At 38.1% G+C, this 72,089-nt stretch overlaps 1 protein-coding gene across 1 annotated transcript; it reads right to left on the bottom strand.

Moving 5' to 3' along the window:
- Positions 1 to 24,508: 24,508 nt before the first annotated feature.
- On the bottom strand, positions 24,509 to 45,997 carry LOC107786589 (putative manganese-transporting ATPase PDR2). The gene is made up of 21 exons (XM_016608095.2): positions 45,455 to 45,997; positions 44,079 to 44,168; positions 43,377 to 43,579; positions 42,531 to 42,603; positions 42,249 to 42,421; positions 41,962 to 42,133; positions 41,017 to 41,121; positions 40,794 to 40,904; positions 40,589 to 40,675; positions 40,239 to 40,421; positions 38,400 to 38,450; positions 38,193 to 38,318; positions 37,157 to 37,236; positions 36,064 to 36,172; positions 32,002 to 32,130; positions 30,073 to 30,138; positions 29,896 to 29,967; positions 27,781 to 27,932; positions 27,039 to 27,150; positions 26,813 to 26,929; positions 24,509 to 25,975 (listed from the first exon to the last, which is right to left on the bottom strand). Exons 1-21 carry the CDS (start codon positions 45,701 to 45,703, stop codon positions 24,902 to 24,904), a joined length of 3,534 nt encoding a protein of 1,177 aa, XP_016463581.1. The 5' UTR covers positions 45,704 to 45,997; the 3' UTR covers positions 24,509 to 24,901.
- Between the last annotated feature and the right edge of the window lie 26,092 nt (positions 45,998 to 72,089).

Below are 72,089 nucleotides of genomic sequence, written 5' to 3'. Positions count from 1 at the left end.
AAAATAGCAGTGTAGGGAGATAACTGCTTATTTATAGAAAAATAAAACCAATGTCCAAGTAGTGTCTAAACCTCGCCGAAATATTCTTAAAAAAAAAATGAAAACAAATTTTGTCTTTTAGTTTGATTTATTAAAAAAAAGACAAACATATATAATACAAATATTTCCTTGTAATCACTTTCAAAATCCAAAAAAAAAGTATTTGTTTAAAAGTTAAAAAAAAAAGGGAAAATTCAAATTCAAAAAATATTTTTTGTAGTATCTCTTTCATAAATTCAGACTAATAGTCCAAATACTTCCTTAGAAGATTTTTCAAAATTTCAAAAAAAAAAAGAGTGAAAAGAAGTTAAATTCAAAGAAGAATATTTCTTTAGTCGTCGTTTCTTTTCAAAAAAAAACAAAAAAAAATAGAAATCCAAAAATATTTTCTCCTTTTTTGTAAGTATTTTATTCAGAAAAAAATGGTTAGTTTATTTCCTCTATGCCTGATCGGACCGAACTACGCGGGTCTGATTCTCACCGGATGTGAGATACGTAGGAAGCCTCATCAGTTCCGACCCCAATTTTCAAAAAATCCAAAAATATTTTCCTTTAGTTCCTTCTTTATAAATCTTTCCTTAGAAAATGCAAAAAAAAAAAATATTATAGAAGTTTTCTTTAAACTCAAAAAAAAATAGTTTCCTCCTTTCTAAAGTCTTTCATACGAAAAAATGAAATAAGAAATAAAAATCATCAACAAAAATCCAAAAATACTCTCTTCTTTTTTAGAAGTCTTTCTTTTGTAAATGTCCATAAAAAAAATTGAAAAAAATGAATATTTTCGCTTTTCTTTAAAAGTGCTTTCGTAAATAAATAAAAACTCAGAAATTCCAAATCATTTTCTTAAAAGTCCCTCTTTCAAAAATTTAAGAGGCAACATCCTAAATCAAAAAAATATATATGCTTTCTTCCTTAGAAAAAGGTGAAACAAATGAAAAATCAACCAAACACATTTTCTTTTCTTTTTTTTTTTAAAATTCCCAAAGTTCAAGTCAAAAGTAAATAAATTTTTAGAAGTCTTTCTTTAAAAAAATAAAACAAAAATCAAATAAAAAAATATATATTTTCTTTCTTCTTTTAAAGCATTTCTTTCAAAAATTCCAAAAAAAAAGGGTTAGTTTATTTACTCCATTTTCGATTTTTGAACTACGCAATGATCTGATTCACGCGGCATCATGATACGTAGGCATTCCTCATCGGATCCGGTCACATTTTAACTGCAAATAACGAAAATAACAATAAATATATATATATATATATATATATATATATATATATATATATATATATATATATATAAATATATGATAAATAAAGGAAAGCCTAAAGAGAAGCCGGAATGACGCATGTCATCGATGCAAACATGTAGAAATTCACTTAACTGTATAGGTGCATCACGCCCCAACGTGAGATTACCTGTCTGTTATTTGTTTCAAACTAACCGTTTGCTTGCTGCTAAGTCCAGGTTTTAGAAAAGGTGGTTTGGTTTGGTGGAGGTCTGGCCTCACATTCATACTTTACGAGGTCGAAAGGAAGTGTTCAGTTGTCTGTCACTAAGTCACGAGGAAGTGTTCACACTTACTTCACGAGATCAAAGGGAAGTGTAGAGATGTCTTCAGAAATTCCTTTGCCGACAATTCCTGTCTCCGAGGAGAGTTCAATCTCGGCCATCCCAAATTCCGAGTCAGCAACTGCTGAAGAAAACAGAATTTTGCGGCTTCGTATGTTGGAAATGTTGGACGATTGGAACAATGGAAAAGAGCCGCCAAGTGTAATCCCTGGATTCCCCGAGTTGTTCTCTAGGACAAGTGAGACTTCCAATGTCCCCATAAGTTATCCAACTACCCAATTCGGGTACCCTACCATTTCAGCCCACTCCGCTGGATCACCCTCTGATTCTTATCCCCGGATGTCAACGACAGATGTGGCTACAAACATATTCACTGCACCGCCCTGCCCAATCGTGGCACAACCCGCTACACACAGGCCTAATTTTGACTCTTCCTCATTCACATTTCAAGCACCATCCTTCTCACTGGAACCAGCTCGGTTTACCACCAGCACTCACCCTCAACAGCCTCAATACGAGCTCACGCCTGGGCAAGACCAAAAGCCCAAAGCTTTTGAACAGGATGAAATGGCAAAAAGAATGAGGAGCCTCGAGCAGAGTTCAAAAAATATGCAAGGTTTAAGCAGGCAGAAAAGTGTTTCTTATACTGATCTGTGCATGTTCCCTTACGTGCACCTGCCCGTGGGGTTCAAAACACCAAAGTTTGAGAAATATGATGGGCATGGCGATCCCATTGCTCACCTCAAGAAGTATTGCAACCAATTGCGTGGAGCTGGCGGCAAAGAAGAATTGTTGATGGCATACTTCTGAGAAAGCTTGGTAGGAATAGCCTCAGAATGGTATATGGACCAAGACATATCTCGATGGCATATTTGGGATGATCTCGCCAGAGATTTTGTAAGACAATTTCAATATAATATTGACATCGCACCGGACAGAAATTCTTTGTCAAACTTGAAGAAGAAACCCTCGGAAAGCTTCAGAGAATATGTTATTAAATGGCGCGAGCAAGCATCAAGGGTAAAACCTCCCATGGACGAGATAGAAATGGTCACTACTTTCCTCCAGGCTCAAGAATCAGATTACTTCCAAAACATGATGTCAGCCATGGGAAAGCCTTTCGCGGAAGCGATTAAGATCGGGGAAATGCTCGAGAATGGTTTGGAAACGGGTAGAATCTTGAGTCAGGCAGCTATAAGGGCAACCTCCCAAGCCGTCCAAAGCGGGTCCAGAGGAATGGCAAGAGGGAAGAAAAAGGAAGAGACGTTCATGGCGGCATCAGAAGCAAGAGAATATAGTAATCCCAGACCCCGTTTTCCAGAAAGAACCCCACAACATTACTACCCCCACAAAAATGTGACCTATGCTCCTCAACCCTACATGGTCATGAATACTCAGCCTTATGTCCAGCCACCGCAACAAGCCAATCGGAGCCAAGCTCCACCTCCCAGAAATCAGCCTCCTCTCCAAAACCACTATAATCCTCGACCTTCCCAGAATAACTTCCGTCCTCGGGAACCACCCAGGAGACCCAACTATACACCAATCGGTGAACCCTACTCCACCCTGTTCCCTAAGCTTGTCCAGATGAATTTGCTGCAGCCCATACCCCCAAACGGGCAAAACCCGGAATCACCATTATATCAGCGGGGTGTCAGGTGTGCATACCATTCAGGGGTAGAAGGGCACGATACAAACAACTGTTGGACATTGAAACAAGCGGTAGAGAACTTGTTAGAGCAAGGGAAAATTGTGTTGAAAGATGAGGATGTCCCAAATGTGACCAATAATCCGCTGCCCGCTCACAACAACGGGCCAATAATCGGGATGATTGGTGAAGACAAAGAATTTGATCCGGCACTTAAGGCCATAATTGCTATTGCTAATGCAGAAAGGAAGCCCAAGCAACCCCGAAGCAAGAGAAAGGGGAAAAGAAGAGTAAAATTACCGAGACTGAACCGGAAAAGAAAATTGATGTATCCAAGCAGGCCTATGTGGTATGAGGGACGATCAAACCACCTCGGTTAAATGAGCCAGTAGTTATTGGACGCATACCACAGAAGCCAAAGTACAGTAAAGAGGAAGATGATGAGGTGTTCACGGCTGAAGAGAGTGAGGGAATACGTGAGGCAATGAGGAAAATGCTATGCGAAACATACATGGTCCAACCAAGAGAGGGCACTAGCACCGCTGAGGTATCATACATGGGACCAAACGCCAAGCTTCAAAACTGGAAGGCTACGCCATTCCTGATCGGGCGGGAGTCCTAGTAGACCTGTCCTGCCATTTTTTCCGCATCGCGAGCTATCCCAGGGTGTAACTCAGATGTTTTCTTTAGTTTCCTGTTTTTAATCTCCTGAATGTCAACCCTGTTATCTTCCCAATTCCAAGAAATGAAATCATATTTCATCGTTTACTTTCTTTATTTTTCAGAGTTTTGCTATGTTTTCTTTTTAGTTCTCTTCAATTCTAATAATGCAGCTTTAAATAACATGACATGCTTGCGGACTTCATGCCCAGATCCCAAGAACTCTGTCACACTTCGACATAATGAATCAAAATTGAAATATAGAGAAGTTAAGAAAATTAAAAGAAAAGAATAGGAACAACTGAAGAAAATTGGTTCATGGTTTGGGAAATGTCCGTCACTGAAGCAGAGTTTGAGGACAATGAGTGGGTCTAGACTCGTATGGAACGTTGACCTTAATTGAAACGGATGACTGCAGTTTGTCATGGGCAATTGTACCAACAAAGAATGGCCCGCGCCTATAAATTTTGGAGTAGGTCAACTGGTGTTAAGGCGTATTCTTCCTCATCACCAGGAAGCAAAAGGAAAGTTTGCTCCTAATCGGAAGGGTCCATACATCATTGGAAAATATTGCCAAGAGGAGCATTGTATCTGGGTAACATCGAAAGAAATGACCCCGACACAGCTATGAATGCAGATGCAGTACTATGTCTAAATCGCTCCGGCGATGTCTTTGCGATGTCATAGTTGAGATGACGAAGGCTTTCATTCCCGCTATCCAAACACTATCAATCCTTCGCAAACCCTTTGAGCCGATTACCTTTCTTTGATTACCCTCTTTGGAACCCGGAAGTACAAAAAGAAAAAGAAAAGAAAGAAAAGAATAAGAAAAAAGAAAAGAAAAAGAAAAGGAGAAGAAAAGAAAAGAAAAGAAAAACAAAACGAAAACAAAAACAAAAACAAAACAAAAATTATTGCCTGAACTACATCTGACTTGATTCCGAAAGGATACGTAGGCAGCCTCTCTCTGGGGTTCAGTCACACCAAAAATAAAATCCAAGAAGTTCCCCAAAAGTGAAACTAGGGCAGAAGTTATAATGGTTCGGCCATGAGACCGCCGAAAAGGTTCCAAAGTTGTAGTTCCGCCCAAAATCATTTTACCCCAAAGACCTTGTCCAAGTCCTTCTGATCAATTGGCAAAGACAGGAAAGTGGAAAACGTCATTGTTGGAATCTGATAGAAGTCAAATTAAGAGAAATAAAATGAGAGAGTCTTATCAGTGAAAACCTTCGGGCACCATGAGGCGACGAGAGTAGAGAAATCAAAAATGAGAGAGTCCGCTTGGTGAAAACTCGTAAAGAGCACTATCGGGCGATGGTAAGAAGAGAAATGAGAGAGGTCGATTAGCGAAAACCCGCAAAAGGCGTTGTCGGCCGAAAAGAGGATACTTCATCACTAAAAGTCCTGGCAAGGTTCTCTGGTTTGGAAACACGGATCAATAGGTTCATGAGAAGCTGGAGTTTGGTGCGGGTCGGGCATCCAGTCCAAGAAGCATGTCATGTCAGTTTGAAGCCAGCATGCACCCCAGATAAGTCCTTCTTTTCCCCCGAAAGGGACGCTTCTCTCTAAACTCATATGCTTGCCTTTTGCATAGTTTTCTTTGAATCCCTTTCGGTTTAAATCTGATTCCGTAACAATTACAAAGAAAAGGTGGCAGGACCGGTTTCACAGGGCCCCGCCTGGCAAGAGTCAAAGAAAATACATAGCCTCAGTGGTGCGTCAGTCCAATCCCGACTGACCATGGTGGTTGATTGCTTCCAAAGTAAAGACGTTCGAAAGGAAAGAAAGTCAAAGGCAAAGTTCCAAAGGGCAGAATAAAGCAAAGGACAGAGCCCAAATGGGTGAGTCATCATGTAATACTAAGGCTGAACCCGGTCAATGTGAAATAGATTCACCCTCAAGGCCAACAAGCAGCACAGTTCTAAATGGAAATGGGGACGGGATCAAGCGATGGAGATGATCAAGGCCACAAAACCAACCACCGTTTCAACTAATAAATTGTTCTTTATTGAAAACAGGTCTTACTCAAAGTAACCGTGCAAGAAGCAGGTGTAGCCCAAAAAGAAATGAAATGCGCGAGCGTTGAAACAGCTTTGCAACAGGAAAAGGAAGTTTCCCCAGAATTCTTTCATGCATTTTGATAAATAAAAGGAAATATAAAAGGAAAACCAAAGAAAAGAAAGAGGACAAGAAATAAAAATGAAAATTCCAAAAGAAAAACAAATCATGGTAGCATAGGACCTCATTCCTCAACTATCCCGGTATAAACCACGGATCTCCTTGGCATAACCCAAGGAGCTTTTTCTATCCAAATCCCGGCATAACTCGAGGACTCTTTTCCTTTTATGGCATAACCCGAGGACTTCCCCGGCATAACCCGAGGACTCTTTCCCTTTTCCGGCATAACCCGATGACTTCCCTAGCATAACCCGAGGACTCTTTCCCTTTTCGACATAACTCGATGACTCCCCGGCATAACCCGAGGACTCTTTCCCTTTCCGGCATAACCCGATGACTTCGTCAGCATAACCCGAGGACTCTTTCCCTTTTTCGGCATAACCCGAGGACTCTTTCCTTTTTTTTGGCATAACCCGATGACTCCCCGGCATAACCCGAGGACTCTTTCCCTTTTTCGGCATAACCCGATGACTTCCCCGGCATAACCCAAGGACTCTTTCCCTTTTCGGCATAACCTCTTTCCCTTTCCGGCATAACCCGAGGACTATTTCCCTTTTCTGGCATAACCCGATGACTTCCCCGGCATAACCCGAGGACTCTTTCCCTTTTCCGGCATAACCCGATGATTTCCCCGGCATAACCCGAGGACTCTCTCCCTTTTCCGGCATAACCCGATGACTTCCCCGGCATAACCCGAGGACTCTTTCCCTTTTCCGGCATAACCTGATGACTTCCCCGGCATAACCCGAGGACTCTTTTCCGGCATAACCCGATGACTTCCCCGGCATAACTCGAGGACTCTTGCCCTTTTCCGGCATAACCCGATGACTTTCCCAGCATAACCCGAGGACTCTTTCCCTTTTTTCGGCATAACCCGAGGACCTCTTTTCTTCACGGCATAACCCGTGAACCTCCCTGGCATAACCCCAGGAGCCTTTTTTCCTTTTCTCCCGGCATAACCCGGTCAGTTTTCCGGCATAACCTGGCAATCCTCCCAATTTAGGGCTCCAATCCCTGAGTTGAGCGTTTTTCCTTTAGCCAGCATTAGGGCTCCAATCCCTGAGTTGAGCGATTTTCCTTTAGACGGCATTAGGGCTCCAATCCCTGAGTTGAGCAACTTTCCTTTAGCCGACATTAAGTCTCCAATCCCTGAGTTGAGCGTTTTTCCTTTAGCCGACATTAGGGCTCCAATCCCTGAGTTGAGCAATTTTCTTTTAGCCGACATTAGGGCTCCATTCCCTGAGTTGAGCAATTTTCCTTTTAGCCAGCATTAGGGCTCCAATCCCTGAGTTGAGCAACTTTCCTTTAGCCGACATTAGGGCTCTAATCCCTGAGTTGAGCGTTTTTCTTCTGTTAGCTAGCATTAGGGCTCCAATCCCTGAGTTGAGCAACTTTCCTTTAGCCGACATTAGGGCTTCAATCCCTGATTGAGCGTTTTTCCTTTTAGCCGTCATTAGGGCTCCAATCCCTAAGTTGAGCGATTTCCTTTTAGCCAATATTAGGGCTCCAATCCCTAAATTGAGCGTTTTTACCTTTTGCAAACATTAGGGCTCCAATCCCTGAGTTACGCCTTTTAGATTGGAGGTTTCCAATCCCCTCATTCAATTCTGTAGATTTTTATGGCAATTAACTCACAACATTTTCCTAGTGAAACTGGGGCAGAAAATTTTTTTCTTTTGTTTTGTTGTCTCAGCAGGTCTGACCTCGAGGTACGTGGATCGAGATAACCTACGGTTTGAGTCTCAATCCGGAATAAAGAAAAGAACAAAAAGAAGACGTTCCCAAATACTGGAACAAACAAAGTGCGGATCGCTCAAAATCTGATTGAAGTCCCAAGCTCCGCCCAATCCCGTTTCACTCAAGGCTGCAGAAATAAACAAGCGCCTGCAACTTGCGAGCATCAAGATTCTGATCTAAGTCTACAAGCAGAATCAGCTAGAGACCCAAGATCAAATTGCAAAGGAATTATAGATAGGAATCTTGTAACTAGTGGTTGGCAGGCATAAGTAGTTAGTTCAGTTTCAATTTTCTTTGGTTGTAATAAGGAGGTCGGTAAAGTAGTAGCGGCAACAGCAACAACAGTAACAGCAAGCATTGCAATCCCATGGTAGTCCCAGCTACCAAAGTTTCCCGAACTACATTGTCCTGATTCCTGTTTAGCCCAGGATATGTAGGAGATCTTCGAAACAAAGATTCAGTCAAATCTTTCAAAATGTGCTTCACACGGAGTAGTCAAACAGACAAAAATCGCTCGTATCCGCTCACTTCATCTTTGCGCGAAAACCCTTCGTGTTTTCGGGCAAAGAGGGGCAGCTGTGAGCACGTGATTTTTGTTTACACGACAATTACTCCAAAAGAAATCGAAAAAATAATAATAAATTGTCTTTGTGTATAATTTTGTGAATTTGTTTGGCATTTTTTGTAGTTTTTATCTGTGATTGTTTAGTTTTATCAATTGAAAATACAAAAATATATGTCGCGCATAAAGTTGGGATCTTGTTCTACTATTAGGAATTAATTAAATCGTATTTGGTTTTTGAAAGAATAAAAAATCACAAAAATATTTGTCTTTGTTAATTTTGTTTATTTTTATCTTTTAAAGGTTGATTTTTGTTTAATTAATATATGATATTGTGTGTTAATTATCACTAAAAATCAATTGGTGTCTTGTGATATAATTTTGATTTTTCTATTTTTATAATATATTTTTAGAATTTTTGTAAATTCGGATTTTTATTATAAATGGGAAAAGAAAAGAAATAAGTTTAAATTGGATAAAATTGGGATTGGGCCATTTCAAATTGGACCCAAATCGGGCCCAAAGCATTTGTTTTGCCCGGTCCAGATCAGCTGACCTCAGGGACGCCCAGACGACGTCGTCTTGATCATGCGTCTGGGCCGTTGATCTCAAAATGATCAATGGCCAAGATCACATCTCCATACCTATGTTTTAACCCGACCCGTCTCACCTAGAGACCCACCGGTCTCACTTAACCCATACAGCGTCGTTTCCATTTAAGCTGGTTAATCCAGGCCATCGATTGTTGATGATCTAACGGCCTAAATTAATTTTCCCCCTAACTATATAAGCCCAAACCCTTACCCCCACACCCCCTAAGCTACCCCCCTCTCTTCGTCTCTCTCACTGAACCCAAACCACTTAGAACCCTAGCGACGTCCCTCCTTTCCCTCACCGTAAATCCGGAGGCAACGATGTCGGTGACCACCAGGCTAACACCCCTAGTACACCTCGACCTCCTGAACACGGATCTACAAACCATGGGTCTCGAATCTTCCCCCACCGTCTCGAATCTTCGTTTAAAGATTCGAGTCGGACCCCAACCTATGCCAAACCCCCCCCAAATCCATACCAGGTCCCCCCCCTGACCTCCCTCGTGACCAAACCAAGCTTGGTTTGGTCCAAATCTAACCAGAAAACCCCAAGTCCCAAATGAGGCCCAAGAACCCTAGAAATCCGGAATCTGAGGGTTTTATCCAATTAAACGAGAAGGTTGGGGCCTAATAGACCCCAAAAGAGGTTCGATTCAAAATCCGAGACAGGGTCGTCTGATTTTCAATTCTTTAAGGTATTTCTTTTTTCTTTTTCTTTGTCAGTTCCATGTTGTTTGTTTGTTTGTTCATGTGTTTAAATGTCAGTTTGATTTGTTTTTATTTTTTGTGTCGACTATTCTGTCCACCTTGCCCGGACCTTTTATTTGGTCGAGTTTTTCTCTATTCACTGATTGATTGTATGTGTGTTTAAACTATATAATCGAATGAAATAAATTTGGTCGATCAATTAGTTTCTAGAGCAACTTTTGTTTTGGGCAATGCAATTTGAATCACCTGATTAATACTGTTGGATTCTGATCATTTGCTATTAATTGTGTGGTTGTAATTCGCGTAGTCGATTCGATATATGTCGTCAATTAGTTCCAGTTTGGAATGGTAGTAATTTGACTCGTGCTGTTGATTTCTGCTGAAACTTTGTTTGAATCCAATTACGAATTGAGTATAGCTGCTTGTAGTTTGTTCAATTTGAATCAAGAACCATTTAAGGATTGGTTATAGCTGCAATTTTAATGAAAATTTTAGAGCTTAAGTTAAGTGCAAATACACCCAGTTTGAGTATGGGTGAACCATTAGAATAATCTATAGTGCAAATACACCTTGGCTGACATCTTTAAAGATGGGAAGTCAGATGTAAGATGAGTTTAATAATAAAAGGCTGAAAATGCACATGAGAATGATAGTGGAACCTGCTGTACAGTAGGATATCCACTGCATTTTTGAATTTCAGCAGATTTAAAGTAGAAAAAACCCATGCCTAGACATTCCTAAGTGGAAATGACAACCATTAAGAGTTGTTTTTAGGCCCTGGGCAGCCTGTCATTGAGGGGGGACTTCTTTTCTATAAGGATATAAAAGGGACATCAAGAGTTTAAAAAAGGGGAATCAGATCAGAAAAAAGCAGGAAAAGACCCCTAAAACTCCAAAAGTTTCAGCCATCAAAAACCTCTCTAGAATCTATCTCCCTTTAATTTTAGCGACATTTAGGAATATTTGGCAGTTTGATTGAGTATATTTTGATCTGTCTGGTCTGGTTTTTGATTGAGTGTTGTTCCAAGAAGTTTCATTAAGCATTTTAAGCTCACTGTCGGATTTGTTTGGGGGCATTTCAAGTGGTTGGTTGTTTGTTTTGTTGGTTTCCGTCTGGTTGTTAAATATTTCTGGGTGTTAAATCATTGTTGAGCTGTTGTTGCTGTTTGCTTCTTATCACTGATGTTGCACTAATCACTCCGTTCTCCTCTTGTGTCCAACATCCAGGTACACATTAGAATTTCACATTGATGTAACAGTAAAAGCATGAAATGAAAGATGCGAAGGAGTTTAATCATTTGCTGCTGTACTTACAACTTTATAAAAGGTTGTTAGATTTGTGTAATTCTTTAGTTTGTAACTCAATAGAAAATACATTAGGTAGCTTGTACTTAATTGAAACTTAGTTTGTTTAATACTATGATCTTAGTTATTTAGTTGTCTGTATGACATGGAATGCACAGGTGTTTAGTATATCGATAGTTAAATCTCATCTCTATTCCTATTTTAAACATGTAAGGCAGGTTGTTTCTAATTTGGCAAAAAATGCAATATAGTTTTAAGTCATTTGAGTTGACTCTATCAAATCGGATGTTGTTAGGTAGTTTAGTAGCATCCTCTAGTAGTTAATTCCATTAATCTAGTTTAAATAAGTTAGTTTAAATTCAACTTGAAGAATGTTTAGCGTGAGTTTAGCCTTTTATTAATCTTGTATGCATTTTCCTTTATTAAGTTAAAAGCATGTTCGCTCATGGAATAAGGCATGAAACAATTCCCCGCCTCATAAATAATTAGTCCGATAATTAATAAGAGGCTGGAGTTGGCCAAGCATGTAATTTAATTAGCGTGTATTTTCTTTCATTCATTTTAGAGACAAACATAATAGAAAATGTAGTCGCTGTAGTTTTATCCTTTCAAAAAATGAGACGAGCCTCGCCAAATAAAAATACAAATTACGGGGCCCTCAATAACTGGTCATAATAAAATACTTAGAATTTGGGATGGACTGTTTAGTGAATTTCACTGCCCTCCCCAAAGATAATAACGCGTTAGACTCTTTAGGCGCGACTTAATTAAATTACATTCTTAAATTTGAGGGCGCATTTATGTGACCCAAATTCAAATCTCAACGGAGTCGGAATGTATTAACAACCACGGGTGCATTGATTGTGACGTGGTTCGAGATGCATTTTTACGACATTGCAATTCTATAAAAATAATAATAAAAAAAACGGTTTAAACTTAATAAAAGCACATAATTTATAACATGTATTAAAATCAGATATTTAGCCATTATAACAATTTAAGCGACCGTGCTAGAACCACGGGATTCGGGGGTGCCTAACACCTTCCCTCGGGTCAACAGAATTCCTTACTTAGAATTTCTGGTTCGTAGACTTCATTTGGAAAGTCGAAAATTTCCTCGATTTGGGATTTAAGATAAACCGGTGACTTGGGACACCAAAAGCCAAACCTTTCCCAAGTGGCGACTCTGAATTAAATAAATAATCTCATTTCAAATATTGTCACTTAAATTGGAAAAACTCCCTCGCGCATTTTACCCTTCGGGGCGGACGCACAAAAAGGAGGTGTGACAGAGACCGGTAGCAACTTCTGAGCCCCCTCATAAGTGACCTACCACAAGGTTGCAGAATAAGGAGGCCCTTGAGTTTGTCCTAAAGAAGAGTAAGAGAAGTAACAGGAAAAAGAAGAAAATGATGGTGAAGTTGTTTGTGACAAGAATATCCCAGTTGTGGAAGTTGATGAAGAAGCCACAGAGGAACCAAGTTCCTTGATGAGGAAGTCTCATAAAAAGAAGCACTCTACTGAGAGTACTTCAAAAGAGGCTGCTGGAATACCTAGTGAAAAGTTAGTAAAGGATAGTGCAAGTTTAAGGAAGTTGTGGTAGAAGAGTCTGTGTCTGATAAGGATGTGCAAGTGAAGTCTAGTGGGAAAGTTAAGTCTAGTGGAAAGTCTATGAAAAGGAAATTGGCGGATATAGAAGAACCCGGATCTATGAGAAAGGCAAGAAGGGGAAGTATATCTGGTAAAAAAAGGTTGAGGTATCAGAAAGTGTTGTGGGGTCGTACTTTTGCCCCTGAGATCTCTGAGATGGCTAGAATATACCAAGTACTTGATATGGTTGAGTTTCAACAATGGGGACACCTCTTCAAGGTGGATTTTCCCAAGGTATATGAGGAAGAGGTTCAAAGTTTCTATGCAAACCTCTTTACCATTGAATCTGATCACATCTGCACATTAGTAAATGGCGTAGACATTGTAATGGACTCTGTTGTGTTAGGAGACATACTTAAAGTTCCTTATGAAGGTCTGCCTTCTGTTAAAAGTGTTTGTGGCTCAAACTTTAGGCAAGCTATAGTGAAGGAGAGCGCAGAACAACGGGGGGAACGGGTGCATAAGAAAGTATTGCTTCCTATTTATCAGATGCTCTTTGAGTTGGTGAACAAGGTCTTGTTTCCTCGCGCTGAGAGAAGGTCCATCACATCCAAGGCCGATTTGTATCTAATGGAAGCACTGGATGGGTTCCAAACTGTTAATCTGCTAGCCATAATGATTCAGCATATGCAAAATGTGGTAGCATTCAAAGATGGAAATCATGGCCTCCCCTATGGATTTCTCATCACGCATATCTTCAATTTCTTTAAAGTGACTTTGGGACAGCCTAAGATGGGGACCAAGAAGCAGACTATCTCTAAAACTTCTCTAGAGGAATGTGAGTGTATCGACAAAATTGGAGGGGTAGGAAGCATTTCAACAATCTCCCAGCTTATAAATACTCAAAATAGTGCTACTAAAGAGATCAGAAAGTTGAAAGCAAGGAATGCCATATTAGAGACTCAGCTCAGTCAGGCCCAAGAGGCATTAGGGTCCTCCAGTTCTTCAAATGCAGAGGTTGCTCGTCTGACTAAGGAGAATGTTGATCTCAGGCAACAGGTTGAGAATCTGAGGGAGAAACTGCTCGCAAAGCAAATGTCTACCAATACTCGGATAGATCTTGTTCTCAACACACTTGTTGTCTCTTCCAAGCCCTCTTTCTCTAGTGTCCCTAGGCATATCTATCAGTGACTAGTGTCCAGTTTATCTCTCTTTTAATGATGTTGTAGTTGTGTTATTTTTGGTTTGTGGATGGAAATCACTAGTACTGCTCCTGTGTAAACAGTCCAAAACTGCCTTTGCTGTAAAGGAAAATGCTTATGTTTTTGTTGTTTAATGAAGACTCTCCTTCTTTTGTTGTAAATGCTTATGTGTTTCTACTTCTCTTTTCTATCATGTTGTGTACACACAAGTGACATGAGTTAATTAGGCTAGACTTCTTTATGCTATTTGCTTGTTTGTATATTTTTAATGATGCCAAAAAGGGAGGGAAAGTAGATAAAATTGAAGGAGTTAAGAAGAAGCAGGGAACTGATTAAAGGGGAGCACAAAGTCAGGGGAAACTTGTGAAGTTCCCGTTACTTTATCTGGTTTTTGTTGCTCTAAATATGATTGTCAATCTCTAAGTTTGTCATCATCGAAAAAGGGGAAATTGATGGGTTTATAGTATCTTAGCTTCATGTTTTGATGATCTAACAATATTACTGTCAAAGAACCAGATAAGGAACCTGATACACTTGGTACACAACTCAATCAACGGACTCAAGCTAATGTGAGTTGCTATGACTTCAGAAGATAAAGAATCAACACAGGGACATGATCCTCTTGGGTTCCCCTGACAACAGTACGAAGTCAATTCTCTACAGCTGGAAAGTGACTACCTGTATTGTACACACAAACAGTGCAACACAGTGCAACAATCACTTCTCATTGACCTTGTATCAACCAAGTGACTACATCATTCAAGTAATGTCATCCAAGTTGCATTAATAAAACATTACAACAAAACATCACTTGAACACTTGAGAATTCATTCAAGCACTCCAAGCATCTGACAATCAATCATTCAATTCTCAAGTGCATCAAGAACAAAGTACAACACCACTACAGACCAGTTCCTACAACAAGTCTCTTGTATGTCCTTAGTTGAGTTGTAACTTTGTTATTGTTCTTCATTGTAATTCCTACCTTGCTTATCTAGAAGTTTTAATTAGGAATCCATTGTAAACCATAAACATTTAGTGTTTGTGCCATGACTAGAGTTAGTCATGAGTTGAAGTCTTTGTAATAGGTGTATTGCAGAGTGACTTGTAATAGGTATATTACAAGTTAGTGAGGGATTAAGAGTTTAATTCATATATTGCACAGGTTGTAATCTAAAGATTGCTCATAGTGAAGTTGAAATCCTACCAGTGTAGGGCGTAGTTTTTAATCCCCTTGAGCAAGAAGTTTTCCACGTAAAAGTTCCATGTTCCATTTACTTACTGTTGCATTAGCCTTATCTGTGGAAACCTATATAGGATCTGGTCTCTATATAGTTTGGTGAACTCATATATTCTATCACTATATTTATTTAGTTGAAAAGTTCAACATTGTTTTGACGGAAACTAAGAAGATTTTATTAATTATGATGGCATGAATGCTCTAGAACTATGCTTCTCATAAACAATTCACAACACATTAATGAGTGAAGGCTAAAGATATACTAATCGACAACAAAACGAAAACAAACAATGAAATTAACAATCTAATAATCAACAAAAATCTAAGTAGTAATCACAGACCATAACGATTTATAGACTAATTAGAGAGAATTATCCTAATTGAAATTATTAACAAGTTTAGAAAGGCCGACCAAAAATCGATTTGAAGTCTTTGCTTTTGCTTTGTCGGATTACCTTCACAAAGAGTAAAGAAACATATATATTGGTAGAATTAACATATCTTTACCTGTATGAATATGGTGGTCTGACATTGTTCTTGCCTATATTTGGTAGTCTATGGAAGAGTCATTTGATTTTGTTTTCGTGCTTCCCTTGGTCTCAAAATTTAGAAAAGGAAGCTTATGTGAAGGGTTACATCCCTCCAATAAGCGTGTAGTTTTGATTCTCCATGTTAGTTTTTTATTTTCTGGGCAGCGTTTGTTTTCTTTTTTGCTTCTTTTCTTTTTCTATTTTGTTGTTGGTTTAAGCAAAAAGTGAGAGAAAACTTCCATGAGGGTTCTAATTTCTGAAGAGAATAAAGTTAAAACTGCTATGGTGTGCAACTCTTCGAACAGATGCCTAGAATTAATTCAGAGAACATAACCCACTGAACAATAATTGATGCAAAATTCATTAGGAAAACAAAACCATGGGACTTATAAACTATTTTGCAAGAGATAAATATCGGCTGGATGAAATAGTATTGGCGCTAAAGATTTGATAAGCAAGGAGATTGTGAAAAACTATGAATATGTCACGATCCAGAATTTCCACCATCGGGACCGTGATGGCGCCTAACATTACACTTGCTTGGCAAGCCAACGTTAGAGTTTTATTAGCCAATTTCCTTTATGTTTCAGTGATTAATAAAAAAACAAGTTAAACGAGTCGAAATAAATGCGGAAGTAAGTAAATAGCCTCTTTGTTTATATTCTATTACTATTACTACCTAGAATTCGGTGTCATAATCCATGAACATTCTAAGATTTTACTACAAACATTTGTCTGAAAGAAGATACAATTGTTTACGAAATAAGGAAAACATCAAAGTATGGGGAATAAAAGGGGACGTCAAGGTCTGCGGACGCCAACAGGACTACCTTGGGTCTCCAAGCAAGTGAATCCCACAGCCAACCTCTCGATCAGCATGAACCTGCTCCAAAATCTGCACAGGAAGTACAGAGTGCAGTATCAGTACAACCTACCCCATGTACTGGTAAGTGCCGAGCCTAACTTCGGTGAGGTAGTGACGAGGCTACGATGGGACATTTACAATATAACCTGCATATAGTATATAATAAAAGCAGAAAGAAAGACATGATAAAATAGAGTAGTAACATGTAAGGAATGAATACACTTCTTGAAGTATATCATCAGTGCTCAGCTATTACAAACCCTTAAGTATAGTTTCAGACTACTGTTCAGCTAACACGGTCAAGGAAAAATATGAGCATAAAGGTTGTTGTGGCGTGCAACCCTATCCCACCATATCACAATAATCACAATCAAAGTTCGCTCTTATTTCACCATAATCCACCCTTATTACACATGTTGCGGCGTGCAACCCGATCCCACCGTACATAGCATTTCACCCTTATTTCTCCTCAATATATCACCATTATTCCACCTGTTACGCCGCGCAACCCGATCCCACCATATCAATATCATTTACTCAGCAAATACAGAGATTGCACAATTCAAATCACATAACTCTTCACAAAGCTCAACTTCTAACCAAAACATCTAGGAAGATTATACACTATGAGTCTTTACACAAGTAATACTACTCAGCGAGACCAATCCAGAATATGCCTTGAAAGTACCAATAACCAGTTCAAACAATAATAACATGAGATAACGAAGCTATGAAAGAACTATTTTCAACAAGAGATACAATGTCTAACAAGTAGCAATTAAGCATGGAATTAAAAGTAAAACATGTAGCAGTTAAGGCAGGAAAAGACAATATAAGAAGAACGGGAAGGAAACAGGAAAACAGATAAATTGTCGTTGCATAGGTACTCGTCACCTCACCTATACAATGCTCACATGGATTTCATATAGCAAATAAGTCAAGGGTTCCTAATCCCTCAAGTCAGAGTTAGACACGACACTTACCTAGCTCTGCGAGCCATTCAGTGGTCAATTACCACTTTTTCACTAGTATCCACCTCCAAACCACTCGTATCTAGCCACAATTAACTCAACAACATCAATTATTGCTAAAGGAATCAACTACAATGCATAAATTTAGATTTCCCAAACTTTTTTCAAAAAAGTCAAAAATCAACCTCGGACCCGCTTGGTCAAAACCCGAGGTTCGGACCAAAATTTATTTACCCATTCACCCCCCAAGTCCGGATATACAATTAATTTTGGAATCCTACCTCAAATCGAGATCTAAATCCCCAATTTGTAAAAATTCCCAATTCTTCCTAAATCCCTAGTTTTCTACCATGAAAGAACAAAGATTAGGGTTAGGAATTCAATAGGTGATGTTAGAAATTGAAGAAAATGAGTTAAAGAGTACAAACCTATGATGTGTTATTGACTTTCCCCTTCAATATCGCTCCTAAGTCGAGTTCTAATAAAAGAGTTATGAAATTTTAAGAAAATCCCATTTCTGGTATGTTTTAAGTCACGGGCGTCAAGCATTCTTCGCGTTTGCGAAGGGCCTGCTGCATTCGCGAAAGGCAGCAGCCCAAAAGGCCTACGCGTTCGCGAGTCCTACTATGTGTTCACAAAGGCTGCTCCCCCTGGCCTTCGCGTTCGCGAGCCAGTGCTCGCGTTCGCGTAGAAGAACGTTTGTCCCCTCCCCTAGGTCCCTAACACAACGCGTTCACGAGATGTCAATCGCATTTGGGAAGGGTAATGATAGGTTACAAGTACCTTGGGCACAAGTACTTTACTGTATGTTTTGATTATCTAACAAACTTACCATTCAGAACCAGATAAGGAACCTGCTACACATCTACAAGACCTTGAGATCACAAAGTTCCAGGTTGGGATCCAGCCCTTAGGAAAGCAAGGTGAATGCTATTACTGAATCAAAGGACCCCCACTGCTCCGCGTTCGTGACCGAGCTTACGCATTCACGAAGAACAAAATCCACCTAGCTCCAGTTCACTCTTCGTGTTCGCGAGAGTACCTGCGCGAACACGAAAAAGGAAACCAGAAAGCACTGAAGCTGAAGAAAAAACCTGACTTTTCTAAGTTCAAACCTCCCGTAGCCTATCCGAAACTCACCCAAGCCCTCGGGGCTCCAAACCAAACATGCACACAAGTCCTAAAACATTATACGAACTTTCTCGCGTGATCAAATCATCAAAATAACACCTAGAACTACGAATTTAGTACCAAATTGAATGAAATTTTCAAGAAAGCTTTAAAACCTCTATTTTCACAACTAGATGTTCGAATCACGTCAAACCAACTTCGTTTCTCACCAAATTTCACAGACAAGTCTTAAATATCATAATGAAACTGTATCAGGCTTCGGAATCAAAATACGAACCCAATACAAACCAGATAAAATATTAATCAAATTCTTAAAATCATTAGATTTTTCAATCTTTCAATTTATTAACAAAAATTCATATCTCGAGCTAGGGACCTCGGAATTCGATTTCGGGCATACGCTCAGGTCCCATATTTCATTACAGACCCACCGGGACTGTCAAAACACATATCTGAATCTGTTTACCCAAAACGTTGACCGAAGTTAACTAAAAATCAATTTTTAAGGCAAACATTATTATTTTCATCAACTTTCAACATAAAAGCTTTTCGGAAGCACGTCCGGATTGCGCACGTAAATTGAGAATGGTAAAAAAAATGAAATTTTTAAGGCTTAAGAGCGCAGAATTGAGTTCTAAAACATAATATGACCTTTGGGTCATCACAGAATAGGAAAAGACTAATTGAAAAAGATAAGAATTTGGTGAAGGAGAGTTCAGATTCCATACTTGTTGCTTTAGTAGAGAAGAGAAAAGATTGAGCGGAAATTGTCATCGAGTTTGGATTTTAAATAGTACAAAATCAATCGATGCAACTGTTGCGTATGTTCCATTGGGGAGTTGATCTGAGGGTCATCTTTTAAATAAAGGATTTTTGAATAGAAGGGTAATTTCATAAAAATTAATTAAGATAAGAGTAAAATAGTAATCTGACTTTTAACTAAAGAGGTTCATGCTTTAAATATAGTGTAGATTATTATTATTATTATTATTATTATTATTATTATTATTATTATTATTATTATTGTTATTATTACTGCCTTCACTTCCTTTCATCCTTTCTTTAGTATCAAAAACAGTCTCTCACTCTCTATATTTTTTCATGGTAGGGGTAATGTTACCTCCATCAACCCTCCGCAGACTCCACTTGTGTCAATTCACTGAATTTGTTAGTATTTGTTGTTATTATTATTATTATTATTGATTTTATTATTATTATTGTCATTATTATTATCATTATTATCATTATAAGTCAAAAAGCGGAATGCTAACTTGTTCAAAACTATACGTTATGTATTTGAAATTTAGAAACTATACTTAATAGATTCTTAAGTGAGCGAAAGAAAACGTTCCTAGTTGACGCACACGACACACAATAATTAGGCTCCACGCGTGCAAGGGCGGCTCTATGAAATTAGTGGCGTAAAAGGCAAATTTTAATAAGATGCCTTATACCTTTTTTATTAGTACGTATACACACATATATGCAAAAAAACATTAATCTTGCCATTTGTTTCATACTTGTTATTTATAGTATATATTCTTAAATGACATAAAGTCTTTAACTTCACATAGTAATATTATTATTTATATTAGAGAAGAAAATTTTAAATAAATGAGATGTTAGATATGTATTTGCAATATGTTACCTTTGATATTGTTGTAAAAAATATATTTACTAATATGAAGATTTAAGTAATTTAATTTAAAGTTTTAAAAATATGTTTACTATTTAAGAGTAGGCGTCTTTCTTTTCTTTCTTTTTTACAATTTTTTTCTACAAATATTAATATTGTCTAATTTGAAATAAAATTATAAAATTCATTATTAAAACTTTTGGGGGGCCTAAATCAAGGCTTTACTAGTCTCCTACTAGAACCACTTATCCACCCCTGACGTTCTCAATCAAACTTATAGAGTCTCACTTAATATAAGGCAACGATGACTAGAGCATTAAAGGCAGTGAGTGTGTCATTCAGTTACCAAATGTGAATGAAGCTAGTTGAACAGTACGTTTATAGTGGGGCAGTAGTCTGTAAATAATTGTTGATTGTCAATGAGGGACGTCTCAACAGAACTGGTGGCCTAAACCAAAATATAATAAAAAGACCCTGAAACGTCTTTTATAAAATTCATATAATATTGAGGCACAAAAAAAAACATACATGACTTTAATATAGTGGCGAGAGCGCAACTCATGATGTATGAGTTAGGCGCGCGTCATATGGTACTGAATTCTTTCTTTAAGTGAAATTGGCAAAGGGTGAGCCCATTATTCATCATGTTTTGAACCTTGCGACATTTGCCTCGGAGATTTTTTTAGTTAAAAAAGATGAGACACAAAAGAATTTGCTTTCTGGTGTGTGGATCAATCAAATGTGACAAGAAGGAATAGTTAATTTAGAGAATTTGGGTTGAAATTAAAAAGTAAAATCGTAAGAACCATGATAAAAACTATATATACATAAAGAAAGGAAATAAAATTGATGAGAAAGTAAATATATTATTTAATTTAGTAAGAAAAAGTTATCCAATTAACTCACTCAATCTTACGTCTACCAAATATAAAAAATTATTAAAATTTGAAATTTTTTATTAATAATCATATAAATATAAATTATGGAGTATATATTATATAATAATATAATAGTGCTACTTTTTTTGGGGTCCTTAATTATTTTGGGGTTAAGGCAAGGGCTTCACCCTTTGACGCGTTCTGCTTTGTTTCCCTATTTGTGTTCGAAGGAAAAGGTTTTTATATACGGAAAAGGATCAAAAATGCTCTTAACGTATTGGAAATGGTTCAAACTTGCCCTCCTTCCCCCTATTGGGCCAAAATTGCCCTTAATGTTTATTTTCAGCTTAAAAATGCCTCTCCTTTTAACGGAAATATGACATGGCATATGTTGGATTTTAATTAAATATGTGGCACTAATTCATTGGTCCTTGTGGATATTAGACCAAACTCATAAATAATCCGACACTCATATAAATTGTGTTCAAGAGACATCAATTCTGTTGAGATTAATGTATTACTTAGTAGTTTTCATTTGCTCAAACTACTCATACATCATAATAAGTAGATTCTGTAACCTTGCTGTTAATGGTGTTGTGGGTTTAGGAAAAGGAAAAGACGAACTATATATTAGAGAAACATAAGAAGAAGTATATATTAATTGCGTAAATACTAAGAATTTACTGATCTAAGATTTCTTTTTGTGAAATATGTGGACGGAGAGTGGCTGCTGCGATGTGTGAGATGTCCGCCAATTTTTAGCAACAGTGGTGATGAAGAGAGAAAATTTGCAACTTTGTATATGGGATGTTGCTAATCTTACTTTAAACTCCTATATGGTAATTTTTTGGGCAGAAATGTTAAGTAAAACAATCACAACATTATCTTTGTCCGAAAAACTTGATGACAGATACCCAATTCCCCGGTCTTCTTTGGCCACTACACGCTGAATTCACATATATTGCCACCATTTAGATTTCAGTCTGACCTTCTGAAATCCCATAACACAGTGACAAGCTTAGTATAGAAAGTATAACGATAATGATTATGACGATGATGCGAGTGAGAGTGTGGCTTCAATCTCAGATGAGATGACCATTACTCTGAAGAAGAAGAAGCATTATAATGATCTAGTTCAATTAATATCCTTAAGGTAAAAAGAGTTTGGGTTTTGGGTTAATCCGGTTGGGTTGGTCTAATATCCACGTCGACCGATAAATTATTGCCACGTATTTAATAAAAGCTCCATATATGCTATGTCATATTTCCGTTAAAAAGAGGGGCATTTTTAATCCGAAAATAAATGTTAAGGGTAATTCTAGTCTAATAGGTGGAACTAGGGCAAATTTGAGTCATTTCCAATACGTTAAAGGACATTTTTGACCTTTTTCTGTTTTATATATATGTAATAATAACCTCTGAATTATCTCTGCTAATTGCACTTTTGTTTGCCTGAAATTATGATATCATTCATATTTTACAATGAAGGCAGACAAAAGAAAAGCAATGTTAAAAGAAAGGCTTGTGTTTTGAAGAAGACGATGGAGCTTTCAATTCTCTGCGACGTCAAGGCCTGCGCCATTATTGTCGATGCCGACGGAACCGTATAAACTTGGCCCAAAAATCCCACTGATCTCAACCCAATTCTTGATCAGTACAGACAATATTCTTTGAAAAGCAAAAGAAGAACAACGATGTTGTTGTTGATGTTGAAAATACCAACGGAAAAGAGGATGTTTTGTTGGCATTGGGCTCAAAAATTGAGGCTGTGAAAAGGAGAATTGAGTTCTTGAATGGGAAATCAATTACTGCTATGAATTGTGATGGTGATGGAGAATTTGCTGAAATATTGAGCGATATTATTGGAGGTGGTAGCAACTCTGTTAATGCTCAAGAATTTGGTCCAACTGAAATACAGCCATGCGCTTACTGGGATGGAGAGATTGGGTTTTCTACTGCTAATTATGTTCAACAACTTGAACTTGATCCAATTGAACAGCCTTGCTCCAATGGGCTATTTGGTAATCCTGCTGATGTTCATTTTGAATTTGATTTATTGATGCAAGATGAATACCAGTTCGATATCTTCTCACTGTTGCCCCCGGAACATGGGCATACTACATTTTGCTAATTCTTATGATTTTTTATTTTTTTTTTGGTAAAAATTTGGGTCAATATAATGTATTGACAATTAACTTTGATGTAACTTTGGCAACAGAGCATGGACATACTAGATTTGCTAATTCTTGTGATTTTTTCTTAAATTTTTGGTCAATAATGTACTCACTCCGTTCCAATTTATGTGAACTTGTTTGACTGGACACGGAGTTTAAGAAAAAAATGAAGATTTTTGGAATTTATGGTCCTAAACAAGTCAAAAAGGGCCCCGGAGTATTTGTGTGGTTATAAAAGCTTTTCATTAAGGGTAAAATTGTAAGTTTAAGCTAAATTGTTACCAAATTTAGAAAGGGTTCATTCTTTTTGGAACGGACCAAAAAGGAAATAGATTCACATAACACAGGGAGTATTGACAATTGGCTACGATGCTCAATAAGATTTGTTATGATTTTGCTCTTTTAGCTTATTGTATTATGCTAGATAGTGCAAAGTGTATGAAACAGGGAAATTAACTATTCCGCTAGTCTGTTCTTGGTTCTCTTTTTTGGTTTATGTGTCACCCACGAATTTGTGAGAAGTTAATGCTTGGGTAAATGATTTTGTAATGTATCTTTTCGCCAAACCAACAATTTTTAAAAGATTGATTTCTTCTAAATTGAGAATTATGTGGACATTGTGTGACTAGCGTGTGATACACTAGAATAAAATAATTAATCCCTCTTAGTATCTTCATTTAAGGAAAAAATTCATGGTATCTTCTTTAAGGAAAAAATTCAGAAATAGCCAGATTTTCAACTGGTAATCGAAAAATAACTACAGTTTCAAAAGTAATCGAAATTTAGCCATTTTTTTATATAACGACAAAATCTGAACAAAAGCAGCCTTAAAAATCCGGAAAACTTCCATAATATACTGGAGTTGAATTTTTTACATATGAGATTCCAGCATAATGTGATAAAGTTCCAACATAATGTGCTGAAAATTTAAATGCAACAGCTCGATAATCCAGCATACTATGCTAGAACTTTTCGTATTTCAACAAAATAGTGACTATTTTTCAATGACTTTACAAACGCTGGATATTTTTTAATTACCAGTCCAAAAACTGAGTAGCCCATGCTAGTTTCACTCTTCTTAAGGCAACAACTTGTAAATGTTGAATTAACCGAACGTTTTTCACGAAGAACGCAAAAGACGGCAGCTAAAGCCACCACAGTGAAAACACAACAAACATCAGTTCCTAAACGGTTCTGCTAGAGATTCAACTTTTCTCCTCAAGTAAACATAATCATTAATCTAGTAAGCAGTTTCAACGTTTGAGAGCCTACATGAGGGGAGAGGGAATTATTGAACTGAGAAAGAAAATAGTAACATTCCTTTATGATCCTGACAAAATGTGTTAAAGATAGAATATGTTGTATCGATTCCAATACACTAGTACAATATAAGAAAAACGAAGTTCAGCTGTTTCCTTTCAGTTGGAAGTAGCCATAAATAAACAGTTGTCTAGTTTATGTATAAAAAGACTAGAAAAAGACCAAGCTGCTGCGGTATATGTCCCCTATCCTTGGGGTCTTCATGAATGGAGATGACAAATTCCAGTAAAATTTTAGTCAAGATCTTTCAGTAAAACAATATACCATCCAGCAGGCCGTGATAGCTGTATTGCCAATAAAATGAAGTTGCTGAACACCAGCCGGATCAAAATCTCTGCCGTTCAAAACTGATACCAACTAAGAACTAATTGCGCTTCTTTTCTAAATTTGCTGCAAGACGGCGTTGCCTTTGCTTCCAGGCAGGCATCTTACCAGGGAAAGCCCACCTCAATGACTTCTCCCAGGCATAGCAGACCAAAAATGTCAGGAATGCCCAAAGCAGCAGCTTATCTCTCAAACCTCTTGGCATAGGAACTAACTTCAACCAGTCATTTAAGTCTCTAAACAAATCAGACGTGATAACTGTGAAGAAGCCCACAGCAGCCAAAAGGGCGTATAAGAATGGCTTGTTTTCGGGTATGCTTTGGTTGAAGGGGTGGCCCATGTAGTTCACAGCAAAGGTTGCTACCTGTAGCATCAACCCCACCATGTATGAAACTGTATTGACAAGGTTTGGATGAAAATCAGAGTCTGGCTCAATGCACTCATCAGGCATGTACTTGCTAGCCTCGTTAACAGAAGAAATTAAGAAAAGCAGATGGATAGCAAATTGTCCCAGGAGGGAGAGGAAGACGTAGGCGCAGAAAATATTGGGATGAGGTCGTTCGGCTGAGAGGGTTGGAAGGGGCCGAGCATGTGAGATAAATAGAAAGAAGGCTGCTGTGAAGACCCCACTGATTGTAGCCTGAACATCACCTAACTTGACACCATCTAAGTACATTACACTCAGGACATAGGCAGTAGCAAGGCAGTTAAGTCCAAGAATCTTAAACATCTGCAGGGTGGTTACTAGGGTACTACGGCCTTGACGGATGATGTCAGTGGTAGGGCAGACTGAAGCATGCTTTGCAGTGAATGGCGATGCCATTGAGGCATCCCCAAGTTTCACAATTGGTGCCTGACCATCAGCTCCTCCCTCATTAAGCTCATCCATAAGTTTCTTAAGCTTCTGCTTCTGCATCTCTGCAGGTGTAAGATGGCGATTAATGGCTTGGCTGCTGGTAGCTCTACTTTTTGAAGTGCCTTCTCCGTTTTCTGTAGCAGGCTTCAGTTTCTTTCCCTTGGCAGGTTTTGCAGTATCATTCTTAGACGATCCATCAGATGATTTTTCCTTCTTAGGGGGAGGCATTGCATTAAGTAGAGCTACTCCCACATGTGCCTGAAAGAAGCAAATCCCATGAGTCTCAATATATCCGAAAAAGTAGTCACACAAAAAAGAGGAGGAAGAAGGATATTGCAATAAAAAAAAACATAAAGCAGGCCGAACAGCAATGCTTCAAAAAAGTGCAATAAACTGCATCTCCTTCTTAGTATAACTTATGTTGGGACAGTGAAGATTGGCGGAAGAAGCATAATGCAGTACAGAAAAACCACAAAGCAGGCCAAGAAGCAATGCCTAAAAAAAGTGCAGTAAACAGCATCTCCTTCCTAGTATAGCTTAAGTTGGACAGTGAAGATTTCTAGTTAAACCACTTCAGATGAGATGCAAGGGACAGAAAGAGAGGGGAAAAGAGGGGCAGAGAGGAGAGCTCAGACCATAGGCAGTACCTGCTCACACAAAATACCATCATTACAAAGAAATTAACGGCAAATAAACTTATAAACTACACATGATCAATCTTTTAGTTATGTATCACGAAGTAGCTAGGCTATGGCAGATCACACCTTATATAACATGGGCAGACGGAGTTTTCATTTTGCTAGATGTACTCATGTCAAACAAGTGTGACACTAGGTATGGGCACTCCATGTGGATCTTTCAAGATACACAAAACTTGCTGAAAAACTTGGATGCACACCTAAAGGATAATTACCCACGCCATACCAGCTTGTATCAAAGCACAAGACAAATGGGGCTCTTTTCCTGCCATGGATCAAGGTGCTAAAGTAGCCTCCAATATGTTTAAATTTTTCATTTTCTGAAAGGTCTAAGAGAACAAGTTACTGCACCCATTTGAAAACGAACAAATTTATTAAAATAAAAACGATGTAATACCTGCTTTAGAGCTCCAACATCATTAGTCCCATCACCACACATCAACGTCATCCTTCCAACTGACTTAAAAGTGGTTAATATAAGTTCTTTCTGCTCAGGGGCAACCCTTGCAAATACCTGGGTAAAGTGATACCTTTGTCAGGATGCAAGAGAGAGAGAGAGAGAGAGACTGTGTGTTTTAGAGAGAGAGAGAGAAAGAGAGAGAGATCAGTCACATATTTCCAACCTTTACATAAGGAACAACTTTAGGGACAGCAGATGTCTGCTGCAACATCTCGATGCAATCGCCTCCAATACAGAGATCGTAAGCTTCTGATAAAGCTTCAACTTCATTCTCACTACAAATTTATGTGAGAAAAGATTATGAAAAGCTGAAAAAAAATATGATTGAGCAATGTTTTGTTTATTGCACAGAAAATCTCAGTAACTCATCTTAATTTATTTAGAATTTAGTACTAAGCACAAACGGGTAAAAAATACAATCAGGTCACCTATAAGGTAAACATGAAATAGTATAACAACAACAAAAAAAAAACCCAGTGTAATCCCACAAGTGGGGTCTGGGGAGGGTAGGATGTACGCAGACCTTACCCCTACCTTCAAAAAGGCAGAGAGGCTGTTTCCGGAAGACCCTCGGCTTAGGGAATGGTTAAGACTACAAAGATTGTGTAAAAAATCTTTACAATTTCAGCATAAGAAGTTAAATTCATTTACATGAAGAATATAACTCCATATATTCACTACTCCTGCAAATCCATTTTTGTTATTTTCTTTTAGCTAATTCTTCAATAAAAGCAAAAGCAAAAGAATGTTTAAGATCAATAATGCAGATTTCCAATCTTGTTAGTAAGGCAACAAAGAATATAAAGCAATTGTGGACAGCTCTAACCGGAAAAATCTTCAACAAATATACAGGTTAAACTGTATAAAAACAGAGTGTGATACTGCATCAAACAGTCGGTTTCTACCTGTAGCTGACTATCTCTGTCTCATCAGGAGAAACCCAGTCATATCCTTCCTTGTTTTTTGTACGTCCCAGAATCAGTGCTGGTTTTGAGATAATGTGTACTTGTTGAGCCACGTGGCAAGCTGTCAAAGCTTGATCACCAGTAATCATGACCTATCAAACCAAGGTTATAGATGAGTACTGGAAGCTTGAAAGTGATAAGCCCACATATCAAAATAAAACACCAAATTGTATAGTCTAATGTCTGTAATGTGTCTTTCACAATACTTCGAACCATATTCGGGAGCTTTGGTTTTTTTTTATGAATAAATATATTCAATATGAGCTACTTGAGACATATGCATCATGGTTGATATTTTTTTTAACGTGAGATGTTCTTGTGATACACGCTCTTCATTTACTGACAGTTGTAGTGTTTATATATCCCATAGATACGCAATGAGACTCCCTCTTTCCCTACTTATATAACACTCCTTCCTTTTTGGGACATATAAAGATATTATTTTTTTTGCATTTTTAAACAACTTTCACAACTTTTAAGAATTCACTTTATTGAGTTATTCTAATTTATATTTTGATGTGATGATTTCTCTATCGAACTAATTTTTCAACCATTTAAAATTTCTCCCACTATCACTTATATAATGCTTAAATCAACTTAACGTTAAACTCTGCAATTTGTATACATTCAAACACCATTATATAAAATGGACAAAGAGAGTAATATCTGACATTTGCCTCATTCATTATTCAAGTACAAATCATCATTAAAACCACAACATTGAACCTACTTATTTTAGCATGAATTGACAAATAACATAACAAACTCCTTATCTTGCTATGACTACAAAGCGCTTCTTAAATACTCATGTTAACAAAAAATGTCCTTAAACTCTCTAGAATTTAACAACTTTCATCCTAACCCAACATCTGTCAAAAACCGAGCACCTGCTCCTGTTCCATCAAAAGTGAACGCCTAGCAACTGGCACCAGAATATTGGGGATGGAGAATAGAGTGAGGATCTTCCAGAAAAAGCTCGAAGCTTACTGCATGTCTCCTAGGACTGGTTCACGGCACCAAACACATTGTTCTCCCATAATACTACCATCCCAAGGAGATCCGCTTCTGTTCCTTCAATTGCACTCCCCACTATTTAGTCCTCGTGATTAGATGCTCACTTATTGGAAAGTTTGGATTTCGAAGTGTGAAAATAGTATTTTGGTTATGTTTACAATCCGCAACGATTTGATTTTTTTAACCCTTTGTTTCAGTAAAGGCTAGAATTGCCGCCATCTCAAAAACCAAAAGTTAGAATCAGGAATTTTTGAAGAAATGTAGTTCCTTCACTTTAAGAAATAGGTACAAGGAGAACCTTCCAGATTTTGCAGGGAAGAAAGAGGCATCAATTGAGTAGTCGAGGGATGTAGTTGAATTTATGTAACATAGGGGCTGATTTGGTGTTAAGAATTCGGCTAGAATAGGATAAGAAACCATCTAAGATAAATAAACAAAGACCTAAGGAGCCTTTACATTCAATCATTTAATCCAGAATACCTACATGGAAGACAGGGAGCTAATATTGCGTGTTCTCTCTAACTTGCTGTCTTGGATGGAAATTAATCTCCAAACTAAAACCACTTCAATCAATGGCTCAGAAGCCTCTTATATAACCTCTCGCACATTATCGCACTTAGATTGTCAAAGTTGCCACAAGAAGGTTTCATTAAATGGAAGATGGTTCTCATTCTCGGAAGTACAGGCTTGAACAAGCCAAATTAGGTATTACTATTCAAAGAGTCACGTAATGAGAATATTTTTGGCCCTCTAGGTCTATATAACGGATTCCCTGCCTAAGAAAACTTCTGAGAAGTGACACCTTGAGAGACTTCAACACATAATGTGCCAAGACAAATTGCCGAACAAGGAAAACAAAGACCATGAATATAATTTCTGCAATTTTAGTTTCTGATAAGCTTCATGAAGATTTACGTAATTGGTTAACGCCTACAAACTAAAAATAATGTAACCAAATGTTCAGCACTGCACAAAACAGTAAGTGGCTGAGAACACAAGACGAAAGCAAGTAAATGAAAAAATAAACCAAACCACACCTACCAAGTCATGAGATGATTGCTTTAATTCAGTCAAGACAGTGGCTGAGTCTCCTCTGATGGGACAATTGAACACCTACATATTATCACGAAGTAATACCAAACATGATCAAGAGGCTAAGTACAATTTTCCTGGTGTGAACATCAGATCCATTATAACACAAGGAAAATTTAGCTTTACCGCAAAACCAGCAAAAGTAAGCCCATTTTCCACCATATCTCTCTCCAGGCTTCTGGCTTCACTAACCTTCACCAAATTGAAAATCGAGAGAACTTCAAAAAAATTGGAAAAGAAATAGAAAAAATAAGGATTGAAAACTGGATACCATGTAAAAAGCAAACCACCGACAGAAAAAAAAATTGTTTGCTCCCAGAGAGAGAGAGAGAGAGAGAGAGTCTGTGAAGAACATTAACAGCTCAACAAAATCGGAGCAACATCAGTAACTATGATTTGGTGCATCATCCAGTTAGATAATTGAAATATCCACATCTCAGACATGTATCGACATTACTATTTAAATGTAATTTGTTAATAGCTTTTTTCCTTGGTAAGTATAATATGTTTTTGAAAAAGTATTACTGATGAATAAATTTTCGGAAGATTGAGAAAAACTCTTTCGCATTTTATATGTAAAAATCTTAGAGTTCGAATTTCTATCGTTGTCTTTTTACAAAAAAGCACTAAGAAAGTGCTGTGGTTACATCCAACAGTTGCAAAAGATGTCTACCGTCTATCTAAACAGATTATCTATGGACTGTACAAGGATTCAGCATCTTCAACAAATTCCAATTTGCATCAAGAGGAAAGCATAAGAATATAATCAGATTTAATTTTCTATATTGAGCTCCTCCAATCCTAAAACATCTTCTGTTCCTTTTTTTCCAAATACACAACCAGATTGCTGCAGAGACCCTTGGTAACTATAATTTATAAGCAGATTTTGCCAATCCTTGAAACTTTACGGAAGTATATTAAAACATTTTGACCCCAATTCAGAAAATTAGATACATTTCAGGAACATACGGCTTCAGTTTAGAAATAATAACATCTAAGCATATCCAGTGCATTTTAAAGTGGCCCCTGAAAGAATATTTACAAAAAATGACAGCTATTTGGTGCGTGGAATACAGCAATATAATATTTTTAAGAACTAAGGGGGAAAATTTGAACTTGGCCACGATAAGATATCTACAAAAGTTTGTATTCTTCATTATATGTTAAATAGAATCGCTATCTTTGGGAACAAAAATAAGACATGCTAACACATCCGAGAATTCTACGAATTTCACATCTTATAGTTACGAAGTGATGTCACACCCGACCTCATATTGAATAATAGAAGATATTATCTAAAAGGATTAAATACAGGATCACAGCAATGATTCCCAACTTAATCAAATTTAAATAAATTTTACTAAATAAAAATAAGCCTATCTCTTCTTTCCAAGAATTGAATTTAACCCCAATCATATCCAATTTGAACTCTAACGTATCTAATTTCCAGAAACTTGTATCCCAAAATAAGGATGCTTGTATACAGAAAAATAAAAAAATGATGCACTTTTAGATAATTCTTGTGATGTTTCCTTAAATTTTTGGGTCAATAATGTATTGACAACTAGCTACTACGTTCAAAAAGATTTTTTATGATTTTGTTCTTTTGCGTATTGTATTGAGCTAGACTAGATAGTGTAAAGTACATGAAACAGGAAAATTAACTATTCCTCTAGTTAATGATGCACTTTTAGATACTGTACACTGTACAGGTACCGTATCCCAAGCATATCCCTGCCATATATTGAATAACATACTTGGGACCAAATCATAGCATAAGATCTAGTACCCATGCTTCATAGGCTGACAGCTCCCACTACCCCTTAGACCCATGAATGAACTTTTTGCCATATATGTGCTACTACACAAATAAAATCATCCCTGCTCCCTTTGCCATATATGTGTTACTAAACAAATAGAGTCATTCCTGCTCCCTCGACGCAGTTCCTATTCAAATAGAGTCATCCTCATTGAATGACAGTAGGAAACAAATATGGCTTGCACAGCACTAGGAGACATCTTAGAGAAAATATTTGCCCATGAAGGGGTTCTTACTGTCATATCTGGCAGAGACTTGAAAGCCAGAGCCAATACACGTGATCCTTGACGGGTGTATTTCTTGTAGGTTGGCACATAGGATGGTGGCACATCAATGAGTCTTTCCTGAATTGTCTCTGGTGCACCCTGGAAATATTTAGTAAGAAATGAAACTGATTTCATAGCAAGTAGGAAATTAAACAATTAAATGTACAATGGAAACCAAAAAATGTGCTTGAGTGAAGCAAAATAATTTGTATTTGAGGACAGAACTGTTCGCAAACACATATACTTTAGCTTAAAAATAATCAGGCCAACCAACAAACACAAAAAAGGTTGCTAAGAAACAAAAAGATATACAATAACAACAACAACAAAAAACCAGTGTAACCTTACCTCTACCTTGTGACGGTAGAGAGGTTGTTTCCGATAGACCCTCGTCTCAAGAAAAGGTGAATAAAGGATACATATCCTGTAAATGCACCGGCACATCAATCTGCATCCTCATGTGATGCAAAACACACTAAGTCATAAGGACGTGTCACAAAACTATGCACACATGGTACTCTTCAAATAAACCAAAGAGCTTCCAACAACAATTTAACCATCACCAGAAAATACTTTTGATAGAAACAGCGAACTTTCTTTATCAGTTGACAAGAAGAACAAACTTATAAAAAGTTTTACCATATCATCGTCATCAAGAACAACAAGCCAAAGGGCATCCTTCTACAGTTCCTTCCCTATTAAACAGCTCATGTAGTACACTAAGAATTTAATGCCTCCACTTGGACCAACTGACCCAACTCACCCCAATCTCAGCCATTTGTTCTCCTGCTTCATCAAATCGGTTGTTCATCAATCAATCTTAGTTTACTAAAAGCAATAAATCTCAACCCTCCAATGAGCATTTTCAGCATAGTTCATTTTCTCCGAATGTTTGTCCTCCAACCACAGATGTAAAGTAACCCCAACAACCTAATCCATACATAACTAGGTGTAAAATTTTCCTCAGTACATGCAATAGCTGGTGAATGGTGAGTCTGGTGACCACCCGTCAAGTAGCAGTTTCTGAACCTTTCATGTACCAGCCACCAATATTGATTCTCGATGCTTCAACTCTTTAATGGAATTCAATGAGAAAATATAATACGGTTCATATCAATATGCCAGCCAAATCTTCCATACTTTCTAACCCACTTCTGCACTTTGATTACATGCAGAACATCAGGAGCTAGCAACATTATTAAAAGTCATTGTCTCATTGCAATAAAGCAAATGTGAAGGCGAAGAGAAGAGTTATCACTTCACAACTGAAGCCACGCGCTTCAAAGAAGTGTGCACTTGAAACAACGACGCACAATGTACTTTAGATAAGAAGCGATCAATTCTTTGATTCCTAACTTTAATATCGGCATTATTGTACATTTGAAGCTGAATTAGTTATATTAATGGTGATTTCATTGTTATAGTACTAAAATTATATATGTTGGGCTTGTTTATTTTTTTTCAAGTCGTGCTCAAAGAAACATGCACTTCACTTCTCGCTTTACGCTTCAAATCCCATGGTTCTTGTCACTTGTTTCCGCCTTTTGCTTCAAAAACATAGTTGCTAGGAGTAGTCTCTTGTCCCTTATTTCTTTTTGGTGCATCAATGAGGTTCCTTTATGTATAAAAGATTGGGTGTTGTTTGTAGAAAACCATCTTTCTTTTTAAAGGTTTTCTACTTTTTGGTATACCTCTTATGGGATGTTTTTAACCAATCTCATTAATAAAATCTTATTACCTTACCGATTAAAAAAAAGAGTTGCTAGATCACTAAATCTTCCTACTAAACATCTGCAATGATATTGTATTTGTTCTTTCAAGTTCGCGCCCTTTATCATCATCTAAAATTTCCGTCCTCTATGCTATGAGTGACCTTTGCTTTTCTTGTCGTCTAATTTCTCTGCAGCCTCTGCATATATTCTAGATTAATCCTCATGACTGTTGATTAAACTTTTATCGACCAACTTTTTGGATTTTATTTGTTGTATCCTCCCATTCTCAGTCATTTTTGTTCTCCATGAATCGACCTTCTTTTAACTTGCAAAGCCCACTCCCCATATGCTGAAGTTCTGAGAAATGTTTGACCTCTAGTTCTAATCATGATGTTTTTCCATCTTCTGACAGTTTGCAAGATCTTCCTATGCTAGTCTAAGGATAATGCAAATTCACCAAAGAATACGTCTCTATCATAATTTTTCTGACAGTTCCTCTTTTGTTTGATAAACTCAAACCAGTGCAAGCTTTCAACGTTCTGATCCACTATAGCAAAGGTCTTCTGTTGGACAACCATCATTGTTCTTCTCTCAATCTTCTGGATCAATTTCCCCTTCCTTCGTCATATAATGCAGGCCTAAGTTTCAAAGGAAATTGCTTTGCCAAAAAACAAACAGTTACTAAGAAAATCCATCCCAAAACATCAATCTCTCGACAAGAAAACTCGAAGAACCATCCATTATGGTGGTAGGGATTAGGTCTGAACTGCCAGAAAGTTAACCAAGTAGAGAGGCGGATACTTTCCGGTGTCTGTACATAGGTTTGAGAGTCTATAAATAGCATAACTAGCTTCTCATCAACTGGACGTCAGTTAATACAGAACCTCCCAAAAGACATTGAGTAATACAATTCCAACAGTTTATCTTATCCGTTTCTCCTACTCATCAGATTTCGCCAAAGTCTTCCAGCCCCAAACAGAGCATATAATCATCTTTTTCATCCTCTTAATCCTTGAACAACATATGATGAGCCATCATAAACGCTAAGCAAAGATATCTATAACTATTTCAGGCATATATCTGCAATAAGTTGTATTCAAGAAGGCCACATATTTACTACATCAACTTGGAGAGACGCCCCTTGTACATTCAGCTAAGTCTGCACACAAGCACGGGCAGATAGAGAGGAGAGACATTTGATAAAAACATGCCCTAAGAGTTTAAAAAGACAAGGTCACAGATAAGCAGCCAGCAGGCAGGATAACACATGGCTTCCTCAGCTGAAGGAATATACAAGATTGGGAGGTAGAAGAGCTTCAGGAATTACTTGCTACATTGGCAGGGGTGGTGGTCAATCCTCAGAGAGGGACAAACGGATAAGGGGAAGTTCAAAAGAAGGCGTATATACTATAAAGGAAGGCTACTACCAGCTATGCTCAAACAAAGACTTAATTGATAAATGGCCATGGAAACCCATCTGGAAGACTAATTACCTCCCTAGGTGAAGTGCTATTGTTGGACTGCCCGCTATGAAGCATGCTTAACCCAGGATAATCTATCTAGGAGATGCATTCCAACTGTGAATAGGTGTTACATGTGCCAGATGAAATTAGAGAGTGTCAGCCACCTTCTTCTTCAGTGTGCAGTTGCAGCAGACATATGGAGTATTTGGTCTTGCCTGGGTCATGCCTAACAGTGTGAAGGATGCTTATCAGAGCTGGTGTTCTTGGAGAGTTGGGAAGTCCATCAAGAATGTCTGGATTATGGTACCTGCTTGTATTTTTTGGTCCATTTGGAATTAAAGAAATCATAGATGTTTTGATGGTTTCTCAACTCCTAATCATGCTCTTTAAGCTAAGTGTTTGTTGAGCCTTTTCGGCTGGCTTAATAAGGCCCCTGTTCTTAGCTATGAACAATTTTTGGACTGCATCTGCTCTATAGTTCTAGTGTAATCTGTATAGGAGCAGATGTTTATCTTTACTTCTTGTGATTTTTTGCTGCATGTTCTTGATGCTTTTTGAATGAAACTACTTCACTTCATCAAAGAAAAGTAAAGTATCCACTCCTTATTCACCAATGAAGAAGCCAGCCAGTTATACACCAGAATGGTTTTAGAGGAATCATCCCTTTTTCATGGACCGAAATAAGTAATGAGCAGTAGAAAGTATAAACAAATGTGTAATGTTATCCAAAAAGAATACTAGGAAACAAGCATTTTACAAATTTGACTATATCAGAAGTACTTCTAAATCTTATCTGCTATACGCTTGACCTCATTCAACTACTCAAAACTAGCTAGATAAGGATCTAGGCATCAAACCTTGACAAAAGCAAAAAATTGCTCCTGAACACGAACAACTACAGCCATTCTTTTCAAGTGAGACGCAAAATGATGTCGCTGCACAATCTGAACAGCATCACCTCCACCCCTGCAGTGTCCAGTATTAAGAGGGGGGGAAACAAGAACAAGATTGACAACTGTTTATGTTTTAAATAAATAAAAGATGGACAACTGTTTTTATTTTAAACGAAGTCCAAGGAGGAATAAAATCTAAAAAAAATCAAATTTGCTGCACATACATAATAAGAAAACTATAATTTTCAATATAGCCATTTTTATCAAGATTATTTCTCCACATTATTCAAACAGCGTTTGAAGAATACAGAGTGAAAACATGACATTGAATCCAAGAAAGACACTTGGCTTTGTCCAAATAAGGATGTTGAGGCGTGGTTGGCAATCAAATTATTATACGCATGACCGTCAGTCAAAGAAATTTAAAAAAAAAAAAGGGAAAACCTGTAGAGATGATGAAAAGCAAAAAATGAGCACAACAGCTTATGGTCCTAAGGAGTTATCAATCTAGCTAAACTGATTCTAGCATTAACATAACAAATGAAGTCTACTATATCACAAAGAAAGGTGGAATGCATTGGAGCTAGTATCATTGTCAATGATTTGACGGATATAAACTTTTGAGTCGATTTGGTTCCAATACAGAAAAGGACCATTTACTTTTTGGAAATGTTAGGTTACCTCAGAATTGTGAAAACAAAAGAATAATGTGGAACTAATAGAGGTAGTGTATTAAAAACTACTAGGCAATGGAAGTTGGATTCTCCGTCATGGAACATTTAAACAATAAGAAAAATTCTTTCAAACTCATTCACCTTCTTCTACCAAAATAAGTCAAATATTAAATTATAGACTTGAGTAATTGTTTATCCCTTTACATAAGAACTCTTAACTTGGAGAATCAAAATATAAATACATAGGCACAAATGGACAAGCAAAGAAAGATGAGATGCAAGGAAAGAAATAACCGTGACAGCAAGGATCAACAGTAGACATTTGAGGCCAGAACTACTCTTTTTTAATAGCAGTAGGAAAATGACATTCGGGCAAAGCTTACTTTTTTGGCATGGCTTTTTCATCTGATTTATATGCCCAGTCAATCCCTTTAAGCGCAGCCTTCTCAAGAGGATCACCCACCTAAAAAAGGACGTTGGTAACAGAGAAACTGAGAAAGGCATAAAAATCTCAATGATAAAGCTTAAACCCACAGTTCCAGCAACAAATAAGGTCATTTGTGTATATGGTGCCACAACCCTAAAAGCAACAAGTGGCCAACGCAACAGCAATGCTCGTCAAAGTGAGGATGTTTCTAATGCTAATATTAAGGGAATATAAACACCAAATAAAACCCCAGCACCAAGCAACAACAACATACCCAACGTAATCCCACAAGTGGGGTCTGGGGAGGGTAGTGTGTACGCAGCCTTACCCCTACCTTGTGAAGGTAGAGAGGTTGTTTCCGATAGGCCCTTGGCTCAAGGAAAGCAAAATCACAGCAGTTTTGAAAAAGAAATACGGTAGTGGAGAAGCAAAAAGAAAGCAGTAACAGTCCAGCACCAAGCAAATGAAAGATCTATTTTACTTTTTCTTTCCCTCTAACAATCTGACAAAATTACACTATAAACCTATGGGGGATGCAAATCATATACACTAGTGAATACAGTATATCAAAAAAAAAAAAACAGGATTCAATTATTTCTTCTTTTTAATAGGTAAACAAAACCTTATTATATCTGAACATCACAGTCAATGTCTTTACAAAATATTATTTCCCTGAGATAAATTCTAAATTATATACCCACTTTTTAAGAAAATCAATAATTGAATAGAGAAAACCTCAGCAAATAGCTAATATAAAATACACTAAAGAGGTCAAAACACAAAGTGTTGTCTCAGTAACTACTATTTCAAAGCAAATGACATACAACATAAGAAAACATACGTGACACATGTAGGTTAGACACCAGTCAGCCTACCCCTCTTCACCAACCAAAAGGAAGAAGTAGTAAGGAAACAAAATCGACGTTGTTCTTACTTTGGTAGACCAAATAATATTGTATAGGTTCAGAAAACTTTGAAGCAAAATTAATTACCAGCTTATTGTCCACAAAAACCAATGAATGACAAGAAGCAAGAATTTCCTGCGTGCGAGTAGGAACTTTAGTCATTTCTTTTTCTAAGTCCTCACTGTCAGTCAATCCACCAACCCCTGAGAACTCCTGAAAATTGGAAGAACAAAGAAATCACATTTAAAAGGCTCAACAACTAAGGTAGCATAGAAGAATATATGACCGCCATACCATGTCATCGGATGTTAAGGTTCCAGTCTTATCGAAACAACAAATATCAACCTGCAGAGAAGAAAAAATGAAAGAGTAAAAACCAAACATAGAAGAAAATTAGAGTCATTAATCCAAACAAGTATTGAAAAAAAATATACACTGAACAATCAAAATGCTACTAGTGGATTTTAAAGTGCTTAAAACACAAACTTGTGGCCAATGCCGGAATCTCATATAAGAGAAGGAAAGCACGATGAGAAAGAATCTGAGGGGTGGAGCAGCCTAGAACATTATAAATCTCTGGAAATCCTCGCCCAACAAATGAGGGACAAGATATTCTCTAACAACCTCTCGCACGAGCAACCTAGTTCTAGAGTTTATGCGTGAATAGTAGACCTTTTCCATATTTTATGTCTTTTTCTAGAAGATTGAAGAGTTGACCTGTGAGATAGATAGATAGATTAGATAGATTAGCCTCAACAGACTAAAGATTGTGCCTGAAGCAAGAGAGTGCAACTCAATAGGCTGAGGACTGGGCCTGGAGGTTGTGTGTGAGAGAGAGACACGACTCAACAAGCTAAGAAGAGGACCTGGAGCAGAATTAGTGGCTCGATGGGACGAATTGAGAGATGAGAGAAGCCCAGAGCGGCTCGACAATCTAAGTTGATAGAGAGAAGCCAACAGCAACACAGTATGTAGAGCAAAGACAGTTATGAAATATGGGCTTACCACATTTGGCTCTGATACCATGTGAGTGGAAATGAACCTTTGGCCTAAGTTAACCGCAAGAGCTAGTTCATGGGTGAGAATTGCCCAAGACCATATAAGAAGACAATAGTCCATATTCCCTCAGCTAATGTGGGACATTCTAACACTCCCCTCCTAGAGTTGGACATCTGGAGCTTGGACAATATAGCATGCCCAACATTGGTTAAACCAAAAATAGAGCCAAATTCACCACTGTTCGTGGTCTACCAAATGTTGGACATTTTATAATGCTCCAGATGTGTTAGAATGTCTCACATTAGCTGAGGGGATAAGTTGACTCTTACTTTTTATAGGTCTTAGGTAATCCTCACCTAATGAGCAAGATTTTGGAATTATGCCCCAGGTCTATTTTCTGTACACACCGGAATGTTGTCATGATCAGTGTTTTTAGAAGCGAAAAGCGGGGAAAAAAAGAACAAAAAGATCCATGGGGCTTGAAGGAAAAAGCGAGAAGTGAACGGCACGCTTCTTCCAATGAGGCAGAACATTAAAAGTACCAATTCGCGCACACGCACACACACACATATATACATATGAATTTATTATTTTAATAATCAAGTTCAATTTAGAATAATTTATTTGAACATCCAATAGGCAATAATGTCGATACTAATCCAACCACTCAAAGTTGAGATTCAAAAAATCACACCATTTCTCATTGGAATCACTTTTGTGCATCATTATCTGAAGCGCATGGCTTTACCAATGAAGTGATGTCTTTTAATAACACCGGTCATGATATTATCCAACCCAATAGGGACCTTAGAGCTCCATCCTTAACTTTTATTTATTTCTTTATTTTTTTTATGACAAGACATAAAATCCACCCTTAATTTTTCTCTTGTAAAGGTTGGTCTTGCATTACCCTAAGCAAGTCAAATGAGTACAATCTAAAAGCAGGTGTTTTTCTGGATTTGCATTATGTTGATGAAACACAGAACCATCAACTCCTGCCCGAAACATAAACAAAATAGAGGAGAGAAAGCATGATACTCATCAAGACCCTCGAATTACTCCCTGCCCAAAAGGTTAAGGATTTCAAACAGAGAAAAATGTCAACTATTAATACTGTTAGACAGCAAAACTCACCTTCCCAGCAAATGGAATCCTGAAAGGTTCTGTGCAGAATATCCCTCGTCGTGCTAGAGCAATTAAAGATGTATTAACAGCTATTGATAACTCCATTGGCAGCTCGGGAGGGATAACAGAAGTAATTATCAATGAACAACTCAGAAACAGCTTGTATTTACTTCTTGTTGGGTCCTCGAGCCCCTGTAAGAGAGCACATGCCAAAAAGAAAAAGGAAAATAAATTAGCATTCCGCAACACAATTTCATTCCACTCTAGAAGCATGGTCGGTTATTGCAGACCATTGAGTTACTTTGCACAGTGATTTCAAGGAGATAGATAAATGAGGAAACCCAGAACCAAGACGGTACCTTTTTAAGAACATAGCCGGCTGCTATTAATGCAAATACGACTAAGAAAAGAATAAAAAGCCCACTTTCCCAGCTGTTAGCAGTAACCTACAAATAGTAATACACATATCATTGTACTTCAAAAAATCCAGTGCCTGCATCATCTTGTAAAAAACACCAAAAATTATTGCTAATCTTCGGAAGCAGATTGTAGAACAGCATTTACCCTCTCCGTTGAAAATAAAATAGTCCGCATAAGTTTGCCTTGACTTGTTTCAAACCCAGTTCGTAGAACAACAGCCAAGCATCCACCATCAGGGGTCTTCATTGGATAGGTCTACTCATGATGACGACCAAAGGAAGACAAAAAAAGGAAAAGGATATAATAAATGGATTAATTCTAAAAGCAACTAAACATTACGAAAAAAGAGTTATCAACCATCAATAACCTTATCGGGCGTATGCTGCAAAATTTTGGTTCCACCAAAAAGGACGTGGGCTTTATCTCGCCTAGCAGACAATGTCTCTCCTGCTCCTCTACCCATGATTGAAACCTGTACGAATAAAGAGGGAATGATTACAACTAAAAGTTATACACCCAGCACATAAGAAAGGCTTAGAAGCATGTGTGCCACATTTTGCAATAAGATACAGCTTGGCGAACTTAGACACCAATCATTCTGCCATCCCCACCCCTTAAATTCAACAATTGAAAGCTCATAACTCGAAAAGGGCCCTGTGCAGCAATAGCTGGTCTTAACTCCTTTTTCATGTCTGAGGCCAATCCTTAGAACCAACCGCAGCCTCCGCGGGGATAATGGGCTCCGTCCTCTACCCTTCTCTAGTTAAATACCCAAGCTTAGTTCGCATTGCATAGGGCTCAAACATGTGACCTATCCCTCAACCTTTGCCACTTGAACTAAGCACTAGGGGCAGTCCTAGCATCGATTTCTAGCTGACACGAAAAGCATTGAACTCCGAAAGAAGGATTGCTACATCCATTAGACAATGGAAGCTGAAAAAGTGCAAACGTGGAGGCAAAGCAAGTTTGGCCGAAATCAACAAGTCATTTTCCCAATAGACCGGGAAAATGGGTATAAAGACGCCATTGTCCCTCACAATCAATTTATCCAAAGAAAGATTATCCCACCCAAATCTGATTGAAATGTCGATGTCCCTAATAAATGACACAAGAAATACAAAATTTTACTATAGATGCCCTTTTGATACCTTTGAAAAGTAAATATGAGAAAATTGATGAATGTAGTCTGCAAGAGCAGTTTGTCACCAATAACAGTAACAGCATCTTGTCTAAGAAAAAGAAATAGATACAGTGCAGCTTTATTTACTTGTAGATAAACAATTGCAAAGAGAGAACAGAACAGGAAGATTACCTTCCACTGTGGAGTAGATTCGCCTGTCAGAATAGCTTCATTCACAATAGCAGTTCCAGCTAGCAAAAGCATGTCAGCAGGTACAGACTTGTCTTCTCCATTTTGACCAACAGAACGCCCGATAGACACAACATCTCCAGGTAACAGTTCAGTGCCAGAGAGTTTCACCCACCTACCATGAACATCTCTTAACACTCAGATGAAGAAAATGCATACCTATTGATTTAAGAATTGCAGTAAATGTGAAAAACAATATATTATAGGGAGTAATCCTTGTCTTGACATACTTTCCACAGCGATACACCATCAAAGTCTGGGTGTCAACTCTTACACGTCTTAATTCAGACAGGGTCTTCAACCGGCTCTTAGCCATTGTTGACTCAAACATAAACAGCATAAAGAGTGTGAACAAACTGTAATACCAGTATTCATCTAAGCACCATAAACCCACACAAAAGACCTGGCATGTAATGAGCACTATTAGAACATATTGAAAATAGCATACACCATAGGGCAGTGACTGCAGTAGGAAACTAATCAGTTAATAAATGATTTCAATCAGAACTGACCTGGAATACAAAGAAAGGCTCCATGACCTGCTCTTTCATTAATTTCTGAAATGTTGGCTGAGGATATTCGAACCTACGAGGTCAGGAAAGCAAAGCACAATTAGTTCATCGAACATGCATTTGAAATCAACAAGCTGGCAATGGTAATTACATAAAGAACAATATGAAATTTGATTACATTTACCTAATAAAAGAAGGGAAACAAGAGAAGCAATCAATTAGAATTAAAATAATTCTTTAATTCTGTCCAAAAAGTTATTACAATCTGTAGTATTGAAGAGTTTGTGAGTCTGCTGCCTTATTGTAGGACTCCAAATAAAATTTACAGCATCAGGCATTTCTTTTCTAAAAATTATGAAAAACCTCTTCAATATTTACATTTCAACAAACAAATATAAGATTAGAATACAACAGCAAGATTTCCATTCTAAGTAAAACTTAGCGGTCAGACATCATAAAATATAACCAGCACCCATTATGGACCTATGCAGATGGCAGCACAGGTTAAAGCAACACCAGGAGTAGAACCGTCCACATAACCCATGAATAGCAGTTAAAGAAGTCCAAATCAGAGAGGACAATGGTTTTTTGTAAGCTTTCGAAGAACTGGGTTCTCTGTTTCCTTAATGTTTTATTTCATTATATTTCCTCTTTCTTTCTCTGCCTTATTTATTAATTTCCTTCCGCACGCGCGCCGGGGGTGGGGGGAGCCAGAGGGGCACTGCAGGAGAACCACATAATGTTGTTGTAAATACTATATATAATATGATATATGTGAAGAATGCTCGAGAAAGGATAGGATATGGTCTGCCAAGGGGAATGGCATAGAAAAGAGAGAAAACTCACACATTCCGGCCCCACTTCTCAGTTGCAGCAACAATTTTAGCTTCAGTTCCATGGCCAGTATTCTTAAGGTAGTATCCAAACGTCTCTTTTGAAGGATACAAAAGTTTGCTGAAAGTTCCTTTCTCCTTTGAATAGATATACCGTTGCTTCCTAAAATCAAAATAAATCTCCTCCAGATCCTCAGCGGACGAAGAACCAGCTAACTGCATACACAGAGGAACAGTTTGACACAATGAGGAGATAATATAAAGAGTCTTTCTTTTTTCTTTTTCCTCTTTGACTGAGAACTGAAAAACAGTTAGAAGCTTCGAAATTTAGAAGCAGTACAGAGCCCGAGGACACTAGATTTTTCAATGGATCACCGCCTTACAAGAGCAGGCTGATTATGATCTTGCAACAAAGAAAGTATCTCCTTCCGTAAGTTGGAAATGGAGTACGCCACCATCACAACCGTAAAGAAAGCAAAAGGTAAAGGAGACGATAAAAGCTAACATGTTACATAGGGTTAACTTATTTATCAAAAGAAAAACACAATCTGATAGAGTTTGAGCCTGGAGGTTCACACGGTTTCTACCTTTTTTTTCATTACTTGGCAAGTCATAGTCCAATTAATTAAGATAAAGCTACCAAAATAAGAAAAAAATACAAAGAATACATCTAACAAAACCCTCTCTAAGAAACAAGAAAAAATAGGATCTGCACCTTTCGAAAGTGAAGAGGCACAACTTCTTTACTTCCAGAGAACTTAGCTGGAGTGACTTTACAAGAATCTGCTCGATGTATGTCATCCACCTGTCCAGAAAAAAGGATAAAATTACGTTCAGATTTTCACCGAACTCTCTGCAATACGAATCTCATCTATGGGAATCATGATATGCAATAACCAAATAGCACACTACTTTATCCACAAACCTTGTACCTCAGCCAGTATCACCCAAGAGTACAAATTCCCCATCCTAGTCGCTCTTAGTGTACCCAAAGACTTAACAAAGAGAACTGGGGAAGTCAAGAAGTCTAGTCCCCTTGAGTAGCACAATTACAAATCACTAACACTACAGATAATGTAAACCATAAAACTAGCTGGTCAAGATTCCAATTGACGAAATAGGGGTCCTAAATTTGGTGTCAAAGCAACAACCAAATGCAATATCTATTAAAAAGAAAAATCTGTTTATAGAGAAGGGACTGCATAGGGCCATCTCAAATCTCATTTCAAAATTCTTAAAAAGTAGGACGGCATGAATAAGTATAACCACAAGTAACAAATTCATATTCTGAATTTCATAAATGGGGAGATATTTTACTTAAGCCACAAGCAACCGATCCCCTCCCACAAGGGTAAAATTGACGAAAGTTGGCAGTCAAGTGAAGAAAAATTTGAGCAAACACATGAGTGACTACAGACTCTTACTTTGACATAATTCTTAACAAATGAGATATCTGAATGAAAACATAAGAACGAAAGGCACTATTGAATTGTGCATGTCCCTAATTCAGCTTCAGCTCTTTTTCTAATACAAAAGTGGCTGGAGGAAAAAGGCAGTTCCACTTTAAGTGATTCACAGAGATGGTACTGTCAGTTGGAAACCAAAGTAATGTGTGGACCCCACTTCTAGGTCACACAGATACATATGCAGGCTTAAATTGTTCCATACTTCAGCCTCCTATGCAGGCTTAACTTGTAATGTCATTTTGTATTTAGGTCAAGTTTCATCCTTAATATGTAAAACTAGAACATTTTTAAATATTCTAGCTGAAGTTGATTCCCACCTATTTCAAGTTCAGCCCGCCAAAGTGTTGCACTAACTCGCTAAGCCCAATATAGTAGAAAAAGGTAGTGGCAAATCTGGCGATAAAACAAAATAGTAAAAAGTGGAGATAGTCAGCATTGTTCTCAATTTCTCACTTCTAACTTCAACAACATGATCAAAATTAGACTTTTCCCCATAATTTGTTTTGTTTTTGCTTAAAGATACTTAATTTCACTTTAAAACAGTACCATTAATATTCTCACAGTCCCACTGAAGAGTGTGCCACGAATTCAATTAGCAACAAGTGAATAAATACACTAACAATACCTTGGAATAGTGAACAAAACGCTTGAAATCAACGGACCAAACAGTGAAGAGGAAGACGAGAACATGAAAGGCAACAAGGGCACCAAGAACTATGAAGGCATCGGCAATGTCTAAACTAGGTACTATAGCTAGGAGCCAAACGCCGTAGAGAATAAAGAAGGGCCAAACATCGAAACGCCAAGACCAGTGTCTCTTCTTCAGCAAATCCACACTCTCCACCACTTTCCCACCCACTTGGAATCGCGTCATCTCTCAGTTCTCTCTGAACTCTGCTAATGCGCCGTCGCCGTCAGCCGTCCTAGCGTTTCGTAAGATCTTAACATACACTTGAAAATCTCCGATCTGTTACAATCGGATTGGGAAGAAAGAGAGGGGTTTCATCGACCGGAGATGCTTTATATACTTGAGGGAAAGAGAAAACGAGGAGTTCGAATCTTGGAAAGGAAGTGGAGAGATTTTCTTAGATTTTGCCACGGCAGGGATGTCAAAAGTAAATCGGAAAATGGAACCAAGCCTAAAACTGAACCCTTACGACTTTTTATAAAGCAAGTTACTGTATTTATTTTGTTTATTATACTAGTTCAGTTACATAACAGAATTATTATATTAAATACTTGAGAAATTGAAGGAAAAAACTTTAGGTGGATATTTACTATATTCCTAAGAAATAATTACAAGAAAATACACGTGACTTCACACCACAATAAAAAATAGCTCATATTTTTAAGTTTTACCTGATCTAACCCATATTGTACATAACTTGAAAGAAACTTTTCGACCTTTAGCCCATTATTAAAGACACACATCTAAGATTTTTATTATTTTCTTCTTTCTTCATTTGCAACAACAATAACAATCCAGTATAATCCCACAGGTGGGGTCTGGGGAGGGTAATATGTACCCCGAGGGGCAGGGAGGCTATTTCCAGAAGACCCTCGGCTTAAGACAGCAACACACTAAATTCTTTCATCATCGCCTCTTCTTTCTGTCTACTCATTGTTTACTCTGCCAACTGTTTACTCATTGTGATTCCTTTTTCCTTTTACCATTCGTTTCACACCTAAATAAGGTTCCACGTTTTTATCTTTTCCTTCTCCCTTTTCTTTCTTATTTGTTTTCTTTTACTTTCCTCTTTACATATTTCAAAAAAAAATTAAAACTTGGTAAATGAATTGTAAAATCCGTCCAACGCGTACAAGATCTTTTTCTTACAGCACATATACAAAAAAAAAAGAGAAGAAAGTGTCAAACTTTCATAGAGGTCTTTTATATAGTGACAATGTATATACATCCTTATAAACTGAAAAAATATATAATTATATAACATTATACACAAATAAACACATTTATACATATTATACAATACTGTATAAGTGGATATAAATATCACTTATACAATATTTTCACTAGAAAACATATTATGTCCAACACTACATTTACCGTAAATAATGTATCAATTTGTATAAACATGTAATAGTGTAAAAGAGGTGTTTGTACATCCATATACACAATTACACAGTGTTGATACAAACTGTTACATAGTAAAAAAAATGTAATCCAAACTTCGAGTTGTAGCAGAAGGTATTGGATGATCCAACTCATCAATAGGTTAACAACTTTGTGCCAACGATTTCCGAATTCAACATTCACACAAGATACACCTAGTTTCAGATCAGAGACCTCGAGGTCATAACAATAATGATCCGAATTCCAAACTTCAAAATTTTTCAAAATTAGTGATTATTTTTTGGTGCAAATCAAGTTTAAGTGCTATTTATTTTCAGATATGTGTGTATTTTCATTTTTCTTTCAAAATCTTCAATTTTCTTCCGCTTGCCACCATCAGACTTGACGAGCTTGGACACCGAAGGAGGAGCCTGAGCCTTCTTCGAGCCATTGATGGCAGAACTGTGGGGGAGGGGGGGAGGGAGAGGGAATAGGAGGGGCTAGTTTAAGAGAAGATGAAGGGATATGTGTGGGTTAGACCAAAAGAAGCGAGAGGCGGTGAGGAGAGAATTTAGTGTGGTGCAAATGAAGAAAGAAGAAGTAATAAAAATCCTAGATGTGCGTCTTCAATAATGGGCTATAGGCTGAAAAGCTTATTTCAAGTTATGTACAATATAGGTTAGGTCGGGTAAACTTAAAAATATGAATCATTTTTTGTTATGGTGTGAAGTCATATGTATTTTCTATTCTTTCTTTTCAGAAAGGTTTGTGGGCTATCGGATGAAAACTGTATTCCTGGGTTAGGCGGGTGAAAAGCGCTTCTTCTAACTGTATTTTTGTGTAAATTTCCCTTCCTAATGTCATCATATATGAAAATAATTTTATTTAATTAATAAAGCCAAATAAAAGAAAATAGCAATATTTTTAGTGATTGTGCAATTTATACAATACGAAATCTCTTATGAATTAGAGTTTTTTAAAAAAAATTACCTTCACAGTTGTAGATGAGCTATTTATGATGGTTTTACACATTGGAAAAAGACGCAAACTTATTTTGAAACGTTTTAAAAAAAAGTTACCTTCACGGTTATACATGAGCCATTTATGAACATTAACTGTTTTAAGACAAAGTAAAAAATTATATATCCCTATGAGTCTGTTAAATTTTTCTTTCTTTTTTTTTTGTTTGTGATTCAGCAATCCAAAAGTTTCTTGTTAATCTGATCAAATAAGGAAAAAATATTTTTTGTGTAATTACTAGAGTAGTAATTTTATAGCTTGGTAATTATATAGTATTGTAATTATAATGGCCTATTTGTTTGTCATGATGTAATTACAATGTAATTACATGTGTCATGTTTGATTGTACAAGTGTAATTACATAGATAAATAAATATTTTTTCAAATTAACACGTAAATAATTTTTACTGTATGATAAATATTTATATGTATAATAGATATTAAATATTATTATCTATATTTATCTATCTATATTATATTAAAAGCATGAACCCCTAAACTTAAAATTTAAATTACATATTTGCCCTTCTAAATAATTTAAATATCTTATTCCTAAAAACTAAAAGAAAAAAGAAAAATAATAGACATATTATATAGAAAATCTATTTCTATATTATATTAAAAGCATGAACCCCTAAACTTAAAACTTAAATTACATATTTGCCCTTCTAAATAATTTAAATATCTTATTCCTAAAAATTAAAAGAAAAAAGAAAAATAATAGACATATTATATAGAAAAATTAATAATAGTATATTACATAATAGTAGGAAGACTTTAACTGAAAATTTACACATAATATTACTAATATTACTACTATTTAATAATAGCAGGAAGACTTTAACTGAAAAGTTGAATTACATAATTGTCCTTCTACTTAAAAGTTAAATTACTAAAGTAACCTTCTTAAAAAAAACTAATTGTCCTAATTATTTAAAATAAAATAAAAAATGCCGCACAGAAACAATCCAAATCGACGTTTAGATGCGAACAGGTGCTCTACTTCACAATAGTCTGTTACTCATCCATATAAAGAGATGCGGCTCCTTCCGAAAATTCCCTCACAGCTTGTTTGGATGGTTGTTTCTCGTTGTATCGTATTGTATTGTTATCCCAAAACAATGTTTGTTTTTATTGTTTCATTAAAATTGGTTGTAATGTATTGTTAAATCCATTGTTCCGGAACAATGAAAGTCTCTTTTTTTGAAACAACCGATTTTGTGTGGTGAGATTATTTCCTATTTTTCTTTCTAATTATGCCCTAACTTATTACTCCACAATTATATTTTATCCTTTAGCATCTTTTACTATTTTAACTCCAAATCTCCAACCTATAACCTACTTTATTTTTTTCTAGAACTTCTGCCACCAACGTTAAAGGTGTTTTGCCGCCTTCTGTTTTATTTTTTCTCCTAATTTGCTTTTAACTCAATTCTAATTAGTTGTGCTCCTTTGTTTTGCCTTCTTGTGTCTCACTCCTTTGTTTTTCTTTCTTAAGGTGTTTTGCCTTCTTCTGTTTTGTTTTTTAAAAATTATTTTTATGCATAATTGTTGATAAATTTAATATTTAAACAATTGAGCATTTTAGTATATTTATCAGTTACAGTACGGTACGAATAGTCAAACTAAACAACAAAAAATTATTTAACAATAACAAACAATACAATATATCCAAACATTATATTCATAAAACGATATGATACAATACGATACAACACAATACAATACATTATAAAACGAGGGGAACCATGATCAAAACATAGTGTAATTCAATTTGCCAATTCGAAATGGATTTATACTTCCTAATTCAAAGGACTTGACTTCTTTTGTTCTTTGTTTATCAGTTTTTACTACTTTTTGGAGTGGCAATATTTGCTTGTTTCCTACTTAAGAAGGTGTGTCTTTTGTGACGTTTCGAACAGGTAGATTTTCCATCTTCCCTTTTTCTTGTGTATTTCCGGAAAAAAGTTTGAGTAAATTGAGTATAAGAAGGTTTAAATAAATTTCTCTATTCATACACAAAATTTACAATCCACGTTTTCCATGGCTATATATCAACGATTTTCCTATTTCGTTTTTCTTAGAAGTAAAATGTGATCTTCCGAAGAATGGAATAAATAAAAGCAAACAAATTAAGTTCTTGTTAGAACTTAATTCATCTCCCGCATTTTGTAACAAAAAGGAATAAGTGCGACCAAGAACTTAAAAGTTATTTCCTATTGTTCAATGAGTTAGTTCATCTTGCTCTCTTACTTGGCAAAATAGAAAATAGACTGATAGAAGCAGTCTTACCATCAGAAATAAATATCTAAAATTATAAAGATAAATCATTATTCAACTATTAAATTTAGCCAAGAAAACTAAAACAAATGTTAAGTACAATCATTATTTAATTTCACAATTACAAGATATCGTGATAACAAAGGCTAATTATTAGTTGCACGAGAACTTGATCTCTAAGGGCTCATATGGTACGAGAGATACAAATAATTAATATTGAAATTAAATTTGAGATGAGTTTATACAAGATTTGGTTGGAATAAAATTATGTTATAACTAATCGCGGGATTAGTTATCCCACCCTCCCATGGAGATCAAACCAAAATGACCCCTAACTCTCTGATTATGCCAAAGAAAGATGAAGAAAATATGGCAATCAGTCCATTTCTAATGTTCTAGAAAGAAGATAATGTCATACAGATTGCCAATACCTGAGATAAATAAATTAATCAGAATAATATACAGAAGTTATATAACTATGGCAAGCAAGAGAGGAATCTTTTGTGCAAACTCTACTAACTTAACTTCTTAACTTCTTTACCTGCAACTTTCCTCGGTGTCCAAAATTTCGCTCAGTGTTGTGAGCACGTGATTTTTGCCTCACAGAATTACTCCAAAAGAATTCTCAAAATTAGGTCCTTTTCTTTAATTATGTGTTATTCTAGGAATTACTGTGCAATTTTCCTGATTGTTTGCATATTTTATGCATTTTTTTAATCTTATTAATGCATTGAAATACAAAAAATATAACATCTGCATTTAGAATTTAGTTTTACATTTTTACATTAATTAAGTAAATTGTTGTTTTACAAAAATGAAAATTTCACAAAAAATAACGTATTTGTGCATTATTAGTGTTTAATGTCAAATTTTGTGATTTATTTTCTTTTAATTTGGTGTTCAATTATTTGTGATAGGTATTATTTAAAGTTAATTAATATTTTTTAAGTTAATTTTGTTTTTTAAAATTTAATTAGGATCTTAGCTTTAATTTTGGAAGAAAAGAAAATGAAAATGACTAATGAAAGAGGGGGAAATCAAAATTGCGCTAAAATCCCATTTAAATCCCAAGCCCAAACACAAATACACCTAATACCTAACTAAAACCAGCCCAAAACCCAGGCCATATCCGGTCCGTTCAATTCAGGCCTCAAAGACGACTCAAACGACGTCGTTTTAGTGTCAACCAATCTCGACCTTCCATTCCTCACATCCAACGGCTAAGATACAACCCAGTACCCATTTAACCCGACCCTGAACCGACTCCCCTTAAACCCGATCCAGCCTTTAAGCCTAATAAACAACGCTGTTCAAATTAATCAAATAATCCAAGTCATTGATCTCGTTTGATCGAACGGCCTGGATCTAATTTCACCCCCAGTATATATTTTGCCAAACAGACCCCACCCCCCTCAGAACCTTCTCCCCCCTCACCCATCTCTCTTCAGAGACCAAACATGCTCTGCCTCTTACCACCGTGCTCCGCCCACCGGAAATTGCCTCACAGCGGTTCCGGTGGTCCAAACGACTCCATCTTTACACCACTGATTCCCCTCGACCTCCCTGTTACGAATCCCTAACCCCTATCCCTCGAATCCCAGCCGTTTGTTTCGAATATCAGATCGAAAATCGGACCAGAACCCTAGTTTATCTAATTAACCCCAGAGTAACACCACTCGACCACCCAACCTCCCTCGTCCCTAATCTAACACCACTTTCATTCGAATCAAGCTGGAACTTTTCGAATTTTAATTCGAATGAACGAGCCCTAAAAAAAACTCCAGTTTTAATGCAAATTGGACAAAATTGAGGTTGCAATCAACCTTAGTCGTATGTTCTCAGTCGAGAACATTCGATTAAGGTCCATTTCAATCTCAAATCCAAAATGGGAGTTCGATTTCAAAGTTAAGGTGCCTAGGTTGATTCCCAGTTTATCCGGTGAGTTTTGTTGTTTGTTTTATGTTTATGTTCAATATTACTTCGATTACTGTTTTCCTCTACTCTTTTCTTTTATGAATTTGGTTCAGAATGGTTGGATTGGTCGGATGTGTTCTGCATTATGTGTCAATGTGTACATATATGAATTATGTTTCATACCTCTTTCGTTTTGGATTAATTCATGGTTTAACCCATTCTATGTGTAGTTAATCTTTCATGTCAACCTAATTGCTGTTTTGATTAGTGAATCCTTCATCCTTGTTTCAACTCTGTTCGGTTTGGTTAGGTTTTGAATACGAACTGTTATTGAATTTGACGATTTGAAGCATGATCATATTCTGTTGAGTTTGATGTTTAGTATCAATATGACTTTGGTTTATATCCAGCCTTAGTATTCCAGTGATTAGCTAGGAATTAGTTTAGTCAATTGTTAGTTTTCCTCATTAGATGAATTGGCTATAGCTAATAGGGTAGGGCAGTGAATCACAAGGGTTTCAGGGGTAATTTAGGATTCAAAACTTGAAAAGGTTTAGTGGTCTGTCAGTGGGTACTAATATACCATTAAACTAATTGTCACGACCCAAATCCCGGCCGTGATGGCGCCCAACACACTACTAGGCAAGCCCGGCCATTATTCAATACTTAACCCAATTTATCAAAAATAGCGAATGAAAATATTAATTAATTCAAGATCAAAGTACTGAAGAGTTTAACAAAATACACAACATAATCTCACTAGGACCCGGTGTCACGAATCTGAGCCTCTAGAGTACAAAATTTCATCCTAATACATAGTGTATCCAAAGTCTGATAATGCGGAAGAAAAAAAGGATAGGATAGGATAGGATAGGATGGAAGAAATCAATGCTGCGAACGCCGTACAACTACCTTGATACTCCCCAAAATGCTGGATCCGTTGATCAACTGGATCTACTGTGCCTGAGACTACCCTGGATCTGCACACAAGGTGCAGGGAGTAAAGTGAGTACTCCGACCCAGTGAGTAATAAAAGTAACTACAGTCCGAAGATAAGAAAACCCAGTAAATACACAAAGTAAGCTAAAATCCAAATATGCAGCAACATATGGAACTGAGCAGCTAAACAACAATATAGATACAAATACATGAATATAATGCAATGCATATGATGGTACATTCCCGTACCCACTGCGACGAGCAGCCCGAGCCATCCCTATTTATTTATCATCGACGGCGCTCACTGGGGGTGTGTACAGACTCCGAAGGGGCTCCTACAGCCCAAGCGCAATATCTTGGTCAGTCATTGTTACCTGACCGGTCAGCCATTGTTACCTGACCAATTTATATCATACAGTGCCATTGTTACCACTGTTCAAGTATATCATCCAGTGTCATTTTTACCACTATTTCAAGTATATCACACAGTGTCATTGTTACCACTGTGTCAAGTATATCACACAGTTTCATTGTTACCACTGTTTCAAGTCACTTTATAATCAGTTCAGAAAATAATATAATAAGCCCCTTGGGCATTTACAAAACAGAAGTTCCCAGCCCGGAATACATTTAAAAATATCATTTAAGTTTTCAACACTTAGAATTATGGCTGAGTTTACAAAACAGCATTTAAAACCTTGGACTGAAATTAAATGATATGCAAATCATGCTAAGCAGTAATATCAATCCTCGAAGGATTTTACAAATCGGCACAAGGCCCCAAACATGGCATCCAGCCCAGTAATATCAATGAAGTATGTGTATCAATCACCAGTATAGTATAAACATCACATGAGGTGGACCAAGTCACAATGCCCAGTAGTATCCGACCCCACACTCGCCATGGAGTGTGTGTCACGCCTCAATATAGCGTTACGATGTGAAAGTCCGGGGTTTCAAACCCTCAGAACAGCATTTACATCTATTACTCACCTCTAGCTCGCTATGCCCTTGCCTCTCTAATTGGCCTCCTCGTGTGACGAATCTGCCAAAAATCACACAAACCTCGATGAAGTTCGATTTCTAAAAGACGGGGTTTTAACCATACATATCTGAAATTCGCCCCTTAATGATACTATAATGATCCCATACAGTTATGTAACTTCAATCTACAATATAACACTCAATATGGCCAATATTAGTACTAGATCCCATAAATTATGCCATTTAGGCATATTATCAAACATCTTGTAGGTATAAATATTTACACCTCTTAACTATAGCATTGGTTCCTCCAACTATCACCATTAACCAACAATTCATCACATTATTATTCTTTAACAATTTATACTCCTAACATCACATGTGTGATCAACCATTCACACCCAAACCAACAAAAATTCCATCAAATAAACACCTCTAAATTCCTACCATGTTCATGTATTTAAATAGGGAATTTATGGCTTCCAACCACCATACAATAAGTTGTAATACTTGACTCATACTCATATTTCCATAATATATCCATATATGTGAGTCTAAGGTGTAGGATTTACCTTTTGGAAGAAATCTTGCAAAACCCTTTTTTAAGATCAATCCATGTTAATATAAGTGTTTGGGAGTAGTAATCAACTCAAAATACTCCAAAAATCTTACCTTAGGAGTGCAATTGGGTGCCTTGGTCGAATTGGGGGTGTTGGGGAAGTCCTAGGCTTGAGAATGACTCAATTCCTCTCATTTTAGGTCTTTAGAGTACTTAAAAAACCTTCAGTCGCGTAGTTCGCGTGTTGTTCGCGCGTTTGTTCGCGCGTTTTGCTGAGCATTCTGCCTCAGACGCGCAAAATGCGCGACTTCGCGCGATACTTCGCGCGCTCTGACACCTGACCAGTGAAATAGTCATAACTTCCTGTATACACTTCCAAATGACGAACGGTTTGTTGCATTGGAAACTAGACTCAAAGAGCTTTAATATAATAGGTTGTATCTCACACAATTCCTTATATAACGAGAGATATTATCGTTCAAAGTGAGGCCTTGTGCGCACTCATTTACAACTTTCGTCTATTATGAAATTTCCAACTTCAAAAGTTCCCGTTAGCCATCCGAAATCATCCCGAGGTCCTCGGGACCTCAACCAAAAATACCAGTACATCTTATAATATTATTCAAACTTGTTCCAATTATCAAAACACCTCGACTAATACCAAAATTATTGAATTACACCGAATTCAAGTCTAAGTTTCTTTAAAACTTCCAAAACGCGCTTTCGATCAAAACTCGACCAAAATATTTCCGAATGACTTGAAATTTTGCACACATATCCAAAATGGCATAACGAAGCTACAGAAATTCTCGGAATTCCATTCCGACCGTCGGATCAAAATTTTACCTATCAACCGGAAATCGCCAAAATACTAACTTCGCCAAAATGAGCTAATTTCTTCACCGGACCTCCAAAATTAATTCTGATTGCGCTCCTAGGCCTTAAATCATCCCCCGAAACTAACCGAATCATCGGAATTCAATTCCGAGCCCTCTAACTCACAAGTCAACGTCCGGTTGACTTTTCCAAACTAATTCTTCCTTAAAGAGACTAATTGTCCCATTTCATACCAAACTCGATCCGAATTGACTCAAATTCACCAAGTACACATATTAAAACATGAATAAGCATTTAACGGGGAATACGGGACAAAAATACAGGAAACGACGGTTCGGGTCGTTACATTCTCCCCAACTAAAACAAACGCTTGTCCTCGAGCGAGTTAAGAAACATACCTGGAGTTTCAAATAGGTGCGGGTACCTGCTCCGCATCTCCTGGTCGGTCTCCCAAGTAGCCTCCTCCACGGGCCGACCTCTCCACTGTACTTTCACTGATGCTATATCTTTTGATCTTAATTTTTGAACCTGTCGACTCAAAATAGTCATTGGCTCCACATTATAAGTCAAATTTTCATCTAACTGTACTGTACTGAAATCTAAAATATGAGACGGGTCCCCAATGTACTTCCGGAGCATGGACACATGGAATACCGGATGGACACCCGACAATCTAGGCGGCAAAGCAAGCTCGTAAGCCACCTCTCCAATCCTCCTAAGTACCTCAAATGGTCCAATAAACCGCGGACTCAATTTCCCTTTCTTTCCGAACCTCATAACACCCTTCATCGGCGAAACCTTCAGCAAAACCTTCTCGTCCTCCATAAATGACACATCTCGGACCTTCCGGTCCGCATAACTCTTCTGATGCGACTGAGCTGTGTGAAGTCTTTCCTGAATCACCTTCACCTTTTCTAAGGCATCCTGGACCAAATCTGTCCCCAACAACCTAGCCTCACCGGGCTCAAACCAACCCACTGGAGTTCTACACCGCCTCCATATAAGGCCTCATACGGTGCCATCTGAATACTGGGCTGATAGCTGTTATTGTAGGCAAACTCTGCAAGTGATAAAAATTCAACCCAAGAACCTCCAAAATCAATCACGCAAGCACGCAACATATCCTCAAATATCTGAATAGTATGCTCGGACTGTCCGTCCGTCTGAGGATGAAATGCTGAACTCAACTCCACCTGAGTGCCCAACTCGTACTGAAAAGTCCTCCAAAACTGAGAAGTGAACTGAGTACCTCTATCCGAAATAATAGTAACTGGAACACCATGCAACCGCACAATCTCCTGAATAAAGATCCTAGCCAGCCGCTCCGCAGAATATGTGGTACACACCAGAATGAAATGCGCTAACTTGGTCAGCCTATCCATAACGACCCAAATCGAATCAAAATTCTTCAAAGTCCGAGGAAGGCCACTCACGAACAACACCCGGATGGATGGAATACCGCGAACTGTGGGCCTCCTCAAGAATCAAATCTCTAAGCCCATCAACATCGGGCACACAAATACGGCCCTGCATCCTCAATACGCCATCATCACCTATAGTCACATCTTTGGCATTATCATGCTGAACTCTGTCCTTAAGGACAAGCAAATGTGGATCATCATACCGGTGCTCTCTGATGCGATCATATAAGGAAGATCGAGAAACCACACTAGCCAATACCCGGCTAGGCTTAGAAATATCTAACCGCACTAACTGATTGGCCAAGGTTTGAACATCAACTGCAAGAGGCCTCTCCCCAACTGGGATGTAAGCCAAACTCCCCATACTGACTGCCTTTCGGCTCAACGCATCGGCCACTACATTGGCCTTTCCCGGATGATATAGAATGGTAATATCATAGTCTTTAAGTAACTCAAGCCATCTCCGCTGCCTCAAATTAAGATCTTTTTGTTTAAATAAATGTTGAAGACTGCGATGATCAGTGAATACCTCACAAGATACGCCATATAAATAGTGCCTCCAAATTTTTAAGGCATGAACTATAGCAGCCAACTCCAAATCATGAATAAGGTAGTTCTTCTCATAGGGCTTCAACTGACGAGAAGCATAAGCAATAACTCTACCCTTCTGCATTAGCACACAACCAATCCCAACTATGGAAGCATCACAATATACCGTGTATGAACCTGTAGCTGATGGTAACACCAACACTAGAGTTGTGGTCAGAAGTGCTTTGAGCTTCTAAAAGCTCTCCTCACACTTGCCGGACCATACAAATGGGGCACCTTTCTGAGTCAACTTGGTCAAAGACGATGTAATAGAAGAAAACCCCTGAACAAATCGGCGATAATAGTCTGCTAGCCCAAGAAGACTCTGAATCTCTGTGACTGAGGACGGTCTAGACCAACTCTGCACTGCTTCTATCTTCCTTGGATCAACCTGTATACCCTCGCTGGACACTATGTGTCCCAAAAATGCCACAGAACTTAGCCAAAATTCACATTTGGAGAATTTTGCATAAAGCTTTTTCTCTCTCAATCTCTGCAACACCACACGCAAATGTTGGGCATGCTCCTCCTGGCTACGCGAATACACCAGGATATCATCAATGAATACAATAACAAATGCATCAAGATAAGGCTGATATACATTGTTCATCAAATGCATGAACGCTGCTGGGGCATTGGTCAGCACGAAAGACAAAACCAAAAATTCATAGTGACCATATCTAGTCCTGAAAGCGGTCTTGGGAATATCTGACTCCCTGATTTTTAACTAGTGATAGCCCAAACGGAGATCAATCTTAGAAAATACCCTCGCTCCCTGAAGCTGATCAAATAAGTCATCAATGCGAGGCAAATGATACTTGTTCTTCACTGTTACCTTATTCAACTGCCTATAATCAATGCACATTCTCATTGTGCCATCTTTCTTCTTCACAAATAAAATAGGTGCACCCCATGGGGACATGCTAGGCCGAATGAACCCCTTATCTAAGAGTTCCTGAAGTTGCTCCTTCAATTCTTTCAACTCTACTGGTGCCATACGATATGGCGGAATAGAAATGGGCTGAGTGCCCGGCACTAAGTCAATGCCAAAATCAATATCCCTGTCCGGCGGCATGCCCGACAGGTCTGCAGGAAATATATTAGGAAAGTCCCTCACAACTGGGATAGAATCAATATTAGGAGTCTCAGCTTCAACATCCCGCACAAAAGCCAGATATGATAGATAACCCTTCCCAACCATACGCTGGGCTTTCAAGAGAGAAATTACTCTGCTAGAGTCATAATCAGTCATGCCACGCCACTCGATCCTCGGAACACCCGGAATAGCCAAAGTAACTGTCTTAGCATGACAGTCTAGAATAGCATGATATGGAGATAACCAATCCATGCCCAGAATAATATCAAAATCTACCATGCTCAACAATAGTAGATCAACTCGGGTCTCAAGACCCCCAATAATCATAGCACATGACCGATACACACGGTCCACAACAATAGTATCGCCCACCGGGGTAGACACATGAACAGGTAAAGTAAGAGACTCCCGGGACATACTCAAATGACGGGCAAAATATGAAGACACATAAGAATAGGTGGATCCCGGATCAAATAAGACAGAGGCATCTATGTGGCAGACTGAGATAATACCATAGTGAGATTAAACTCACTCCTTCATAATCTTGTGGAAACATAATTCATCTAAAATTTTAACTCTTCCGCATTTTCTTGCATTCACTCACCTAATAGTTAAGCCTACTATCTAGGGGACCAAATTTTTACTAAGTCCCAAATTTTTCAAAAATTTCGGCAGAGTCTCCTTTGTAACTGGGCATATCCACCTGCCAGAGAATCACTAAAACCATCCTAACAACACATCCACAACTTGACAAAGCATCACAACGTATATCAATTACATTAATATCAATATTACATGTATTATACTATCAAAATTGATACATGGACATGTGTTGCACCTATTTAAATCATAACACATAGAAAATACCTTTCAATCCTCCATTATTGGGCTATTCAACCGAGTAAGAACATATTCTTTCTTTAATGTTTTATACCTTCAAGGTGGTCTCCTTTACTTAACGATTTCGTCATAATACATTTACAGAAGCGATCTCAGCTCCCAGACTTATCTAACTAGTATGACAAATAGCTTCCCCTCATAAGCCAATTACCCACTAGCTTTACCTTTGGTTAATATTTTTGTATACCTTCCACTGCCATACACATTACACCATCACTTAATCTTCCTGAGTCTAAACTCATAGCGTAACATGAAATTTACTTCACTTCAAATAGGAGACATAAAAAGATCCTTCACGCACCCATAACTTGGGACTACACATCCTATCACAATGGAAATCATACACTCAATAGTTCATCTCTCATCCAGTAGACCTTCCTCGTCACTTCCAAGTCATATAGATACATATCGCAGTACTATCATACTCCTCACGTAGCTATCCAGCCATGATTCCCACTAATAGGGGCAATACCGAACATATAAGTTCAAAATACTTGCTCACACAATAAGCACCTCGGTGCTAAAGCCATTGGCAAAAGATCCGGCCTCAAGTCCTCCAGACTGGCCTAACATCAAACTTAAAACGACCACGTCTCGCCCTTCGATCGGGGAATTACAAGCCATCAAGGCACATCTAACACTGAGCATTCGTTTGCGTATACGAATACGTGGAAGGAATTGTAAAAGTTACTTTTTCAAGCTGAATCAAGGACGCACGATAAGAATTCAAGAATATGAAGTTTTTCCTAAAGGTTCTGCAGCCTCTCGGGGATAAATACAGACGTCTCCGTACCGATCCACGAGACTCTACTAAACCGGCTCATGACTCGTGAGACCAAGTAACATAGGCTCTGATACCAACTTGTCACGAACCAAATCCCGGTCGTAATGGCGCCCAACACACTACTAGGCAAGCCCGACTATTATTCAACACTTAACCCAATTTATCAAAAATAGCGGATGAAAATATTAATTAATTCAAGATCAAAGTATTGAAGAGTTTAACAAAATACACAACATAATCTCACTAGGACCCGGTGTCACGAATCTGAGCTTCTAGAGTACAGAATTTCATCCTAATACATAGTGTATCCAAATTCTGATAATGCGGAAGAAAAAAAAAGGATAGGATAGGACGGAAGAAATCAATGCTGCGAACGCCGTATAGCTACCTTGATACTCTCCAAAATGCTGGATCCGTTGATCAACTGGATCTACTGTGCCTGAGACTACCCTGGATCTGCACACAAGGTGCAGGGAGTAAAGTGAGTACTCCGACCCAGTGAGTAATAAAAGTAACTACAGTCCGAAGATAAGAAAACCCAGTAAATACACAAAGTAAGCTAAAATCCAAATATGCAGCAACATATGGAACTGAGCAGCTAAACAACAGTATATATACAAATACATGAATATAATGCAATACATATGATGGTACATTCCCGTACCCACTGTGGCGTGCAGCCCGAGCCATCCCTATTTATTTATCGTCGACGGCGCTCACTGGGGGTGTGTACAGACTCCGGAGGGGCTCCTACAGCCCAAACGCAATATCTTGGTCAGTCATTGTTACCTGACCGGTCAGCCATTGTTACCTGACCAATTTATATCATACAGTGCCATTATTACCACTGTTCAAGTATATCATCCAGTGTCATTTTTATCACTATTTCAAGTATATCACACAGTGTCATTGTTACCATTGTGTCAAGTATATCACACAATGTTATTGTTACCACTTTTCAAGTCACGTTATAATCAGTCCAGAAAATAATATAATAAGCCCCTTGGGCATTTACAAATCAAAAGTTCTCAGCCCGGAATACATTTAAAAATATCATTTAAGTTTTCAACACTTAGAATTATGGCTGAGTTTACAAAACAACATTTAAAACCTTGGACTGAAATTAAATGATATGCAAATCATGCTAAGCAGTAATATAAATCCTCGAAGGATTTTACAAATCGGCACAAGGCCCCAAACATGGCATCAAGCCTAGCAATATCAATGAAGTATGTGTATCAATCACCAGTATAGTATAAACATCACACGGGGTGGACCAAGTCACAATTCCCAGTAGTATCCGACCCCGCACTCGCCATGGAGTGCGTGTCACGCCTCAATATAGCGTTACGATGTGAAAGTCCGGGGTTTCAAACCCTCAGAACAACATTTACATCTATTACTCACCTCTAGCTCGCTATGCCCTTGCCTCTCTAATTGGCCTCCTCGTGTGACGAATCTGCCAAAAATCACACAAACCTTGATGACGTTTGATTTCTAAAAGACGGGGTTTTAACCATACATATCTGAAATTCGCCCCTTAAATGATACTATAATGATCCCATACAATTATGTAACTTCAATCTACAATATAACACTCAATATGGCCAATATTAGTACTAGATCTCATAAATATGCCATTTAGGCATATTATCAAATATTTTGTAGGTATAAATATTTACACCTCTTAACTATAGCATTGGTTCCTCCAACTATCACCATTAACCAACAATTCATCACACTATTATTCTTTAACAATTTATACTTCTAACATCACATGTGTGATCAACCATTCACACCCAAACCAACAAAAATTCCATCAAATAAACACCTCTAAATTTCTACCATGTTCATGTATTTAAATAGGGAATTTATGGCTTCCAACCACCATACAATAAGTTGTAATACTTTACTCATACTCATATTTCCATAATATATCCATATATGTGAGTCTAAGGTGTAGGATTTACCTTTTGGAAGAAATCTTGCAAAACCCTTCTTTGAGTACTTGAAGGAATTTCTTGAAAATCTAAGGATTTTTAAGATCAATCCATGTTAATATAAGTGTTTGGGAGTAGTAATCAACTCAAAATACTCCAAAAATCTTACCTTAGGAGCGCAATTGGGTGCCTTGGTCGAATTGGGGGTGTTGGGGAAGCCCTAGGCTTGAGAATGACTCAATTCCTCTCATTTCCGGTCTTTAGAGTACTTAAACAACCTTCAGTGGCGTAGTTCGCGCGTTGTTCGCGCGTTTTGCTGAGCATTCTGTCTCAGACGCGCGAAATACGCGACTTCGCACGCTCTGACACCTGACCAGTGAAATGGTCATAACTTCCTGTATACACTTCCAAATGACGAACGGTTCGGGTCGTTACACTAATTCAAATTGGTTGATGGAAAAGGGGAATGATGGGTTGGATTAAGTCAAAAGTAACATGGGTTAAGGGGAATTGATTAAAATATAGTATGCCCATACCAATTGAATTAAATAATGGCAAGGAACATATAATGGTGGGGAATGCACTCGCTGATTTTAGGGACTGAAATAGGCATTAATGATTAAAATAAAAGCACTGGGGTAATGGGGGTAAAAAAAAGAATTGAAAAGGTAAGATGTTAGTGGATTGAGCACTAATGGTATGCCTATTAAAAGAGCTATGAACCAGTCATTGCTAGAGGGGGGGGGATTTGAAAACAATCTGAAAATAGAGAGTTCAAAGAGAGGAAGAGAAAATAGACAAGAAATTCTAAAAAAAAAGGAAAAAAGCAATCTGAGGGGGGGGGGGGTCTTTTTCTTTTGGGGGTTCAGTCTTTGAGAGAGTGCTTTAGACAACCATCTCACACTGTTACATTGATCTCAAGAGCAGAAGTAGTTCAAATCTTTCTGCTCCTGTTCTGTGCTTGGGTATTCAGGGCATTTGAAGATATTTGGGGATTTACTCGAGGGAGCTGGGTATTGTCTGAATTGCTAAAAGGTGTCCTATGACTGCCTAGTCTAATTTCTAGTAGATTTAGTGTTTTGGTTAAGCTTCTTTCTTCCTGGGCTTTGTGACTGTAGTTTGGTCTTGAGTTTGGCCCTGTTTGTTGCTGTTGATTGTCAACCTGTTGGTGTTATTGTTTGTTGCTGCTACTGTTGCAGTGCTGTGGCTGATCTCTTCTTCTTCTTCCATTGTAACTGATTTCCAGGTACACAACTGTAACTTTGACATTTGTAAGCTGAAAACATGGAGTTTGAATATACGTGAAAAGTTGAAATTTTGTTTTGGTTTCTATATGACTGATGTATTTAAATTATTCAGTCACTGCTATTAGTATATAGATCCCTATTAGTATGTAGTAAGTGGACTGAAATGGAGTTGTATGAGAATTTTTTTTATATAGTTTATACTTAAACATGTTAGCATCTGGTAACTGATTCCTATAGTTAAAAATGAGCTTGTTGGACTGTTAAATTAATTTGGACTGTGACTGTTAGATTACTGGATCATTGGATTATGTTCGACTAATTCTGAATGTCAGTTTTTATGCCAATGGCTAATTCAGGAAAGTACCACATCAATTGAAAGGAAAAGGAAAGTGTAGAATGTAAATAGTATTGGAATTTGGTTAAAGCGTCGACTGTAGGCATTAGCTATAGTTAGTTTAGTGTGTGTGTTCAGTTTAAACACTTAAAGCTAGAAATAACTGGAGTTAGCATTCTATTTTGGAACCTGTGATATTGTGCTTGCATTAAGGGCCGTTGTTCAAGTTGGGTAATAGCAGTCATGTAAATGTCGAACTAGATGTTTGGATGGTAGCGACATAAGATGTTGGCTGATCCGTTAGTTTAAAACAGAGTTGGGGTGTCAATTGCATGTTTTGGAAATACAAAATCATTTTGCGAGTTGTTTACCTGCTTTCAGTGCATTATTAATTCGTTTTAATTACAATAGGTAATGAATTAGTGAATTGGTATTAAACTAGTAGCTTAGAAACTTCATTCAGGATCGTTTAAGTTAATATGAGCAGTCTGGGCCATACCGTGGCCCAATTGTATGGATCATTCGAATTCGGTAACAAGCCCACCCCCTTTAGGCTACTAACATGCTTGCTAGCCCGATGCTTTGATCAAAGGCCCCAAAATTGGGCATTTTTAAACACGCAGGTTTTTAAATATAGTAGTTCATAAATTAACTAAGTTTTTTTTATTATTAGAGACAATGATATTAAATAGAAAATCGTAGTTTACTTTAGGTTTTCCTTTAATAATAAAACGAGACGAGCCTCGCCAAAGAAAAAAAAAATAAAGATCGTGGGGCTCCCGTTAAATGTATATATTAAAATACTTAGATTTCGGGACGGGCCGTTTAGCGAATTTCACGGTTTTCCCCAAAATAATAACGTGCTAGCCACTTTAGGCGCGCTCTTAATAATTTACTCTCTTAAACTCGGCTGCGCATTTATGTAACCCAAATCCAAATCTCAACGGAGTCGAAATGTGTCAATAACGACGTGTGCATTTATGTGGTGCAGTTTGAGACGCATTTTCACGACGTTGCAATTCCCTTTTAGAATAATAGTAACAAAAGCGGTAAAAAGTTAAAATCCGCACATAGGTTCAGCATGTATAAAATCAGATAAATAAGCCGAATATGACAGTCGAGCGACTGTGCTAGAACTACGGAATCTGGGAATGCCTAACCCCTTCTCCTGGGTTAACAGAATTCCTTATCCAGATTTCTGGTGCGCGGACTGTAATACAGAGTCATTTTTTTTCCTCGATTCGGGATTCAACCGGTGACTTGGGACACCATAAATCTCCCAAGTGGCGACTCTGAATCTTTAAATAACATCCCGTCTCGATTGTCCTTTAATTGGAAAAGCTCCATTTATGCATCTGCAAGGTGTAGTGCGTAAAAAGGAGGTGTGACAAGTGTGTGTATACAATTTTCTAACATATGTATACGAGTTTTGATCTTTTAGAACTTCCTCCACTATTTGTCAAGAACTAATGCACTCAAAATATCGCATATTGTTACATTTCTTATATAGTTCTATCACGACCCGGATTTTTCTCCCTCGGGAGTCGTGATGATGCCTATTAGTGAAAGCTAGGCAAGCCAACCGTTTGAAAAAATTACTTTTTTTCCCATTTTAATCCTTTAACACATACGAATCATCAGTTTATAAACAACGGAATTTAAACAAGCAGAAGAACAAATAAACTATTTAAATAATTCCAATACGAATTCTTAAACAAAAACTACCCAGAACTGGAGTCACAACTTCACAGACGGTCTAGGAATATTACAAACAAGGTCCGAAAAATAAATGCAACACTGTTTCTGAATTACGTAAATGAAACTTGAAGGAAAGAAGGATAGAGGGAGACGCCAGGGCCTGCAGGACTACCTTGGATCTCCGTATGGACTGAAGACAGCCACCAAAAGCTAAGGTCCAAAAGCTGCTGCGCCGGGATCTGCACACAGTGTAGAGTGTAGTATCAGTAAAACCGAACCCATGTGCTGGTAAGTGCCTAGCCTAACCTCGGCGAAGTAGTGACGAGACTAGGACCAGACTACCAAATAAACCTGTGGAGTTAAATCATATACAACGAAAAAGAAGAATAGTAATGTACAATTAAGTATGGGAGGGGAAAACATGTTGCGGGGAAACATCAATTAAGAATAGAAAGATAGCAGGTAAATACAATGGACACCATATCTCAATTATCAGCAAGAATCAGGAATCAAACAAGTGCACGACATCACCCTTCATGCTTTTACTCTCATCGTCACCATAAGAATTAATATAAACTGCACGGTATCACCTTTCGTACGTTACTCTCGTCCTTACCATAGAATCAATATAATCGGCATGGAATTGTGTATCGTGCGATACGACATCTCCCTTCATGCTTTACACTCTTCTTAACAAAATCATACATGGCATCACCCTTCGTGCTTTAACACTCTCTCACCAAAACAATACACGGCATCACCCTTCGTGCTTTAATACTCTTCCTCACCCAAACAACAATCACAAGCAATAAGGCAAGGAAATGAATAAAATTGCAATAAAATCCCGGTAAGGGAACAATAGTTCAACAACCAAATCCTGGTAAGGGAACAATATCAAAAGCATCAACATCCCGGCAAGGGAGATAGCATTAAAAGCAACAACATCCTGGCAAGGGAGACAATATTATATTTCTCTTCTCTTTCTCACTTTTACTTCACAACTCACTTCACAACTTGAACCAATACTCTATAAAGTTCAATTGCCAATTATACTTCCATAATTCATTTTATAACCCAAGCCAACGCTCTTCAATACTCAATTACCACTATTACTTCCACAACTTTAATCAACAATGGAAATCATCACAAAAGGTATGACCAATACAAACAGAGTCATAATAATTATAATATATGACTCACGGGCATGCTTGACACCAACGTATAGATACTCGTCACCATGACTATACGTCGTACTCAACAAATAACACATAGCAAATAAGACTCAACTCCTAATCCCTCAAGCTAAGGTTAAACCAAACACTTACATCGATGCCACAGACACAATTCAAGTCTCAACTATCGCTTTACCTCTTGATTCCACCACCAATTCGCTCGTATCTAGCCACAAGTTACTAAACTATATTAATAAATGCTAAATGAATCAATTCTAATGCATGAAAATAGGTTTTCTAAAGTTTTTCCCAAAAAGTCAAAAATCGCCCTCGGGCCCACAAGGTCAAAACCCGAGGTTCGAACCAAAACCCCATGACCCATTCCCCCACGAACCCAAATATATAATTTGTTTTGAAATCGGACATCAAATCGAGGTCCAAATACCCAAAATTTGAAAAACCTAGGTTCTACCCAAAACACCCAATTTCCCTCATGAAAATCATTGTTTTTGAGTTGAAATCATGTGAAAAGATGTTATAGATTAAAGAAAACAAGTTAGAAATGACTTACAGTCAATTTGGAAGAGAAGTTGTCTTTGAAAAATCGCCCAAGAGTGTTTTGGTTTTGAAAGGGTTTGAAAAATGGAAGACTTTCGGCTAAGTTATAAATTTGCAGGTCGCAGATGTCGCAATTTCTTGCGAACCCTTCAGAAGTCTGCTACCTTTGCATTTGCGAACCTTGAGGAATCCAGGCCTCTTTGCATTTGCGATGTCACATTTGCAACAATTACTTCGCATTTGCGACCAAGGCAGCCCAGGCCACTTCTCGCATTTGCGACACATTGCTCGCATTTGCAAGCCAGGCTTCGCACTGCAGGCCTGCAACATATCAGCAAATTCTAAGTGCAAATTTCACTCCGTGGCCTATCCAAAACTCACCTGAGTCCTCGGGGCTCCAAACCAAACATGCACACTAATCTAAGAACATCATACATACTTGCTTGTGCAATTAAATCATGAAAATAACATGTAAAACTATGAATCAAACCTTAAAACTCATCATTTTCATCAAATTTTACAAACTCGCCTTAAATCACATATAAGACCTGTACTGGGCTCCGAAACCAAAATACGGTCCCGATACCATCAAATTCCAAACATTTTTCATTTCTAAAAATTCATATTTATTTCAGAAGACAATTTCCTTAAAAAATTTATTTCTCGGGCTTGGGACCTCGGAATTCGATACCGGACATACGCCCAAGTCCCATATTTTCCTACGGACCCTCCGGGTCAGTTGAATCACGGGTCCAGATCCGTTTACCCAAAATGTTAACCGAAGTCAACTTAAATTCATTTAAAGGCAAAATTTATCATTTTTTACAGATTTTCACATAATGGCTCTCCGGCTACGCGCCCGAACTATGCACGCAAATCGAGGTGAGATAGAAAGAGATTTTTAAGGCCTTGAAACACAAAATTTATTTCTAAAATGAGTGATGCCCTTTTGGATCACATTCTCCACCTCTAAAACAACCGTTCGTCCTCGAACGGACATAAGAAGGAAGTACCTGAGTCGGGGAAAAAATGGGGATAACGGCTCCGCATATCGGACTCGGACTCCCAGGTCGATGCTCGACAGGCTGACCTTTCCACTGAATACGAACATAAAGGAAACTCTTCGATCTCAACTGACTAACCTGTCGGTCTAAAATAGCTACCGGCTCCTCCTCAGAGGACAAGTCCTTGTCCAACTAGACAGTGCTGAAATCTAACACGTGGGATGGATCGCCGTGATACTTCCGAAACATAGACACATGAAACACTGGATGCACGACTAATAAGCTCGACGGCAATTCAAGTCCGTAAGCCACCTCTCCCACTCGATCAAGAATCTCAAACGGGCCAATGAACCTAGGGCTAAGCTTGCCCTTCTTTCCAAATCTCATCATGCCCTTCATAGGCGACACCCGAAGCAATACCCGCTCACCGACCATGAATGCCAAATCTCAAACCTTACGGTCGGCATAACACTTTTGCCTGGACTGAGCTGTACGAAGCCTATCCTGAATGACTCTGACGTTGTTCAAGGCATCTTATACTAGATCTGTACCCAATAACCGAGCCTCTCCCGGCTCAAATCATCCAACCGGCGACCGACATCGCCTACCATACAAAGCCTCGTAAGGAGCCATATGGATACTCGACTGGTAACTGTTGTTGTAGGCAAACTCTGCTGGAGGTAAAAAATAATCCCACGAGCCTCCAAAGTCGATGACACAGTTCGGAGCATATCCTCCAAAATCTGAATAGTACGCTCGGACTGCCCTTCCGTCCGAGGATGAAATGTTGTTCTCAACTCAACCTGTGTGCCCAACTCTCGCTGAACTGCCCTCCAGAAATGCGAGATAAATTGTGTACCTCAGTCCGAAATGATAGACATGGGCACACCATGAAGACGAACAATATCCCGGATATAGATCTCAGCTAACCTCTCGGAAGAATAGGAGACTGCCACAGGAATGAAATGCGCTGACTTGGTCAGCCTATCAACAATAACCCACACTGCGTCGAACTTCCTCCGAGTTTGTGGGAGTCCAACAACGAAATCCATAGTGATCTGCTCCCACTTCCACTCGGGAAGCTCAATCCTCTAAAACAAACCACCAGGCCTCTGATGCTCAAACTTTACCTGTTGACAATTCAAACACCAAGCCACATATGCAGCGATATCATTCTTCATCCTTCTCCACCAATAATGTTGCCGAAAATCCTGATACATCTTAGCGGCGCCCAAATGAATAGAGTGCCGGGAACTATAGGCCTCCTCCAAAATCAAATCTCAGAGCCCATCTATATTAGGCACACAAACTCGACCCTGAAACCTCAAAACTCCATCATCTCCTAAGGTAACCTGCTTGGCACCTCCGTGCTGCATCGTGTCTCTAAGGACACACAAATGAGGATCATCATACTTCTCATCTCAAATATGCTCCAATAATGAAGAACGAGCAACTGTGCAAGCTAACACACGGCTGGGCTCAGAAACATCCAACCTCACGAACTGATTATTCAAAGCCTGAACATCCAAAGCAAGCGGTCTCTCACCGATCGAAATATAAGCAACACTACCCATACTGGCTGATTTCCTACTCAAAGCATCGGCCACCACATTGACCTTTCCCAGATGATATGAGATGATGATATCATAGTCTTTCAACAGCTCCAACCACCTTCTCTACCTCAAATTTAGCTCCTTCTGCTTGAACAAGTACTGCAGACTTTTGTGATCCTTGAACACCTCACATGCCACGCCATACAGATAAGGCCTCCAAATCTTCAACGCATGAACAATGGCTGCTAACTCCAAATCATGAACTGGGTAGTTCTTCTCATGAATCTTCAACTGCCGTGAAGCATAGGAAATGACCTTGCCTTCGTGCATCAACACCGCACCAAGTCTAATACAAGATGCATCACAATAAACTATATATGACCCTAAACCTGTGGGCAAAACCAACACTGGCGTCGTAGTCAAAGCAGTCTTGAGCTTTTGAAAGCTCACCTCACACTCATCCGACCACCTGAACTAGACACCCTTCTGGGTCAACCTGGTAATGGGGGCTGCAATAGATGAAAACTCCTCCACAAAGCAACGATAATAGCCTGCCAAACCCAAAAAACTCCGGATCTCTGTAGTTGATGCTGGTCTAGGCTAGTTCTTGACTGCCTCTATCTTCTTCGGGTCCACATGAATACCCTCTGCTGATACAACGTGACCCAAGAATGCAACTAAACTCAACCAGAACTCACACTTCGAAAACTTCGCATACAATTGACTATCTCTCAAAGTTTGGAGGACCACTCTCAGATGTTGCTCATGCTCCCCCCGGCTGCGGGAATAGATCAAAATATCATCAATGAAGACTATTACGAAGGAATCCAAGTAAGACCTGAACACTCGATTCATCAAATCCATAAAAGCTGCTGGGGCATTTGTCAACCCGAATGACATCACCAAGAACTCATAATGCCCGTACCGAGTGCGGAAAGCTGTCTTAGGGACATCGGATGCCCTAATCCTCAACTGATGGTAGCCAGATCTCAAGTCAATCTTTGAAAATACCTTGGCACCCTGAAGCTGATCAAACAAATCATCAATTCTCAGCAATGGATACTTATTCTTAATTGTAACCTTGTTTAATTGCCGGTAATATATACACATTCTCGTCGATCGGTCCTTTTTCTTAACAAACAACACCGGCGTACCCCAAGGCGAGACACTAGGTTTAATGAAGCATTTTTCAAGCAAGTCTTGCAACTGCTCCTTCAACTCTTTCAACTTAGGCGAGGCCATACGATACGACGGAATAGAAATGGGCTGAGTGCCCGAAGCCAATTAAATGCAGAAGTCAATATCCTTGTCGGGTGGTATACCCGGCAGGTCTGAAGGAAATACCTCAGGAAACTCACGAACAACAGGCACAGAATCAATAGAAGGAACCTCGCCACTAGAATCCCAAACATATGCCAAATAGGCCAAACACCCCTTCTCAACCATATGTCGTGCCTTCATATATGAGATAACACTACGGGTAGAATGACCAAGAGTCCCTCTCCACTCTAAACGAGGTACACCCGGCAAGGCTAAGGTCACAGTTTTGGCATGACAGTCTAAGATAGCATGGTAAGGTGATAACCAGTCCATCCCCAATATGACATCGAAATCAACCATGTCCAGAAGTAACAAATATACACGGGTCTCAAGACCCCAATCACAACGACACATGAATGATAGACATGATCTACCATAATAGAATCACCCACCGGTGTAGACACATATAAATGAACACTCAAATAATCACTAGGCATGACTAAATACGGTGCAAAATAAGCAGACACATAGGAGTATATAGACCCTAGATCAAATAGAACTGAAGTATCTCTACTACAAACCAGAACAGTACCTGTGATAACTGCATCGGAAACCTCAGCCTCAGGCCTGGATGGAAGAGCATAACATCGGGGCTGGGCCCCACCACCCTGAACTACATCTCTGGGACGGCCTGCTGCTGGTTGGCCTCCACCTTTAGCTGTCTGACCTCTACCTCTAATACCTCTACCTCCACCTCTAGCACCTTTACCTCCACCTTTGCCGGCTGAGCGGGCTGTAGGACACTCGATGCCTAAACCATAGCACGAAAACCCTGATGTTGAGAGCTGCTAGATGCTCGAGGGCAAAACCCAGCAATGTGACCCATATCACCAAAATTATATCAAGCCTTCGACTGCTAAGACTGCTGACCCTGACAACCTGTATGACCACCCTGAAAACTCTAGAGCGGTGGTGCACTAATAGGAGCTGGTGGTGAACTATGGGACTGCTGATCAGAATACTGCATATGAGAACCACAGCCACTTGAAGCACCGTGAGAAACCTGAAGTGCTGACTGGAAAGGCCTCGGAGAATGACCTC

The sequence above is a fragment of the Nicotiana tabacum genome, chromosome 7, assembly GCF_000715075.1.
Source record: "Nicotiana tabacum cultivar K326 chromosome 7, ASM71507v2, whole genome shotgun sequence".
Taxonomy (NCBI): Eukaryota; Viridiplantae; Streptophyta; class Magnoliopsida; order Solanales; family Solanaceae; genus Nicotiana; species Nicotiana tabacum.
This window is presented reverse-complemented; position numbering and strand designations above follow the sequence as displayed.

What these genes read in the sequence shown, in the direction of transcription:
- LOC107786589 (XM_016608095.2), bottom strand. Translation starts at nt 45,703, where the DNA reads ATGACGCGATTCCAAGTGGGTGGGAAAGTGGTGGAGAGTGTGGATTTG. An exon ending in GAGAAGTGGGGCCGGAATGT is followed by an intron (nt 42,604 to 43,376) that starts GTGAGTTTTCTC and finishes CTGACCTCGTAG; the next exon opens with GTTCGAATATCCTCAGCCAA. An exon ending in TTTTATTTTCAACGGAGAGG is followed by an intron (nt 40,676 to 40,793) that starts GTAAATGCTGTT and finishes TACTATTTGTAG; the next exon opens with GTTACTGCTAACAGCTGGGA.